Source organism: Triturus cristatus, chromosome 8, assembly GCF_964204655.1.
Source record: "Triturus cristatus chromosome 8, aTriCri1.1, whole genome shotgun sequence".
NCBI classification, from domain to species: Eukaryota; Metazoa; Chordata; class Amphibia; order Caudata; family Salamandridae; genus Triturus; species Triturus cristatus.
This window is the reverse complement of record NC_140591.1, coordinates 607367849-607439937: the sequence shown is the minus strand read 5'-3', so window position 1 is coordinate 607439937 and position 72089 is coordinate 607367849.

Here is a 72089-nt window from a genome sequence, read left to right as displayed (position 1 = left end):
ACCCAGTGGAGATCTGAGTGGGGGCGATGTGCTCCCTAGTTCAACGTGGAGGGTTAGTGGTGGACCCTGAGGTGTCAGGGTCGGGTGGCTGGTGACCAGTCAGGTAGGCCCTGTGGGTCTTGAACCCCAGGACCAGGAGCATGGGGGTGTTCCTTAGCTCGAGGCAGGAGGTGGACTTCTGCAAGGTAGTACCACCCTGGACACAGGTGGGACCCAGCTTAAGTGAAGGGACCCTGTGTTTCCCCAAAGGGGTGGTGCAGGCCTAGCCGGGATCTTTAGGGTCCCTGGCTGAAGGAGGTAGTACCGCCCTGAAGCTAGGTGGGGCCTATCTTAAGTGAAGGGACCCCGTGTTTCATGAAGGGGTGGTGCAGGCCTAGCCGGGATCTTTAGGGTCCCTGGCTGAGAGTGGTAGTACTACCCTGAAGGCAGGTGGGGCCTATCTTAAGTGAAGGGACCCTGCTCTTCATAAGGGGTGGTGCAGGCCATCCAGGGACCATGTAGGTCCCTGGGTGGTCTCCCAAGGCGCTGCAGGGAAACCAGGGAGAGCCATGAGAGGTGGGCCTGGGTCTAGCTAACTCGGGGCCCACAGGCTCTCTAAGGGTACTCCGGGAGGAGAGCGCACCTCTCGGAGGGAAGGGTACATAGGCCCTGTTCTCGCAGCGGAGAACAAGGAAGGGGTCTAGGTTCCCGGAGTAGTTTCTGTGTGGAGCTACTGATGTGGGGGAATGAGCTGTAGGATGTCTGATGAGGCACCCTCGGTGTTCCTCCCTGGCACTGCCAGTGTGGTGGTGAGGCCGGTCTGAGTTCCTATCAGGGAGCCAGGCCAGTGGCCAAAGGGTGCTTTTCTGTGTGGGGAAGCACAAGTGGCTGTGCTTTCTTTAGGGAAGACAGTCATCCCGAAAGGGTGGTGGCAGCAGAATGACCTCAGCGGCAGGCTGAGGGTGAGGGTCCAGAGAGGTTGCATCTTTGGGGTGCAAGGACCAAAACGGAGAGAGGGTACTGGTTGGAACAAACTCTGGAAGGGAGACCAGCTAGTGACCCCGGGGATGGGATTTAGACCTATCCCAGAAGACCGCATCAGTGCTGAGGCACTGGACCCTTGTCCAGAGAAGTGGTAGGCATAGTGTTGCATGCCCAAGGGCAAAGGTGAGCCGAGGTAGGCTGAGTCCATGTAGATCATGAGTGACCTAGAGGTATCTAACCTAGAGCCCGGGGGGTTCTTAGGGTAGTCTGGGATCCCTGTCATGGGTGGAGATTTCATGCATGGGAGGAGTAGGTGGTCTAAGTGGATAACTGGTCAGTAAGGGGGGTCTGGTCAGAAACCCTTATAACTAGTTATCGCTGACTACGGGAAGTGTACCCATGTAGAGTGGCTACTTCTTCCCTGTAGGAATCAGCTGGGCGCGGCGTGTGTTAGAAGGTGGTTCTGACACTATGGGCTGCCCGGATTTTTTGCTTTTTGAGCACCTAATTGTTTAGCTTTTACTGTGGGGGAGCCTCATAAGTTGGGACTCACCCACAGTGAACTCAGGATGTAAGAGACTGCATGGGGATTTTACTGGTGTTCCCCTGGCTTGACCAGGCCACTGCGCAGCAGCTGGAGTAAGGGACACCGGGCTGGTTACATGCAGACACATGTGAACATGCGTGTGCACACGTGTACGGGCTGCGCAGGGGAGATTCCTAGCGTGCGCAGTCCAGGAGCAGCTACAAAGTGAATGGTGTGGCAGGACTTATGCAGTATTAGGTGGTGATATGGAATAGGCTTTATACGCTGGAAAGAAACATGCCAGAGAAAGTCAGTGTGTTTTACTGTGTTTTCACTTCATTATTTCCCTAAGGGAATGTGGGGCCCATGGCTAAATTAACTTCCACAAGGCCTACAGTTTCCAGACATGCCCTAAAGTCCATTGTATTGGAGGTGAAAAGAAGTATTCTGCAGAGTCCAAAGTCCTATTTGTACTGCTTTTGGGTCATCCAGAACTGTCATATTTCTGTAAGCCAGCCAGGACCAGACCCAGGCTGAGGGCTGACCTCAGCTGGATGGATTGATAACCTTTCTTCCACAAGCTAGGGCCTCCTCTCCACGAAGAGAAGAGGGGAGGGGATACAGGCTCATCAATTAGCAGCTGTCACTGGGTGCCAGGCACCAGGCTGCACCAAGGAGGGAAGGCAGCGTGGGGGATGAGGCTTCAGACATGTGGCCAGAAACCCTGGACGACACCATTTTGAACAAGCTCAGAATCTGGACAAGAAGGAGGGAGCAGGGGCAGGGACGTGATGTGTCGCTGTTTGATAGGACCAACAGAGACTTTCTGCCAGCCCCCTACTCAACTTTTAAAAAGTGCTTTCACAGGAAGAGAAGGGCTCTCTGGGGTGTGGTCTGCTGAGGGTGAAGGTGCTGGAGCCTGGTGCAATGGGCAGTTGGAAGGAGAGACCCCCTGACTGCCCCCAGGACCCTATCAGCACCAGAAGAAGAGCCCAGGACTGGTGCACAGAAGCAGGGGCCTCTGCGCAGGGAGAACAGAGTCCCAGAAGGAGAGCCTGGCGAGAGGCTGGCGCAGGGAGCCAGTGAAGACAGCACCCTGCTGAATCAGAGACCCTGAGGGAAGAGGAGAGTGTTCCCAGTGGCGGGGGCTGGTAAAGAGGAGCATGAAGTGCCCCATAATGCCTTGCCAGGAATTTGGAAATCTGCTGTTTTGGTGCTTTGTGGCCCCCAGAGGAGAGGGGCCACCCTCACTTGTGAAAAGGTGCTGGGGAGCGGCTGGGGGAGCACAGTCTTCCCCCCCCCCCAGCACGAAGAAATCTGCAATTTTTGTGCCTGGTGGCCTCCAGAGGAGGGGGTCAACCTCATCTGTGAAAAGGGGTGCTGGGGGGGCGGCAGGAGCACCGCATTCTCCCCCAGCATAAAGAAGAACAGTCCACCCCTAAGTTTCACGGGGCATCTGAAAGAATAACCCCTCAAGGGCTCAGCAGAAGAGCTGAGTTGGGGATGTCTGGAGAAGGGCATCCCCTGGAGGTGAAGTGGTGTGATTGCACCGAAATGCATTTACTATTGGTTATTTCTTTTTAGGTGGACTGAAAGTCACATGTGTAAAGTGAAGTACCTGTGTAAGGTGATGTTAAGCTAAATGGAGTTATGTTGCTGGACCCTCCTGCTAGGGGGTCTGGCTGTATTTACGTAATCCCATGCTTTTGTGATTCCTTTTAAAGTGAAGAGGCACACTGCAGGAGAAGTGTAGTTGACAGGAGTACTTCTTTTGAAGGGACTGTAAGTCACATGTGTAAGGAGATGTCATAGGCCAAGTGGGGCTATGTGGCCAGACAGTCCTGCTAGGGTGTCTGGCTGTATATGAGCAATCCTGTGATTTCATCTGTGATGCCCTAAGGGGCTGTAATTGCAATGCATTCAAATGATCAACCAAGGTGATGAATACTGTCATTCTAAAGTGTGCGTAAACATGGATTCTTGCTGCTGCGCTTAGGTGAAGACCCCAGACTGCTAGCCCTTAAGATATAGAGGTGCCAACTTTATGGTCAGTAGGAGATGCTTAGTCAGGGTCATGTGTCACCAAGGCAGGTTCACCCCTTTTTAATGCTTGTTGAGGTAATGGGGTGGGTCGCCACTGGGATGGTGCCAGTGCGCAGGGCCCTCGCTCCAGGTTATGTTCAACTAACTGCATTGGGGGCAAGTTGATGTGCATACATGGGAGTGGTGGTACTAGACCCCACCCCCCCTGCGGAAGGGGTGGAGATGTTATGCAATGTCACAAAGTAATTCCAACAGCTTATGTATATTTGTAAATTGGTGCATGGTATTGAGTAGTGTGTGTGTGTTTAATAAATGTACTCTTACTTTTATAAAGCAAAGTACAGACTGGACAATCAATGGTTGAGTGTTATTTTTGTGCACCTGCAAATGGCGATTACTAGCCCACACCACCTCCCTTGAGTAAGCCTCAGACTGCTCTGCAACGCTACCCTCTGAGAGTCAGGCGCTACAATTGGGTGTTTGGTTCCCAGTGAAGGACAAATGTAGTCATGTTATTTGTGCAGGCCTCACAGATGCTGCCTCGTTTTCCACCGTATATATGTATACTGGACCTTAGACACCACCACTTCAGTACACTTCTGAACCTGTGGATACTCTGCCAGGGAGAGGGACTACTGTGCTGCTGAAAGGACTGCCACTGCTGGACTGCTGCTCAAAAGGAACTGCTGCCCTGCTGCCTGCTGCCCTCTTGCCTGGGTGAAAAGGACTGGACATTTGAACCCAGCGTGACTCCAAGGAATAGTTGGCTGGCCTTCTGATCTGAAGCCTCAGAGACATAACAGACTTCCAACCACCTTGTACCTGGACTCTTGCATCTGTGACTCTAACCTTCCAAGTGGTGCCACCCCTGTCCTGGAAGGGGGCTTAAGGTGCTCTGCCAGCCTCTGTGGATTCAGCAAAAACAATACATCCCCTCTGCTGTGTGATGCAACTCCGAGCAGAACTGACACATCTCCGCTGCTGCATAGATTTGTCCCGTCGCAAAGACCTGCATCACCACCACAGCTTGCAACCCATTCAGAACAGCCACTGTGTGATGCACCCATGGTACATGCCCTTGCATCCCTCATCGGCGGCAGTCTTGACGACGATGCCAGACTGTGCAAGCAGCCTCGCTGTTCTTCAGAACAGATGCATCATCCTGACTGTGCGCAGCATCCTCGATCTGGACTTTGCATTGCAAGCCCTTCGACGGGATCCTCGATGACAATCCAGGCACTCAACTCAAATCGCAGCTTCGCAGCATCTTGGTACTGCTGCATCACTTAGGCTATGTGACGCATCTTTGACGCAAATCCTTGCAACCCTGCACAAACCCAGATTTAAGGTACTTTGTTCAGCGAACGCAACTGTGATCCTGTAGCCAGCACATGCTCCATTTTTGATTGGCCTGACCTTGTGACTTCGTCCTGGTCCCCAACCAGATAACAACTGTTAGCACTTTGTCCATTTTGGCACTATTTTTACTTAAATCTTTAAAACTGAATAGCTTTGATTCTACTGATTGGATTTTTGTCATTTTCATCTTCTTTAATAAAAAAAGTTTTTATCCTGGTGTGTGATCCTTTTTGGGTGGTGTTTTTACTTTATTACTAGTTGAAGTGTTGCACAAATACTAGAGGATTGAGCACAAGTTAAATTAGGGTTGGCTTGGGCGCCGTCTTGACAAGGATTGTGGTTGCTGCCTGACCAGGGCTCACATCGCAGTTAACCAACAACCCAATTTCTCATAATTATATTTATTGTACATTTTCACACGTATATTGTAAGCATAGTGAATTTGTTGGCACAACTGTTTAAGGTTGAAGCCTTCTAGGGTTGGTCAGGATTTACTTATTTATATTTAGTATAAGATCAATTGAACCGGAGAATTTTAACAAAACTTCATTTCAATTGAAGGAATGATTTTAAAGTGGATTGACCTTTAATTAAATCAACAACACCGTTTGAAAGAAAAGTGTTTTCTGCACCAGTGCTATACCTGTGAAACCAGTCCTGAAGTACTGTGCCTCAACCGAATGATGTAAAACCACTTTTATACTTTTATACTTTTTAAATTCAAATTGACAACATGTTCCCCATAGACCTGGATAAAAATGCTAGATGCTACCTTTAGAACCCTACATTGAGTTGTGGCCTAAGGAAAATTCATTCCTTCCTGCCTGAAGAGTGCCAGATTCCTTGTCACTTTCAGACCTACATTTTTACGGTGAGGGAAACCAAACGAGCTTCAACCCACATCCATGTTCGGCCTACTTCAGAAGGCATCAAACACGGTTGACTTGATGTACCGACAGCCCCTCTTTGTCAGTCACCATAATTCATTTGAGCCATAATCTCAATGTTTCAAGCCACATGTACTGATTGATCGTTGGTTTGAACCATATTGGATGACATCATGACTGCAACATGAACCTTTCCCCAGTTGGAGGCCCACTCTGCATTCGCTTCACTCCGAATATCAGCAATCTATACTTGTACTAGACATTACCTCAATAGACAACTTTTGGACAGCCCGATGGAATTGGGTTGAACTGAGACTTCTTCAAAGTTGGAACAGAAAACACTGACTGTGGCCCTGTACCGAGAAATTTCGGAATTTTGCTACAGAGTCTTACCTGCCTCCCTCGAGCTATTTAAGACTTTCATACGGGTACTTTACTGTAATGGACGATTTTGGACGTGCCACATTGATTATCAATCAATAATTTGTGTACCATTGTTTCCTGTACCGTATTTTTTTTAGCTATAATAAAATGTATATCCCATGACAAACAAAAATCATTTGTTTTTCATTTTTCGTATTGTTCTTTTTATTTGTTTTTATGTTAAACGAAATGAGCGCCTTTCAATTATGTATTCCTTTAATTATAATATGTGGCATTCTTGTCAACACAACACTGTATTCGTTTTCTTTTGAGACTGACCATCTGCTCTGACACAAACCAACAAAGAATGAAAATGAAGTTGATATCCTACACAAACTATCGTTATCGTTTGTCTAGGCCTTTGATCCTTTGGGAAACCCTGTTACTTCTGTACTTGACACCTGAGCACACCCAACCAGACAGCTTTCCTGTATTTAGTGCCTGTAGAGTGATTTTTCCGCATGCCACTGAGGAGAAAAGATTTCACCCCTTCCGTGCAGGAGCCGCTCCTCCATGTGGGCGGAGGAGCGTCGCCCCACTGCTTTCTCGCAGTGGGAGAAGCAGAAACTGGTATTATAACTACATAACATAACATATTATAAATACCATTGTATATTTCTGCTTCTCACATTGAGAGAAAGCAGAAGAGTTTGGTTGGGGGTAGGGAGGCGTTCCTGTTCCAGGGCAGGGGAGGAGCAGCTTGCCCACTATTGTGGGCGCTGACTGTTTGGTCGGCCCCAGGACTGACCAAACCAGTCATACGCACTCTGCCCTTTTCTCATGGAGAAAACGGCCCTTCCAATAGACTCCTGTTTGGTCGGCGTCCCAGCCAATCATAATGCTGCCATTGCAGCGTTGTGATTGGCTTAGGGGAGCATAGGGAGGCTGCCTGTTTCCTGTTTCCTGTGTGAAGGGATGACGTGGCACTGGACCATATTGGGCCATGAAGGTAAGTTACATTTTTTAAATCTATTTTCAATTAAACCCCCTGCTCAACTCCCTACCCGTGCGACCTCCCACTCCCCCACCCATGAGTCATACCGGCTGCAACTGTTCCCGTGACTCCCCTTCACCTTTTGAATGTGGGACCGTCCTCCATGCCATGATTTTTTGGATTAAATATAATCCTGCGCTCAGTGCCATGACAGAATTCACACACCCCTCAATGCATATTAATCAAATTGTTCTGCATAGTTCACTTTCATATACAAGTGCAGAAAACGTGCGCAAGTCACCTAGTTGCTCACTAAAATAACCAGCTGCACCAGGAAAAGTTAGATTGTAAAAATGCAATGCATGATACAGGCTGAAAATACTACAACGTAATTTCATAGAACAGTACAGCCATATAGGTAGCCATTACCTTTGTATGTTTTTCCCAAGCAACTATAGTATTCAGCATCCTGGAATCGTTCCGTGTAGAGAATCAAGTTCAGATGGTCTCAGGACAGTCAGAAGGCTCTGGTCCCCAATTGTAACAATTGAGTTTTTTTGTTTCTGTTGTCCCAAGCCCCCATATTGTAGATCGCAACAATGTGTACCACTTTTTAGCACTGGACTCTGAAGATACCAGGGCAGAGCAGTTGGAGTCCTTACTCAGGGAGGCAGTGTGGGCTAGAGACCTACAATTAGTCATGAGCAGAGTTCGCAGAGTTTTACTCCTCAGAACTCCACGGAGTGCCGGAAAAACTCTGCCGCACTCCCCAGCGTTCCGCCAGCGGCACTGTCTGTTAAGTCACGCTGCTCGCTCTGATTTTTAGTGCCAGGAGTTTGTCCCGTGCTGTAAAATCAGCGCAAATGGCACTATGTATCGTGCCACAGGGGGCCGCTACTTTCTGCCACTCTGGTAGACATGCTACTTGAGCAACAGCTTCCTGAACATGAGCGGCAGATTTCTCAACGAGAGCGGTCAAGACCTCCTGCGACAAACCCACACTGAGAAATCTCACCTGGAGGAGGTCTAGCACGTGATTTTTTTCTGGCGAGCGCTCGCCAACTTAATGTTGATGAGCCTTGAGAGAAAAAACTCAGCTCCGATTCATGTCAATGAGTTTTTCGGAACTGGCAAAACTCTGCAAACTTCTCCGGCAGAGCGGAATTTTTCACCCACCCCTACCTAGAATCCAGCAACACAACTAACCACATTTAATACATTTCTGTCAAGTCAGTGCTTTTATTTTTGGAAAGAAAGAATACTTTCTTATAAACAAAACTTAATAGTAAGCAAAAAGAGACCGATATATACAAACTGGAATAAGGACATACCATTGTTTGCACCCTCTTAAGAGCCATACAAGCTATAGAAAACCAACAAGGGAATGTCACAGTAAAAACATTTCAAACAGATACTGGAAATATACCCCTATTGGAACTTTTATTGTTGCTATATCATTTCAGTGAGCTTTGATATTTTCATAACAGTAAGTAGCACACGCTGACATCTCAAATACTGAAGTGAACACAGTCAAAACCTTTAGGGTCCAGATGCTTTTACAGTGATAGGGCTCGAGGGCATATCTCAGCGACATGGGCACTGATCACCACGGGAGCGGTAAGATTGAATAGGGGAAAATATCCCTTTTTCAGTCGTGCCTCTCCCTATTGGATTCCTGCTTTGAATTTGCCACAGGAGGGCGATCCGCATGCATAGATCCACCCATCCTGGTATTAGGATCTACCCCACTACTAACGACCGAACAGCCTTTCTGCCTGTCCATGGGGGGGGGGGGGGGAGGGGCAGAAAGCTCACAAGACATTGGGGAAGCTTTTATTTATACAAAAAATCAGGAGGTCGGAACTAATTCAGAGGAAATATTTGTACGTTACCACCTGAAGAACCCTCATTAGAAGACAGTGAATGGAACGATGTGCCAAGTACTGCATAACTCAGCAAAATAATAGCATACCAACTATGGGTGGATACTTGTGGATTCAAGGATAGTGCGAAAATTTTAACTTTGTATACATGTATTTCATTGCTGTATGTACCAATGTCGCAAGTCGTACACATAATTAAAAGAGTTTAAAGAAAAAAAATCAGCTGTGTGCAAGGCCATTTAGGCACTAGGCCGTAGTCCCTACACACAAAGCCCTGCCTTTATTTTCCCTCAGGGAGCAGATCGAGGTATTTACCCCTATATACCCTCTCTGGGAGGGGCAAAAAGCCCACCAGACACCAGGGATTAGTTTGTTTAAAAAATGATAATGTGGTGGGGGCTGTACCCCACCCTGAATCCCTAAGAATCTTTCTGCACCCATCCCATAGCAAGTGAGATGAATTTAGGATTCTTTTGTGTGAAATTATGACACATAGGCCATCAAAGAGGGGGCAAACGTCTATTCTGCCCCTCCTGGCGTGGCATAAAGACTGTCTGGCGCATGAGGGTGCCTCCCATGTGCTTGTTAGCCTAATAAACATAATAGGAATGGGCCAAAACTGTAACCATGCAAAGACCTAGTTAACACGACAATAACCAAATAGGCCCAGCCATACAAGTGTGGGATTGCTGAGTTGCAGGACCTGCAATATGAAGGAACTCAGTGATTTTAGCCAAAGTTTGATGTTTGAAGGGCATTTTGGATAAGAAAACAAAATGAAATTAACACAAGACACACCATGCACAGCCCTGACTGCCTAGATTCCAGAAATGCCTTAAGTTGGTTGGTTTTCCTGAGTGCCAGTTTAGCTTAGGCCCAAATACTGCAGCTACCTACATCACCTGAAGAAGTGAATTTCAAATAAAAATTCTCGATGTTTCCACTTTACATTCTGGTCCATTTCCTGACATGAGCGATAGACCCACCTACATAAGTCTGGTACCATTTCTGACAGGAAACATATGTAAACTCTGGTTGGTAGGAGTTTTGTGGATCCCTGCAGACTCCGGAACCTTTACTCACAGATATTTGAAGACAATTAATTATTTTAGCCAATCATTGACATTTGCAAGCCAATCTGGGTAGTAAAATGTAGTGGGATCCACACAAGTCAGTCCATCCTGGACTCCCCTGTGTTTTTAGTTTTCCAAAATCTCTGGAATTGCTCTGTTTCCTTGACCGCCGGCTGAGCCGGAGCCCAAATACTCCAGCTACCCAAATTGCCAGAACAAGTGAATTCCAAAGAAAAATCTTAACGTTTCCTTGTGGTTTGAGGCCTATCCTGTTTTGGAAGAAAATCCCAAGTTACGAATTGATGAAGTCTATAGATTATATAATGTTAGAAGATAGGACCATCTACAGAAGTAGGGTACCAATTTTATAGGGAGTGTGAATGCTGAACAGTAGAACATTTCTTAATATCAATTATATTTCTCTACATTTTTGCTTTCAAATGTAAGCCAATGTGCAAGACATTTTTAAAAATGCACTTGGAATCATCTGATATTATAGGCCATCCAAAATTCAGAGTTGTTCAAATAACTACTATTCTAAAACTCATTATTTTAGGCACTTCAAAAATGCATATATTTCCTTCATGCCCATTTTTCAATATACCATATGAATTAATGCATGATTGGTACACAATGAAAAAACCATGGATCGGGGTATCGTGTTTTTGGCCAACCTCCTAACGCTTTGGGGCCTATTCACAAATTACATTTAGTAGTATGTTTAGTAGTTCTGCAATAGTACCACTAAAGTACTGTGAAATGTTATTAACACTAATCTAAAATTGTAAATCGGCACCTACACCTCTGTTTCTATGGGAGATTCTCACACATATTAGTTTCCAACTTTCTAGGAGGGACCGGGGAGTGTCTGAAAAGGGGGCATACTTATTACTAAATGGGAGAAGTTTAGGGAGGGGTTTAGAGAGGGACATGCACCAACCCACAAAAGAGTAGGCCCATATCCATTCACAAACTGCACTTCTAAAGATACTACACCCAAAACAGTTGTAAATTACTTAAGCTTCAGAAAAGTTATTTTAATTAATTGTATTACATTTGAATTAATTAAAGATTTAATTTAAAATTAGGTTAATAGTGCAGTAGCATTTTTTTCTATTGTGTTCTACATTTAAAATAAATATATAAAATGTATTTACATTGATATTTAATATAAAAATATTAGCACTAATTTATCATGAAGTTAATAAACTTTTTTACATTTTTCCTTTATGTTACCATAAGGAGACCTCTATCCCAACAATGGCGTCTCCTTATGGTAAAGTATAGGGAAAAGTAAACACGTTTATTTAATCCAAAAACAAGTAGTAAAAATCAGACGTAAGTTTGTCTTAAACCCCATTTTCAGGGGTTCAAACGTATAAGTCTACACTTTTGAGTAACTTTACACTTGGACTTCTGTGAATAGCTAAAAGAAGTTAAGTTACTCAAAAGGGTAAGAGTAATTCATGTGTAAAATTATTGACAAATGTAACTGACCTTTGTGACTAGCCCCGTATATATCCCTGTGAGTTGAAGAGTCTGATGGGCATAACAGTCTTTATTGGCCATTGGGGCAAAACATTACAGATGTGACATTGTGATCTTTTTGTATTTTTTGTTTTCAATTATTAGTTTGCTTAGCAAAACAATGAGTGATCTACACATATGACACCTTGATGAATTAAGAATTTTGTCTACTTTTCAGAAATGCATAGTATTCCAGTTTCATCTCTGCGTAGCACATCCGTTTCAAAGGTAGTTAGAAGTGATAACAATAGTGTAAATTGACTAACACGTATAGAATTGCGAAATCCAAAATGTTGCTCCATTTTGGATTCCTTTAGCGGAATCCAAATGAGTACCTTTGGAATCCAACACATGAGCGAAAAAACGCTGCAAATTCGGCCTGCATAAATAACTTTTATGAACAAATGTAATGAAGGTTTAAGCATAAATCATCCCAAACAGCAAAAAAGGATGCAGCACAGACCGATTTTTGAGAAATGCTGATCAGACTTATGAGGGGCCACCATTCTCCCAGAAGGTTCTCCACTCAATTATGTTTCTTACTTAGTATCCTTGCTTTTCTCGGACACTGCACAATAAACATGTAAAATGTTTCCTAGCCTTGCATGGGTTCTGGTCTCACTCTTTGTAGCAGCCACCATCAAATGTGCCGCGTAACCTTTTCCTTTTTGCTACTTGTCTGATTCTTTAGATCACTTGCTTTAGTGGACTCTCTCAGGGTGCCACGCAACACCAATAATGACCGCACAGGATCTCCCAAACCAGGTGGGGTCAGTCCAGCTCCCCATCCAACATACTTCTTCTCTTTCTGGTGGGGGACTAGCTGCCATCTTTCTCTCTCTAACTCACTTCTTCCTACACACACAGCAGTTTCTCTGAGCCCAGGCAGAGATAAGATTGGTGGTGTCTTTTCTGTGGGGCACAGATTAGCCCCCCAGTCCAGTATCGTGAAGTGTGGGGCTTTAACTGGGTTTGGAGCTGGATACTCCTTGGACCCTACAGCAGCAGGAATCCTCCTGCTGGTTCTACTTCTTAAGTGAGGGGAAATAGCACAAGAGCACTTCCAGTCTGTTTGCTCCTCAGAAGGACCTAACTAGCCATGGATACATCACTGGGAAACCTCTGACTGTGATTATCTTGGACCTCGCCACAGTCACATGTCCAAGGCAAACTGCTTGGTAAACAGATGATGCCAAACATGAAATCCCTCTGCTGCTCCAGTTACCTCTGGCTGAAATGCACAGTTCACATGGATTTTTTCACGTTCTGCTCCTAGTGGCGTCGTGCAGCGATTAAGATTGCTTTTTGGGGCCTCCTGGCCTCTAAATGTTTGGTAATATCTCCCTTAGCTGCAGACAGCTATGGGGACCTACCCTCCTGCCCAAGCTTCTGCTAGACTCATGTCCTGGGGTCTTTCTGCTGCACTATCCTGCATGACTGCATAGATTACACAACCTGCCTGCACTCCCCTGGCCCCTTGCCTCCAAGCCATTTCCAGGGCCCCTCTGTTTCTCACAGACATCTGTGACACCCCTTTGCAGTCCACCTGCAGCCATAACTATTCCACAGAAGTCCAAGGGGATGCCTTCTTTCAGGTTCTTCAGAAATTCCACCCACTACTGGAGAGAGTAAGGAAGCCAATGCTATTGGGGTTGGACAAATTACACAAAAGTCCACTGATACACATTCAGAGTGGGCCCTCCAGACAGAGGTCTGTCACCTTCCTCCTCCCAAAGTATAAATCCCTTTGCAAGGATTTAAAAGTGGAGATTTAGAATGATAAAAGGGAGAAGTTCCTGCCCACTCCTGAGATGCAACATTACCTTAATACCTATAACTCGCAATTCCTTGGCAAAGCCCATAGGCTGGTCTACCCCTAGTCACAGCATTCTCAGAATTTTCAATGTAGCAGAATCAACTGAGGTTCTGGAAGACCTCTTCCCTGAGACTGGCTTGTTTATTCTGTCCAAAACGCTAAGGAAACCCCATGTACGAGTGGTGCCTGAGTTCTACCTGCTCTCTCTTTGTCTCTGTGAGAAAGACAGGCCCAGGCTTGTCAAAAAGAGGCAGGTAAAAACACACAGATTCCTCTCTCATGAGAAAATCTGATCCTCCCAAATTAGTTTATTATTCAGGGAAAGGCTTTCAATCTCTAGCTGGCCATCAGAGTAATTAATAAAGTTAGATGACATTTTCATTACATCGGTGTAATTTACGTAACTTGGTGAATTTCGAGTTACTCTTGTTATGGGAAATTCATGAAATTACACCGCTTCGCATAATTACACACCATTTGTGTTAAACAAGTTAAGGCAAATTCGCCATTCACAGTAAATGAATGCACAGCAGCAACTGAACCTGAGTGACTGTTGTTCGCCGAGCTTTTGTTTCTGTGCACTTTTTTGTGAGAAATGCTTTCTTGTGTCACAAATTGACACGGGGCGCATTTTGCACTAAAATATAGCACTACATTTTGGATTGCATATTTCATAATTACGTGTAATTTCATGTATCTTTGCCGAAATTTCATGTAATCATTTAACAGTACTCCAGTAATTAACTTGGCTCAGCTGTGTTGTTCAAAACTTAAGTTTCATGACAGTTTGCTTAGATTAATACTGCATAACTTAAAATATATAATGGAAAGCAGATAGGTCAAAACTAATATTTTATACGTGTTCCAGATCCAGGGAAGTATATATGAAAAGCCATATAAATAACTGTTCTGCATTAAGTCAATCTAAAGTTATAGTATAAGCAGTTTCATTTTTAATACATTTAATCAATATAGATTTACAGTGCAGCAAAAAAGAAAGGGGAATCGCTTTCTCGAATCCGGATTAAATTACAAGGCTACTCAGGACATTGTCATTTTATCCTGGGTCCTATCTGTCACAGGGCTACCTGTACAAATAGCAGACTGAGTCAATAAACAGTCTTCCTCTTTCCGTCTGCACACACATGCACATGTGTGTGTACACTTGTTCATGTGTAACGATTGCAGATCCCAGCAGTGCAGCTCAAGCCGTATTTTAAAAGAAAGGCATTGGCGGTTACGCTGTTGCATTTAGTTACTTCCCCAAGGTAGCTATAGCCTCAGTACCTCTCTTATCACTGACACCACCCATAGTCTACACAATGAAATACTGGTTTCACTCAGAAAGCAGGAGTTTTCATTATACATCAGTGTCAGATCAAGAAGATCATGACAACTCAGATATGGCTGCCTGCCCAACACACCTGCATACATCCTGTGTTTCAGGCTTTTCTTGTCAACCAAACGTAGCTTTGTCTCAGACCAATGCTTGTTGGCATGCCGCACTTTAGCTCAGTATCCCCAAAGGAGAAGACCCGGGATATTTCCAGGACTCTGATATCATAACTCCACACAGATTCCTCTGCTTCTTCACAACCAAGAAACAATGGACAGTATAATCCAATTTAGTCATGTATGTAGGTGCTCCAGGGTACTAGAGAATCTGAGCAGCTTGCTAAGCAGCCCAACTTTTCAAGTCAAGTGGTGCAGTCAGGGTCCATTTGTTTATCTCCCAAACAAACTTTCAAGAATCTCCTACTATTTTCTATGACCTCCTGGATTAATCAGACATTTGATTCACTGCTCATACTTTGGCTTAAAATTATGACATATACCCACCATAATTCTTCTGACAAGGAGAAATGAATGCTAGAATGACTCTCAATGTGAGATAGAACTCATGATTCTAGTAGTAGCAACTATGTTCTGGTCGTTACAAAGCAGGTGTGGTGCACAGTCAGGGGGATGCGTTGGTTCCGAAGAGCTGCGAGGCTGTGAAGCAGAGTCCGTCATCTAGTCTGCTGTTGACATGGAATGCAAGGGACTGCGACGAGGATGCATCACGCAGGCAGGGCGATACGACGGTTCCGAAGAGCTGGGATGTAATGCAGGTATTTGCGATGGGTCCAGTCCTCGCAGCAGCAGCAATGGGTCAGTTCTGCTTAGATTTGCACTGCGCAGAAAAGGAGAGGAGTTGATTACACTTGACCCAAAGAGGCTGGCAGAGCACCTTAAACCCACATCCAATGGACTAAGGTGGCACCACTTAGCAGGGTAGACTCGCTGATGGCAGAGTCCAGGTGCAAATGCAAGGTTGTTGGGAGCCTGTTGTTTCCCTGAGGCTTCAGATCAGGAAGCCAGCCTACTAGCCCTTGGAGTCACTCTGGGTTCTGGGTTAAAGGACCAGCAGGTCTAGTCCTTCTCACCCTGGCAAGATGGTAGCAGGGAGCAGGCCAGCACAGCAGGGCAGCACCCAGAGTTCAGCAGAGTGGCAGTCTTTTCAGCAGCACAGCAGTCCTTCCTCCTGGCAGAGTATTCACAGGTCCAGAAGTGTACTAAAGTGATGGTGTCTGAGGTCCAGTATTTATACCCAATTTTGCCTTTGAAGTGGAGAGAAGCTTCCAAGGGAATTCCTTTGAGGTGCACAGACGCCCTACCTTCCTGTACCCAGACTAACCACAGGGGGTGTACAGCCCTTTGTATGGAGGCAGGACACAGCCTATTTAAGTATAAGCAGTGCCCAGCTCCTCTCACTCATCCTGTCAGTGAACACCCATCCAGTCACTCCTAAGCTCTCCATTGTGTGTGGCTGTCTAGGAGGAATACGTAAAACCCAACTGCCACCTACACCTAGTCATGTGACCCAGAGACAGGCTGCAGGCACCAAATGACTAAGGCAAGAAAATGTCAACTGTCTTAAAGTGGTATTTTCAGAATAACAATTTAAAGTCTGACTTCACCGTAAGTTGGTTTTTTAAATTGCGATTCCAGAGACACCAAACATAAACTGGCTACCTATTCCTATTTGAAAATTACACTTATAGAATGTAATAAGGTAACTTCAATGTTATCCTAAGGGTAAGGTATGCCTTGCAGTAGTGAAAAACAAATTTAAGAGTTTTTGACATGCAAAACTTAAAACACACATCCTACCTTTTAAGTGCACTGCACCCTGCCCTCTGGACTGTCCAGGGCCTACAATAGGGTGACTTATATGTATTAAAAAAAGGAAGGTTTAGGCCTGGCAAAAGTTTTAATTTGACACTTGGACATGGCAGTTTAAAACTGCACACACAGTCTGTTATGTTAGGCCTGAGACATGTTTAAAGTGTGACGTAAGTGGGTGGCACAACCTGTGCTGCAGTCTCGCTAGTAGCATTTAATTTAAAGGCCCTGGGCACATGTAGTGCCACTTTTCTAGGAGATTGTAAAAAAATTAAAAATGCCAATTGAGTATAAACCATTGTTACAAAGTTTAGACTAGAGAGCACAAGCACGTTAGTACTGGTATGCAGTGGTAAAGTGTGCAGAGTCTTATGACCAACAAAAACGAATTCAGCAAAAATGGAGGAGCGAAGGCAAAAGGTCTGGGGATGACCCTGCAGAAAGGGCCAGGTCCAACAGTGAACAGTGATGCTTTTCCATAATTTTTGATGATGATCTTGTTAGGAATTTGGCGCTTATTGCATTGATTCAGGGCCCTATGTAGGAAGCCAAATTGCGATCGCAAATGCTGAAATTCGCTGAATTTCAGCGTTTGCGATCGCAATTCGGGCAGTGTGCTATGTAGCACACAAAAACCCACACGCAAAATAAGGAATCGCAAAATTTGCGATTCCTTATTTTGCTAATGCATTTAAGGAATCCCAAATTGCGATTCCTTAAATGCAATGTAGGAAGCAACCAAGTTGTGCGATTTTGGCTTAAGGATTTGCATATTACCACCAACTTCAGGTTGGTGGTAATTTGCGATTTTATTGAAAAATGCACTTTTTTGCATTTTCAAAGTGCCATGTGGCGCAAATACATGACCTTAGCGCATGTATGTGCGCCACATGTGCACACATGTTTATTTCAGGGGTGCAACAGGGTGTCCTATTGACACCCTTGCAACCTTGAAATTGCATTCTCAATTTGCGATTCTCTAATTGAGAATCGCAAATTGAGAATGTCTTCCTATTCATTCCTATGGGCCTTCTAGCCCATAGGAATGAATGGCAAGGTATTCCTTATTTGCGAATCTCAATTTGGGATTCGCAAATAAGGAATAGGTGGGTATCACAAAATATTTTGCTAATCCTACCTACATTGCGTTTTGCAATTCTCTAATTGCGATTCCCTAAAAATTGCAATTTGAGAATCGCAAAACACGTTTTACCTACATATGGCCCTCACTGCTTTGTTCACCACCATAATATTTGTGTACATCATTGTCACTTCTCTGGACATTCCACAGCTGTAATGGTCCCTAAAACACACATCATTTATGGCTATGGTCACTCTCGCTACTGTGAATGTCTGGTCTACCTTATCTACTGCATCTATGTCCAACTCCTCAATTGCTGTACCGCTACTTTGTTTGCAGCTTACTTGAGGCTTCCAGTCATGTTCTTTACTAGGGATTAACATTATGTTTCACCATAGTCAATCAGACTGTTAACCACAGCCTCACTCTATTGCACTTCTGGAGACATGCACCACCGGTCTTCTCTCTTTCCTGCCTTCAACACCACTCTGAGAGTCAAGAATATTTTTTCGTGATACATCCAGTCCAAGTTTTTATCCTCCTTTGCCAAAACAGTTACTGCACAGACAAAGCAAACGTTGTGAGTATACCATATACAGGCTTGCCAATGCAGCTGTTCTTGGCAAGCATAAGAGAGCTGTGGAACAGCCATTCTTGGTATCAACCATCTACTAAGTATTTAATGGGCTGATTTTCTCTCATCCTTCAAGCCTCTCCTGGAATCTTGCAGGTACACCTGAAAGGGATGTATGATATTACAACGCGGGTTTTTACCACGCGTGCAGTTACATCGCTATGCCATTAGAACGCAAGTCTTTACATCGACTTGTGCTAGATGGCGTGCTGACATTAAAAAAGTGTAATTTACTATTCCAACTCCAGTCCACTTAACAGTAGGGAAGGTGTTGGGATAGTAAACTACACTATTTGTAATGTTAGCACGCCATCTAGCGCAAGTCGATGTACAGACTTGCGTTCTAATGGCATAGTGTTGTAACATCGCATGCGTTGTAACGCATGCGATGTAACTGCACAGCGTGGTAATAACCGCGTTGTAATGGCTGTTCCCCCCTGAAAGATGGCTACTCATGTGTTACCTGCACAATAGAGTGATGTTATTTCAATCATATGACAGATGGACTTAACTGTGAATTTTAGAACAATATATTGCTGTTTCAAAAAGTCAAGGAAAATGGGGCAGGATGTACAAAACATGTTTACAGTTGTAAACTTTTGATATGCCAAACTGAAGGGTTCGTACAGCAAACAATTGTTAGTGTTTTACAATGCACAAAACTGATTTTGAGAGTTGCCGAACCCATTTTAGCTTAGTAAGGGTTCTGCGAATCAGTCCAAATTAAAATTAGGAGGAAGTGTAAAACGGGAGTCTCAACCTTTTTGCAATTCGTAATGAAATGTATGAATGATTTGCCACCTCAATTGTAGTCATAAATCATTGAAACTTGACTGACTACTATTTGGAATAGAAACAAATTGTGCCGTTTGACCTATGAGTGAGTGGGTGATAGCTCAGAAGAGTGGTTGTTCTCCTTAATTCTTAATGACTTCCTAAATATAAAATATTCATTCATTTTGAAGCAGCCCCTGTCCCTTTAAAACACAAAGCCAGTCCTACTCTTTAATAGACAGAGAGTGCCTTAAAAATGCTTCCCATTTGAAATGCAAATACATGAATTGAGATACGTTGTCCCTTCCGGGCCACCATCCATTCATTCACAGCCTACCACATCGGATCACAAATATTGACTTACCTAGTTATTATTCAACAGGCAAGTTGGTTTACGTCCTTCTAGTCCTTAAATGGTACAGATCCATCCTTCAGGATCGATCATTCTAAGTAACTCTTAAATCATGTGTTACGGACGTGTTGTGCTTCACTAAAGGAGTCCCTCAGGGCTCCATTTTGAGCCCCACTTTATTCAATGTGTATATGAAACCTATAGCAGATATTATTAAAAGATACAATGTTCAAGTGGTGTTGTATGCTGATGACACCCACCTAATGGTGAATCTGTCCGAATCCTGCTACATCTCAGCTGAACAGTTTAAAGCTTGTCTAATGGACGTCACCTTTTGGATGACAGATAACTGTCTAAAATTAAATACCAACAAAACGGAGATTCTGCAGGTAGGAAGAACTCCATCAATTTGGACATCAGCTTGGTGGCCAGCGTTTCTGGGGGAACGCCCAGCCCCTAAACAAAATGTCAAGAATTTGGAAGTCGTTTTTGACTCAAAACTCTCTTTTGAAGAGCAAATCAGGAAAACAGCGGGAAAATGTCTTGGCACCGTTAAGACATTGAGGAGCATTCTTGACCTAATTCCAACTCAGTCTCGAAAAACCATAGTTCATGAACTCATCACTTCCCAACTGCACTATGGAAATGTACTTTATATGGGTGCTTCTAAAAGTAATCTCAACAGGCTGCAATGTGTCCAGAATATGTTATGTTATGTTATGTTATTTACTTTTATTACGCGCACAGATACTCGAAGAGTGTCCCGGCGCGATTCAGGGATGACAAAAATAAAAACTCGACCCTACGAGAAGAGGTAAGTTTTTAGTAGTTTTTTAAAAGCCCCAGAGTCTTCAACCAATCGGAGAGAAAGGGGGAGCTCATTCCAGGCGCGTGCCGCAAACAAAACCAGGGAGGCGCCACCTAGTCTATGTCGCTGGAAACGCGGCACCTTCATAAGCCTGAGGGAGGAAGACCTCAAGTTACGCTCCGGCACATAGAACGAGAACCTTTTCTGAAGGTATCCTGGCCCCCGACTGTTCAGGGCGCGATGTGCAAGGGTAAGAGATTTAAAAACAATCCGGGCTCTGACCGGAAGCCAGTGGAGGGAGCGACGGTAACCCTGAACACTCTGTCTGGGACCCAGCCCCCCCAGCAGGCGGACAGCCGCATTCTGGGTAACTTGAAGCTTATTGAGAGCATAGGCTGCGAGCCCAGCATAGAGGGCATTGGCATAGTCCAAGCGGGACAAAATAAGAGCCCGAACCACAGATTCCCTAGCCGCTTGAGGCAGCAACGGAAGGAATCTTCTCAAAATTTTGAGAAGACCGAAACAACAACCTGTCAGACGAGTAACCTGGCTAGAAAAATATGGCAGCAAGACTGATTCTGAATCTCCCCAAACGATCATCAGTATCAGGTGCTCTTGACCAGCTACAGTGGCTTCCAGTGTCCAAAAGAATCAGTTTCAAAGCCTTATGCGTATGTCGTTGCATACTAAATAAACAAGGCCCCAGCTATCTTCACTCCCTGATCCAAGCCTTCATACCTAATTGGAACCTTAGCTTCTCTGATGTGAAACTGGCAACAATCCCCAAGATTATGAAATCAAGAATGGCAGCAAGATCGTTTGCCTATGTAGCTGCTAAATTATGGAATTTTCTTCCGTTTGACCTCAGAGATTCCCCCTCTAAAACTGACTTTAGGAAGAAACTGAAAACCTGGTTGTTCAGTTACAATATTCAATTAAAAGCAGGTCTTGACGTCCTTTTCCCTCGGTTTCTTCTCTGTGTGATCTTTGTTCCAGCGCAGGGACACACCGATTAGGTGTAACCAAGCGCTATACAAATGATTTTATTATTATTATTATTATCTAGGAAACTTCATTATTTTGATGCACGTTGCTAGTAAATAGGTAGCATTTTAAAATGAGATGCAGGTTGCCAAATGCTGGTGCTCTGTTTCACCCACTATTTGTGACCTCACTGTGCATATCTTTAAGGCAGTTAGGCAAACAAAACTGCAGCAGCCATGCATTGCATCATCAATTACATCCAAAATGGCATCACAAATGACACCTTTAAATGAACTCCTATTGCATAGATAATGCCATTTATATTATAAAGGAGCTTGCAATCCCTGCATACAAGCTAATCTTTAATTTCTTTATTTCAGTCAAATTATAACATTTCTAGTCACATGTAATAAGAGAATGATATAACTTCTTAACTGTAGTGAGTATTTACAGTTCAGTTGTAATGTCAAATTCCTACTCTCAGAACCAGCAGAAAAGGTGAAATAAAGAACACAGAACATAATTACACCTTCAGTTTAAACAATCTGAATGAAAACTGGATTTTCTTCATCTGTTTTTTTTTTTAAATGTGCTGGGATCAGCATAAAAGGAGACATTAATGGCAACATGTTCATTTTTGACAAAATGTTTAGTCTTTCTGCACTATAGGTAATTACAGGAAAGATAGTGCATCTCTGCATAGTTCTGCACATACTGAGCAACAGCATTTCTTAATCTAACTTATATTAAACTGATTCTAATATATTCTTGCAGCAAATTACTAGTCACTTTTTGGTGTGTTTAATTTTGTACTACCCCTTTATTCTTCGGGCCCGATTTACAAAGGTAAACTTCGACGAAAGTCTACCGTTACTGCTTTCTGTATTCATAAAGGGCATGTATGAGTAGTACAGTTAGAGTTTTTGTCTTACATTTCATTGAGACCAAAACTGAGAGAAAAGTCTAACTTTACTCTTCGTAAATGCCCTTTGTGAATACCGAAAGTCATAAAGTCAGACTTTCATCTCAGTTTACCTTTGTGAATCAGTCTACAAAAACACTCTCTCTTTATGTGAAAGAGCAAGACACCAGTGATTTAAGGGGTGACAGCATGAGTAAAATAGCCTTATGTTATAAAGGATATTGCAAGTCATCCCAGGGTTCTATGATCTTAAAAATGAACTACATTTTTGATTTTGCTCCTCTATAAAGTCACAGAGCTCCTCAGTGAATTTTAATATCTGTATAATTCATGGCACTGGGTACCTTTTAAAAAATAAATGCATTGAAAACATCACTGATTTTAACAATAATGCCATCACAAGTCATACGATTAATAATGTAAATGATTGTGTAGTGGCAATGATTATTTATATAGCATTCACAACAAATTAAATTTTCTCTAAAGTACTTAACTAATATGTGATATTCCTGCCCAACTCAAAGGTACTCAATTTTTTCAATGTTAGAAGCATAAAATGTAGAGGTTACATGCCAATCTTAGAAGGATGAAACTTAGAGATTGCAGTGTAATGCTAGACACAGAAAAACATAGGGGTTGCAATATTTAGATTTATACCTAGCGATTAGGGGGCCTATGCTTCCCTCTGAGAAATTATAGTAGCCCAGAAACATGGCCTTTCCTGTTCCTGCCCAGCTTTGTTGCATCGAACTCCAACCATAAAAACAAGCATAGGTCATCTCTCTATTGAATTAGCATTAAAGAAATTGGAGATTTGATCAAAGAATGCATTATTTGATTAATCATTGCAATATTTAATACATTAGAATGTCTGACCTCCATACCACTAGACACTCAGATTAGTTGCTTAGTGTTTGAGATGAGTTGGAACGCACTGTCAAGGCACATGACATTTATCATTTGAGAAATTATTTTAAACAGTTGAGAACCTCATATTTTATAGGGACCACCTAATTACAGCACCTTATATCCAGCCCTGAACATTTTACCTACAAATCATTGGTTTTAGGTATATTAGTCTAATAAGTTCAATGGGTGTGAAACAAGACTCTAACATCCAGAGTGCAATAGACTTTCACACATAAGTCCAGTACTGGAAACCAGGTCCATAACATCCTGGAGGGAGGCGGTCACACTACTGTTTTTGGGATGAATTTAACTTTCTTTGCTGTAAAGCAGGGCTGTCTACTGTACATCCAGGATGTCAGGACCAATGCCAGTTTGTTACGATATCCAGTTATAAATTTTTTTTACATTCAATTAAGCTAAATAGAATTGTTAGTGTCTAATAGAATTGGCCAAATAACTTTTAAGACAAAAAAAAAAATCTTACAGATTTACCTGTTTGGAAATCCAGATGGCGCTTGACAGGTCGTATGGACCTTTGCCACTGTGGTGCAAATGGAGCTGGAACAAAACACAAGACATGCATAAAATATCAGCTGCCAGATCCTTAATGTTTAGTCAATGATGAGAGGTTGAAGAAGTTTTCAAAACCTTTATTTATCTTAAATGATTAGTATAGTTTTGTCATCTTTATTCAGGTTAATCAGGTTTACAAAAATATTGAATAAAAGGTTGATTAGTGACAGCATAAATCAATGCTGATTGTTCCATAAAGGAGATCGTCACTAGACAAGCTGAAGGACCCAACCTACCCTACATAGAGAGACCCATAAAAAGTTCCTATCAGAAAAGAGCAAGATTTTGGAGCATAGTTAGAGACTAGAGTTTCCCATAAAGTGTTGTTCTGGAAAACTCAGAGGAGTTCCCCACAGTTGCTGTAACAAACGTCAGATTATCAGTGATAGAAGAATGACCGTTGCAGTAGCATTGATCAGAGAATCAGAATAAAGGCACCTTCAGCAATAGCTGTTGGTAACAAGGAGCAAGGATAGGGAGTGACTCTCCTACAGCAGAGTTATAAGGTGTCTCCTTCTAACTCACCAAGAATTCTCATCAATATAAAATCACACAATAATGTAATGAAACTTAGTAGGTGTTTAAATCCCTCTTACAATGAAATCGCTCATTCGATGGTGTTGTCAACATCCGTTGCTTCTCCTCTCGATTCCCACGGTAAACATTCATGCTGGTGTGTAGTTAAACACTGTAGCCATTGCTGAAAATATGGAATGGAGGAAAGATCTCATGAGAACCTTCTTAACTAAGCTAAAGCTGCGAATAACCGATCTCCCTCCAACAGATTTACTGGGCTCTTATCATAGACCACAAATTGGTGCTTCTCTTTAAAGTTTCCTATTTTCACTGCGACCTCTTCTGAAATCTGATTTTGCATTTGTTTATTTGTTACCCCAACTACTTGGATCGTTTTCTCTGAGGGAGGAATGTCTGGTACTTCCACTGTTCTGACAGTGGAACTGGTAGCTCCTGTGTCGTGTCTACCTCTAAGACAGCACCACGTACGCAGTCTCCTTCCTCTCTAGGTACCGTCATTGGGAATTATCAGAAACAGATTCATCAGTTTAGAACAAAGGGTATTGACCTAGGCCATTCTGATTCTGATTCTGAAATTGTGGCATAGTATTTTGAAACTGGTTTGCATTAAACTTCAGCATCTCATTTAAATTAAACCTTGGATTCCCCATTTGTGCATTAGCAGGGAATGTCATATGGGCTTAATTTAGCATGAGATTTTGCATCTGCTGCATCGGCATTCTAGGAACTGGTCTACCTTGTGAATCCTTCATTAATTCTTCTGCATTTTTAGGATTAAATCGACATTCTTGTTTCAATTCCCCATCTTATGACAGACGTGAAAGGCAGTAACCTTTTTTATTGCAGCAATATCCATCCCAGATCCCTTACCCATGAGAACACCTCTACACCTCTACCTCTGCTGTGGGGCACATTCATTCCACCTTGGTTACACGTAAGTACAGACTGTGGAGCAACCACTCCCTGCATCGTTCCTTGATTTCCTGCAAAAGACGGGTTCAGAATACCTTTCTGAGCCAACATAAATTTCTCCTTTATGTTTCTCTGCTTCATGTCCAATTTATCACTGCAGTATTTTGCATAACGCAAGATTTAGTTAAACAACTTGGTCTGCCATCAGATCACACTTTGCGTAGTGTGAGCACTAATTTCAGGTTTCAATCCTAATTCGAACTGAGACACAAAAAAACCCATATCCTTTTCTTCAGGATACTTACATCCACTATGCTGTTTGAACACCCACCTTAACCTCTCATGGTACTCATGAAATGTCTTCTTCAGCTCTTGTGTAGTTTTTTTAATCTCTAACCAATCAGTATCTTTAGAGGTATTTTCCCTTTCAAAATAGGCATAACCGCTTCATAATGTTATATCACAGGTGGTGATGGTGCACCTGTCCTTTTCTCTCCAGGTGGTTCTCCTTTCAGCCATTGTATGGACACTTTACATTCTGCCTATAAGACAGCTGGTACCACAATATCAAGAAACGCATCCAAATCCCTTCACGGTATCTTCAACATCTTTACAAACCTTTCCACTTGTGCATATCACTGTGCCGGCTTGTCTCTCAATTTTTGAATTTTTTTGTAAATGCTGTAAGGTCACTTCTATTTCAATACACATGTACATATGTCCTTCCAGGTACTTCCCTCAATGGATATGCTGCTAGCGCATCCCAATTCAGTTCATCTTGCTTCACCTCTGCTTCTCTCTTTTTCTGTTTATGTTTCTTTGCCCATCTGAGTTCCAACTTCTCCACATCATTCCGTCTGCGAATGCATTTGGTAAGTTCAATAAGGTGCAAATGCCTTCCTGTAATCCTCATGTTTTCTATTGCTTGATCACTCAACTCAACCCTATAGCTATGATGCAAATTCACAATGTTAGAAAGATCCATATCGTACTTCTTTGCTATCATTGCCAATTTATCGTGTTCCATAGAAGCCCTTCGAGTCATCTCCTTACACAGGTAAATTAATTCATTTATCTGATATTGATCCAGATGATCAAACTTCAGACAGCCCTTGATTAGCTCTTCTGATTTAATTTGTAATTTTGAGATATTCAAAGTTCTGTCTTTTCTTGTCTCTAATTTGTTGATGGCTCTATGACATATGCTCTTTTCTCTCTAGTAATCTCTTCAAGGTGGCAAGTATCCCTCTTTATTGACATATAAGTAATTAGAGGTAAGGGAGTAATAAAGACTAGAGTCCCACCTCCATCTATTAGAGCATGCAAATGTTGTGGGGGTCTGCACAGTACTAACTGTGTGTTTTGAGTTCTTGGTACATTTCGTATAACACACTTCATCGTTACGACTTCTGGCCTTTCCTCAATTTTGTATGGTGCATGTGCAACCACTCGAGATAAAGCAGGAATATTCCCAGAGGGGACCACAGCTGGTAGTCATCTCACAACTGGTGGAGCAATTTGAAAAACCTATAAAGGTCGTTAAATTTGAAGTGGATCTGGATCCACTAGAGCTGTAGCTATTGTCTTACTGGCACTAGCACTTAACTCTCCTGGGTTAGAGAAACTAATAGGTGATGGTGGTCAGGAAGACAACATCTGTTCTAATATCTCGTCTCCCGAATCTGTATCTGACTCATCTCCCTCTTGCCTAGCATCATACTTATTCTTCTTTTCACACTCTGATGTAAGAACCTGATATAATCTGGTTCCTACAATAATACCCTTGCTCCATATATTCTGTTCCACATCCCATTGAGCATTTGCATAGTTTTTCATTGCGCTTTCTGTCCTTCTCTGATATTTCTCCTTCTCTTTGTCTCGAGCTACATTCTCCCAAGCATGAAAAGCATCATACTGCATGCGTCAGGGTGGTAGCTTCATTTTGTACAATTTTCCCTTCAAATGATCTAGAAGTCTGGTATTAAATGTCCCATACCTAGAAAAACTCAAAGCACCCTCATATTCCATAATCGTTCTCTATGGTCGATGCCACTAACAAGAATTTAAACCATGTTCTGTAGTCATAATGTATGCTGGAGTACCTTCAGGAGGTGACTCCTCGCCTTTACCTACAGGAATAATGACATCTACCCTTATCAATTTTTTAAAATCCTTAAACATTCATGATGACAATTTATTTTACAAAATTATTCACGTAAACCCAAATGTTTTGATTCTGTTTCGTATACGTCAATTTCTGTTCCCCAATCAAATGTTAGCTATTAATTTCACGTGATTACCAGATCCAAAGACAATCCTCAAATAGACAGTATCCAATTACAGCACGACGCTGAAAACGCACTTGCCAATGGCAGCAAGAAAGCACACCAACTATCCAATCCCAGAACTAAACATTATGACGTACAACCTCACTCCTCGCAGCAGTCACCCTTCTTTACAATTTATCGTCGCATTTACACAACTTTCTAAACAAGTTCTTCAAACAACTTCTTATTTGCTCTACTAAAGAAATTTAAGTATCATAACCACTCAAGAGTATTCTGCACTCGCAAGTGAATTCTCGAGCAGCAAAAAGTCATGCAGGTCAATGCAGTTTCACCCGATTGTGCAATAAGGTTCCACTAACATCAAACAAGATTAATCAAACACAACAGCTTGTCCCTACTGTTACCGATGGAAGTGATGGCACCTTGTACCCCACATCTAACTCTCTGCAAACAAGTTTAAAACATTTATTATTATTGTGGGATCTTTTGACTGCAATGAGCCTGAAACTCAACTCCTCTTCTTCAACAACTTGATGCTTCTATTACTCACTCATACACCTTATATGAAATACACATTCACAACCGAAACACTTACAACCCAAACATTTTCACCCTATCAATACTCCAACCTTCAAAGCCACATCCTCCAATACCACAATCGCCTTCAAATTTTGCTTCACCACACCGTCAGGATCTGGACACTGGAAACTGGAATTGGTGATTATTTTAATATAGTTTGGGTACTACATTAAATGCTCCATTTGGAGTGTAAACCATATCCTCTGCTACTAGAAACTGTTAGCAGCTGATAGGATTGGCCAAATGGTATTTAAGACTAAACACCTCGGCCTCATTTATGTGGCCCTACTGGCAAAATTGCGCTGCCATAACGTCACTTTTTTCACATTCCGGTGGTCCAAAGTGCCACTGGCATATTTATAAGGCTACGTAAAGCCTCATTGCATGGCTTTTCATGACCTTCTAAATATGTGCCCCTTTTATGCAGAACACTGCATGAAAGGTGCATTCTATGGGTGTTTCTGGGGGCGATCCCAGCAACAGCCATGTTTTTTTTACACTGCCCCAGAATTACGAGAAATTCTATGTCTGAGGCAGTGCCAAAAACATATGCCTCCCCAGAGCAGGCGTAAGCGAGGCACAACAAGGAGAAATATCTTCATTTCACCTCGTTTTTCCTCTTGATATGTGTTCTGCATTCTGCAGCACACATAGAAAGAGAAAAAAGCCTCTTGTGATTGTTTTTGTGCAGGAAGATTTTCTTTCGGCACCATGGTGCAAAGGGGTCTGCGTTGGCATACGGCAGCCCATTGTGTGCCGGCGCAGGGGAAAAGGACAGGAATGTTCCATATCTACTAGATGCGGCACACTCCTGCCCTATTCTTTTGCCATAGGGCAGCGCAGCAGCAAGGCCTGCTGCGCTGCCCTAACGGCAATAAAACCCTTAAATTAGGCCCTTCGGGGCTTATTTACAAGCCTGTTGCACCGCCGGTGCATCACTTTTTGTGACACACCGGTGGCCCCTTCTGCTGCCCCATATTTATATGGACAGGAAAAGCCACTCTGCTTGGCTTTTCCTGTCCTTGTAAATACGGCCCCTTTACACATAGCGCTTTGCGTGAAAGGGGCGGTCCATGGGTGTTGCTATGGGTGCTCCCACGCAACACCCATGGAACCTGACACATTTCCAGATATACGAGAATCATAAATCTGGAAATGTGTCTGAATGCTACGCCTCCCCAGGGGAGGCGTAGGGAGGAGCGAATAGGAGAAATGTATTTATTGCTCCTCATTTTTTCCCTCTTTCTATGCGTGCTGCATTCTGCTGTACACATAGAACGAGGAAATCACCTCTTATGATTGTTAATGTGCAGGAAGGTGTCCCTTCCTGCACATAAACAACCATTTAAAAAAATTACTTTGCACAAGTTATTTGTGTGCTAATGCAGCACACATAGAACGCCATTTCAGAATGTTTACGTGCAGTGAGGGACACCTTTCTACACATAAACAATCATCCCCTTGACGCAGGAATCCTTGCACCATGGTGCAAGGGTGCCTGCATTAGCGCATGGCAGCTACTTGTGCGCAACAGCAGGGGAGACCAAAGGGATTTGTCATATCCTTGTCGCTATGATGCATCCCTGTGCTTTGAAAGTGCCTCGGTGTGGCGCAGCCAAAGGGCTTGCAGTGCCGCACTGTGCCACTTTCTTGTAAATGAGGCCCCCTCATCTTATAGATTTACATGTTTGGAAATCCAGACCGTGCTTGACAGGTCGTATGGACCTTTGCCACAGTGGGGCGAATGGAGCTGGAACCAAAAACAAGTCATGCATAAATCATCAACTGCCAGATCCTTAATTTTCAGTCAATAATGAGAGGTTGTAGAAGTTTTCAAAACCTTTATTTATCTCAAAGGTTTAATATAGTTTTGTCATCTTTATTCAGGTTAATCAAGTTTACAGAAATATCGAATAAAAAAGTTGCTTAGTGACAGCATAAATCAACACTTTGGGGCCTATTAGGATGGCAGTCAGAAAATCTCCCCTACCGCCATGGTAGTGGGAAAAGACCGCCCGTAAGGACCGCGGCACTACCGCCAATCCAATTCCGACGCTTCGCAGTTGAAATCCAACTGCGGCGGTCAGATTCTGGCGATTACTATTGCGGCGGTTGCTGCTGCCAGCAGCACTACCGTGGTGTGAAAAGGAGCATGTCATGCATGTCACTGCACTTCCACCTGGTACAGGGACACGTAGGGGGTACCATGGGTACACCCCAATGTACCCACACACCCCCAACACATTGGATGCCCACAATGGCCCCCGGAGATATTCTCCGCATGCCTTTCCATGGCGTTTCCACCGCCGCGGAAAGACTGGCTGCAGCCGGCATCATAATCATGCCAGCAGAGCCTAGCCCTGCATCATTGTAGCGGTCCAGTTCTGCCCGCTAGGTATGCGTGCGGACTGGTACCGGCAGAAAAGTGGCGGGCGTAGATTCTCACCGCCACGGTTGTTACCGCCATGCTAATGGGACCGGCGGTTTTCAGGGTTGCGATCGCGGGTGGATGTCTGCCGCCGGTCCTGCGGTTGCCACTGCCGGCCCCACGGTGGCCATCCGCCCGCCATCCTAATAGACCCCAAAGTGTTCCATAAAGGAGATCGTCACTAAACTATCTAAAGGACCTAACCTACTCTACGTGCTGAAACCCATGAAGAGTTCTTTTCAGAAAAGAGCAAGATTTTGGAGCATAGTTAGAGACTGGATTTACCATAAAGAGTTGTTCTAAAAAACTCAGCCGTGTTCCATACAGTTGCAGAAATAAAAGTTAGATTATCAGTGAAAGAAGAATGATCGTTTCAGGACCACTGATCAGAGAAATCAGAATAAAGTCACCTTTACAAGTTCATTTACAAGTTCATTTTTATTGTTTGACTACTTAAAATCATTACAAAAACCCCCCCAGAGAACAAATAAATAAATATTACATAAACTGAAACCTTGTTGTTCTGAATAAAATCCACATCACTTGTCAATAAAATTTAAGTTTAAAAACACTTGCATTAGCAACTTTAAACTTGAAACAACAGAATTATTAAAGTAAAAAACCCATTGGGGATACTGTTGATCTCGTTATACTCGTTTTATTTGGAATCTCCGTCGGCTTGCCGTAAGAGTCTACTGACTAAATTCATGTATTTAATTCCACAGCATGCCAGTATGATCGACGTACCCTCTAGCCAGCAAATCACCGCTTGCCTGCTGTAGCGAATATTCAGCTCATTGAAGATAGATTTCAAGTACTGTCTCCTTTGGTCTAGAACAGCTGTACAGGCACATATTAGGTGGATTAAAGTTTCCTTTTTAAAACCACATAGTCTGCAGGACTCTGATTTAAATGGTTTTTTCCACTGTGGGTATAAGTCCTTTGCCTCGTGCACGCCCATTCGAAACTTTAAAAAGCTCATTTTTAACTGTGAGCTAAAATGGGCGGATAAATATGGTTGTGGCCTCAAAAGTCTGTAAGAATTTATGACTGTCCACCCGTGCCGCCGCTTGGTGAGCGCTTTTTTGTCAGCCCACAAAGATTTCTTTTTAGCTGCGCTGTTTACTATTTTACCAAACTTCCTCTGTCCAACCCATTGGCCCATGCTGCTTGTAAATCCATCTCGGCCAGGGACTCGCTCAGAAAGCTTCCCCAGAAGTTCGGTGTTACTAGATCCCCCTGGAGCTTAATTTCTTCCCAGCATAAGCTATTCAAGGTATCCGGGTCAGAAGAGCGGAGTGTATAGCAAAGTTTAATAAAACAGCTCATTCCTCGGAACTTCTGATGCTGGAGGCCGAATTCCAGTCTGACCTGGGAGAGCGAAGCAGATTTTGGCAAGTCAAAGACTGCTTTATAGATCTTTGTCTGCAGTTTATTCAATAAGTGCGCTTCTTTGCCACACCAAGAGGCCAAGCCGTAGGACAAACTGGGTTGTATTTGGGCGGCCATTAGTTTAAGCAAGTAAGAGAAGTTTGGGCAGTCCATCTTTTTACGTAGTAATTTATATGCATAAATTAATGAATGTGGCTTTGCTTTTAGTGCCAGTTTGTGTTCTTTATAAGTTGCACCCTGCCCAATTATTACACCCAGATACTTATATGAACTAACTTCTTCAACGGTTGCCCCCTTAGCCAACCATTTAAACTTGAGTTTCTTGCGATCCACTAGGCGCACTATTTTTGTTTTCTCTTTGGTTAGCTCCAGTTGTTCCTTGTCCAAATAGGCTACAAGGTTATTTATTGATCTCTGTAGGCCGATGGGAGTTTGGCTCAACAGACCTATGTCATCCGCATATTGTAGTATGGCAATTGGCACGTTGACCATTTTTGGAGGATGTGACTCTGTTTTTTCAATGTAAGGTGCAATGTCAGATAAAAACAGATTGAATAGACTGGGGGCTAAAACACAACCTTGTTTTAAGCCGCTTTGCGTCTGAATACTTGCAGTTGTACTCGAACCATCGCCCAACTTGACTCTTGCCCAGGTATCCGTGTGCAAGGCGATTATAGCGTTGAGCGTTGTGATTGGCAGGCCCCATTCTTTAAGTTTCTTCCAGAGCTGGCTCCTGCTCACTCTGTAAAATGCAGATTTGATGTCAATAAAGCAAGCGAACAACCGGAGATTCCTTTTTTGCGCTTTTTCTGTTAAAAGAGCAAGGGTTACGAGATTGGTTGTGGTACCCAAAGACTGCTTTATAGATCTTTGTCTGCAGTTTATTCAATAAGTGCGCTTCTTTGCCACACCAAGAGGCCAAGCCGTAGGACAAACTGGGTTGTATTTGGGCGGCCATTAGTTTAAGCAAGTAAGAGAAGTTTGGGCAGTCCATCTTTTTACGTAGTAATTTATATGCATAAATTAATGAATGTGGCTTTGCTTTTAGTGCCAGTTTGTGTTCTTTATAAGTTTCACCCTGCCCAATTATTACACCCAGATACTTATATGAACTAACTTCTTCAACGGTTGCCCCCTTAGCCAACCAATTAAACTTGAGTTTCTTGCGATCCACTAGGCGCACTATTTTTGTTTTCTCTTTGGTTAGCTCCAGTTGTTCCTTGTCCAAATAGGCTACAAGGTTATTTATTGATCTCTGTAGGCCGATGGGAGTTTGGCTCAACAGACCTATGTCATCCGCATATTGTAGTATGGCAATTGGCACGTTGACCATTTTTGGAGGATGTGACTCTGTTTTTTCAATGTAAGGTGCAATGTCAGATAAAAACAGATTGAATAGACTGGGGGCTAAAACACAACCTTGTTTTAAGCCGCTTTGCGTCTGAATACTTGCAGTTGTACTCGAACCATCGCCCAACTTGACTCTTGCCCAGGTATCCGTGTGCAAGGCGATTATAGCGTTGAGCGTTGTGATTGGCAGGCCCCATTCTTTAAGTTTCTTCCAGAGCTGGCTCCTGCTCACTCTGTAAAATGCAGATTTGATGTCAATAAAGCAAGCGAACAACCGGAGATTCCTTTTTTGCGCTTTTTCTGTTAAAAGAGCAAAGGTTACGAGATTGGTTGTGGTACCCATACCTTGCCTGAATCCTGTCTGAAACTTTGGGATTATGTTTTTTTCCTCCATCCAACATTTCAACTGAATTAACATGCACGAGGCGTACAGTTTTGCTTCCACGTCTATCAGTGAAATTAATCTATAATTCCCAGGCTTACGATGGTCTCCCTTTTTAAATATGGGGTGAATGATATTCCCCCTCCAAGAAGCCGGGATATTGGACTGGTTGTAAATCCCATTGAAGAGTGGAGTAAGATAGGAAGACCAAAACTCTGGGTCATTCTTGAAAAAAGCGTTAGGGATACCGTTGGGGCCAGCCGCTCCCTCGGGTTTGAGTTTCCGTATAAGCCCTCTTAGCTCATTCCCATTGGTCAGGGTATTTGTCCCGCACATGCTTGACGCTGATTGTAGTGAGCTATCTTCCACATAAGCTGGGGTGGTGGAGTCTTGTATTTCTTTTTGATCATGATCTTCCCCAAGGGACCTTCCTACAAGTCCCGTCCCTGCCTTATTATACAATGATTGCACATGTTTAGTCCGGTTTGTCTGCTCCGATTCCTGCTTCTTGCAGCAGTTTTGGACCAGTTGACAGCTTGTTAATTATACCCCAAAACTCACTGCTGTTGGGCTTTTTACTGGCGGATAATAATTTCAGCCAAATGGCTCCTCTATGCGCTGTTTTAGCTTTCCACAGGTTCCTCCTGTAGGTGCGCCTCAATACATACAGCTTCATTTTTCCTGTTTTATATCCCATTTTTTCTGCTTGTAATAACAGTTGCACTTCTCTTGCGATCGCTCTTTCTTGATTTCTGAGGTCTTGGTTAAACCAGGGATCGCTTCTGGTCACCATTCTTGGGGTACGTCCCAAGGAGGCCGGAAATTTATGAACTAGAAACTGAGCCAAATGCTCCCAGGTATTAACACGATCATTCTCTGATTTGGAGCCCTGTTTAGCCACGAAAAACTTGACTATCTCCTGAATGGATTGGGGTACCACTCCCCGCCATTTTAGCTTTCGGAGATTACATTTTTCCGGGGTGTGCACGATGGATTTAATTTTTTGTGCATGATTAACTTTTTCAATCATGTTTAAAACGAGAGGCAAATGGTCGCTTTCGGCTCGTGGAGTAATACTGAGTTTATTAATTTGTGGGAGCATGTTATTACTAATAATTATGAAGTCTATTGTTGAGGAGGTTTTTCCACTCAAATATGTTACGGCTGCGGGGCTGTCTCCCCTGACATTTCCATTCAGAATTGTCAGGTCGAGAGTATCTAAATTGCTCACAAATGCTCTTGTTCCCTGAGTAGCTTTTCTTTTGCTTCCCCACTGATTAGCTAAAAGGTTGCTGTTAAAATCTCCTGAGATCAATAATTGACAGTTCTCATGGCTTCTCTGCATTGATATTATTAATTTGGTTAAAATTGTGTATTTTCCCTTCTGCTTTTTTCTTTCTGGGGGAATATAAACATTGATTAGTAGAAGTTGCCAGTTTGATTCGTTGGGCGTTTGGTTACTACTTACTTTGGTCATTTGGATCCAGTTGACCCCAGTGTCTAATTCTTCCATTGCCCAGATCAGTTTGTGTGAAATAAATGTTGATAGGCCCCCTCTCGGATGTCCGAAGTGTGAATAGCTTTCTGCCATACAGTGATGATCTGTGAATCCTGGAATTGAACTTGCAACCAGGTTCCAGGTTTCCTGGAGCAGGATAATGTTGTGTTGAGTAAAAAATAGTTCGGTTTCTTGATCTTGCCCCGTATCATTAAATCCGTGAATGTTCCACGAACAGAGCGAGATATTGACTGTGCACGCGTCTTCCGCTTTGAGGGCCGTCCTCCTCTGTGTTTTTTTGCTTATCTTTGCTTGGTTAGGGATGCTTATTGTTTTATATTCTAGGCACCCAGGACCAGTCCCTAGATTCCTGTGAGCTGCCCTCGGTAATATCGGGGCTTTCTCTTGTATCATTTCTGTTATTGCTGGGGGGAGCTGTTGGAGAGTTGGCACGTGCTCCACGTACACATGTTGGATGGATTTTCCCCGATCTGTTCACTTCATTTGAGTTTTTGAGAAGGGGGTGCGGATACCTTGGGCGTTCGTAAGCCTTTAACGTAATTCCCCATACTCCAAACCTTCCGCTCATTGATACTATTTTTTTCACCAGGTCCTTTGAGGACCAAGTTGTCAAAGTCTCTTCTGTTCCCAGCCCGGTTGTTTCTATGAATTCAACCGAAGTTAGGTCGCTGGAGCGGGTTCCTTTTAATTCTGGGATTTCGTTAAACAACCTCAAGAGATTTCCTCTGTTTAGTGTGTCTTGTGTTCCCTTTGACGAATATTCTGGTATGAACGATAATTTCAGTTCGAACTCGTCCGGTTGGATGTACTCGGTATGCAAGAGGGGTTCTTTTTCCTTTCTTCCACCTTCAGTTATTAAGGTTAATGGGGTGTTTTTTTCACGTTGCGGAACATACACAGAGGGATCCGAAGTTGTTGCCTCTGTACTCAATTTCGGAGTTCCGGGGCTTTTTTAAATGTTTTCCTTTTTTGCGGCTCCCGTTGGTCCTGGTTGAGAAGTTTGCATAGGCGAGACTTTCCCCTTATCGTTACTGCAATTGATTTTAGCAAGTTTTCAGGCTTGGGAGGTGTTAACTGATCCAACATCTTCACTGGAAGAGGATTATAATTTTCCAGTGCTAACTCTTTATTTCTTTCGTCTTGTTGTAAATCACATTGTTGTATGCTCCGACCTTTACCTCTCCCCGGGGTACTACTTCCCGAGGTATACAAGAATTTTTCTTGACCCACTCCTTTATTACCTCCTGTTTTTCCTCCTTGGTGCTGGGCTATCGAGATGACTTTTTGAACTCTTTTGTCCTTTGGGTGGGAGTTTCCGGCCCCTTGTGTAGTTTGAGAGGTTTGAAATGAGGAGGATTGACTAGTGCCCTGTTGCTTTTGGTAGGGCAGCTGATAATCTTGAGGGTGATCACTTGCGGGGCAAACCACCCGATATGGGGAGGAAGTATTCTTTTTCTTTTCCCTAGATGATTTTACTGTGAATAACGGGAAAAGATTTTCCGTTACAAGGCTGGGTTGTTTGTTGTATTTAGGCCGAGCCTTTCTTGCGCGTTTTCTTTCCCTTTTAGTTGGTTTGGCAACCTCAAATGCTTGTTTGGCAGGGCTCTCTGGGGCATCTATTAAGTTAGATTGAGTGTCGATCTCTGTTTTTACTAATTCGTCGTTAATATCGCTTAATTCTTGTATTATTTTTTTAGTTTGATTTTCACTTTTCTCTTGAACAACGCTTTTTTTGGGGGGGTTTGTAAGGTGCTTGCTAGTGCACGATAGTTTTACTGCCCCTAGGACGTCTTTTAAAATTTCGGGGAGGGTTGCCAGTTTCTCAATTATTGGACTGCAAAAGCAGGTTGACTTATTTTTATTTGTATGTCTTTGTTGCTCCAGATTTTCCCTTCTTGAAAGGAGGGTGGTTATTAAATCTATTTTGCTGTTTACGCCTGAAATGTGACTGGCAATAAGATTTACAATATCAATTTGGACGTCCATTTTATCTGACTGATAGTTTAAAACCCTTATAGCTTGTTCGAGGGTCTGAATCTGAGTTTGCGCCCACTGCATATGGGGGTGATCTTCAAAATGCTGCACCGGGGCCTCTAGCCCGAGGTCTGATCCACTTTCAGATGAAATTGTTATTGGTAATGAGAGGTTTGGACCTTTTGATTGTTGCTTAATCGTTGTGGAGCAATGGCTGGTCTCCACTAATTCTGGATACTGGGGATTTTTTTCGCCCTGAGGGCTTAACGGTGTAGATGAAACAAGCTTGGATCTCCTTTGCGGGTTTTTTTTATTTGAACCTGGGCTAAAACAGACGTTGTCCTGGCAGTTAGATTCTAGTAATTCCAAAATTTCTGTCAGGTTTGAATCATTTATGTTGGTGAATAATTTACTGCACACTGAATCATTAGGCACTGCGTTAGCTGCGAGTTTAATTAGATTTATTTTTTCGTATTTGGTCCATTTAATATCAGGTTGGCCTGCATCCTTAAGACTAGGTAGTTGTTTGCCGACCTTTGGGGCTGTAGTAGTGGAGTCTCCTTTCGGTGCTACTTTAGGAAGAGTGCAACTGTAGTTAAGTTTTTCGCGCTCAATGTTTCCCCCAAAGTACATCACAGACGTTTCCACAAGGTCTGCAATTGTATTTATCTTTGTACCGCTCTCAGTGGGGGTTTTGGCAGGTGCTTTGGATTTTGTTGTAAAAGTTGTGACAGGAGTTATGGGGGCTGCCTGATGCACCTGAGCTGTTATTGTCACAGATTTCCTAAAACCTGGATGGACCGTGTTTTTTCCCACAAGTAATTCCTTTTGTGATACATTGGTGGAGTTTACAGGGGTCCACAGAGCAATGGCTTCCGGTTTATCTGGCCGAATTGGGCTTGGTAGCTGGGACGATTCTTTTGAAGGGGCGTATATTGCCGCCATTGGGTCTTTTAAGAAGAAGAATTTTCGAATCCCTATTTGGTTATTCGAGTTTGACAATTGTACTGTTGTTGATGTGGACACTGAAATCAGCCTCTCCCTTTGTCCTGCCCCGTTTACTGATTTATTATGTAGAGAGTCCTCCTCTTTTGCTGAATTAGATTTTGAATTTTTAGCTTTTTTGTTTGTTTTTTTACCTTGTTTCTTGCCAATCGCCGCTTGTCGGACTGTCCCTGATCTCATTTGGGCAACCCTGCCCTTAGCCCGGAGAAAGGGCTCTATAGACAAGTTTACTGTTATTTTTTGTTTGTTTTTTGGGGGCTGGAAGATTTACGGTTTTTCTTCGGCCCCTATAGCCCTGGGGGACGTTAACCATGAAACCACTTCGGCAATGGGCAATGGGCAATAGCAAATGGCAGGGCCGCCCACGATGCTACTTCTCTGGACACTCGCCCCTCACCGCTGGTCACTGGCCCCAAGCACGAGATGGAAATCTGGCGGGTGGATGCTGCTAAGTGCGGGAGTTGCAGGCAGGCTGTTGAGCTCCCGGCCCCTGGCTTCTGGCTCCCTGCCGTGAAGACCGTGAACTCAACACAATGTCACAACAGCAACCTCCCACGCTCCAGGCTCCGCTAGACTCAGAGGGCTCAACACCAGGTGAGCTCTCAGCAAACTGTGGCCTGGATCAGGTACACAAAGCAGTGAGAGCTACAGGCAAATTTGTGGACGGAGGGGGGCAAACCGGGAGCAAAATAATCAGGGCGCAAGGAACAGGAAAATGGGCCGAGATGGTAGACCGGGAGGAAGGAGCTCTACACGCTCCTAAACCTGCTCACACTCACTGCTCCACAGCCGCTGGCTCCTGTTTTCCGTCGCGGTCCGTGGTCCGTGGTCCGTGGCACAGTTCTCCCACAGAGCACACAGGGCATGCAACACCAGCCCGCTCTGCCGGCACAAAAACCGCTGCGTGTGTCTCTCGCAGGCCTCTCCCTGCTTCCCCGCTCACCACCACACACCACCGCTCACCCACTGCGGCTCCGCTGCTCCGATGCTTCGATGCTCCTCGGCTCGGCAGCTCCGCGATTCCGCAGGGGCTCAGGCAGCAATTTGGTGAGTTTTTTGGGCGGGTTCGATACGGCTCGTCTCAGCACAGCTCGGCTCTGGCAGCAGTAACTTCACCAGCAGCTGCTCCAGCTCAACCCTCAGCTTTCGCGGGCTTACGCAGCTCCTCCTCCAAAAATCCATCAGTCAGTCACAGCGCACCAAAAAAAACGGGATAACAATGACCTAAAGTCACCTTTAGCAATTGCTGTTGGTAACAAAGAGCATGAAAAGGAAGTGACTCTCCCGAAGGAGAGTCAGAAGGGGTCTCCTTCTAACTCACTAAGAACACTCATTAATATAAAATCACACAATAATGTAAAGAAAATTAGTAGGAGTTTGTTTCCGTCATCCAATGAAAATCACTCATCCGATGGTGTTGTCAACATCCGTTGCTTCTTCTCCTGATTAATACAGTAAACATTCACACTGGTACATAGTTAAACACTGTAGCCATTGCTGGAAACATAGAGGAAAGTATTCATGAGAACCTTCTTACCTAAGCTAAAGCTGCACTCTGTGTCTAATGTGAATACAATGGCTAGTCAGAGGCTGAAAAAAATATTTCACTGATGTTTTAGCTAAGCACACATAAGTATATCTATATTATTGTTCATTCTATCAGTCCATTCAATAGGAATTCACAGCAGGGTCTGTTGTTTTGTAAAAATTATCTAATATGGCATTATGAAGCTAAGGAAACTTAATTTTGAAGTCAGCACATTCGCTAGCAAGATGCTGGCACTGGGCAAAATGTTCTAAATAAAGGGCTTTTTAGCTTATGAGAAAGAGTAGCGAGAAATAGGCTTGGGCCTAAGCAAATGGGCACATGTAAGTGTGCTAGCAGGGTACAAAAAAATGTCTTCATGATATTCTCATATACAGTTAAGCAAGCACATTTCCCTAGGTGTGTTTACTAAGTTATTCTTTTAGCAAATTAAATGGAAATTCCTACACGTTATAAAGCAAGCACATTTTTAACACGTGTCACTTTCTATGTGAAAACATTACATGTATCAAAGATCAAATGCATTCTAAAGTGATTCTTTTATGTTTAAAGCAAGCACATTTTCAATATGTGGTTTTTTCTATGTGAAAACATTTTCTACAGCAGTTTAAATGCATTCTAAAAGTGGAAACTTGTTTTTAAAACTCATTCTCTACAGAATCAAATTACTCAGTTTGTATGGAACCTAAATCTGGCGTGCATCTGGCCCTCTTGGACAACCAAGCATTCCATTGTGACTGTTTTGTTGCACTTCTATTTTACTAAGGTTGAAGATTCTCAGAAATATCTCTAAAATGTGTGTGCACCTGAAGAACATATGCACGATAAATATATTAAACCACATATACCAGGAAGTTTGCAATAGTGAGCTGATTAACAAAAGGTAAGCACATTGTTGCCTCCTGGTTATCTTGTATGAAAGCAATGGCCTGAAAATCAAATTCCTAAAAGATTTTAATGCTTCATTTAAAAATATATGTCGAAAATATTGTTAAATGTGTCAATCACAGTTGGGCACAATGCAACATTATTTTTACAATTATAAAGGTCAGTCTTGTTCTATAAGCTAATGTGTTGTATGCTTTAGATGTATTTGTTGTACATACTTCCTGATTATATTGATAGCAGAATTGTACATAAACTGACACAAAAAGTGTTTTTGCTGTGAAATGCTTCATCATTCTTAAGTACCGTCTTACAAAGACTTATTATTTAAGTGGGCTCGATTTGAGCGTGAAGAAATAGGGGCTGATTATGAGTTGCATAGTGCAGAGGTGGTGAAGTCATAGGGGATGCAATCACTGATTGAGACAGGTAGTTGCAACCCTGCATGGTGCAATTACATGTATCAGCCCCCACTGCCCAAGAGTGAGGAATAACCATGCAGAATAACCGTGCAGACTCAGAATTACCCTGTTCCATTCCACATGGTTACATCAGATTCTGGGGACTGTACAACTCCCATTTACCACCTGCTCGCAGCATTTCGTGTTGAAGGGCTGTAGGGGTTTTGACTGGGAAGCTCACCCATGCTATGGAAGGGGGCTGGGCAGTGGTGAGGACGTGCTTGTGCCTGCAGCTCATACACACATGCTATTTTTCTGGGTGCACAGACAAGTGGCAAATTCAGATCCTGTGTTCCTACACAATTAACATCAGGGCAGGAAAACACGGGCAGTTGTGATCACTGCTCGGCCCGACTTTAAATTAGACCCTTGTTCCCGCAATATTATAACCAATTACAATGCACCAGGTATTAGCCTTGCCTTGTGTTTGGCTGGGCAAATGTAATTGCCATTTCCTCACTGTCTCTACCCGCAGCACAGGACCTCAAGCTAAAAGAGTTGGGGTGGGGGCACAGAATATAGACACCTCCTAAATGTTTTAAATATTAGTTGAGAGTGATGAAAGCCCTACTGAAATAAAAAACTTGGGGCCATATGTAGGTAAAACGTGTTTTGCGATTCTCAAATTGCGATTTTTAGGGAATCGCAATTAGAGAATCGCAAAACGCAATGTACGTAGGATTAGCAAAATATTTTGCGAATGCCACATATTCCTTATTTGAGAATCGCAAATTGAGATTCGCAAATAAGGAATACCTTGCCATTCATTCCTATGGGCTAGAATGCCCATAGGAATGAATGGGAAGACATTCTCAATTTGAGATTCTCAATTAGAGAATCGCAAATTGAGAATGCAATTTCAAGGTTGCAAGGGTGTCAATAGGACACTCTTTTGCACCCCTGAAATAAACATGTGTGCACATGTGGCGCACATACATGCGCTAACGGCATGTATGTGCGCCACATGGCACTTTGAAAAATGCTAAAAAGTGCATTTTTTTTTAAAATTGCAAATTGCCACCAACCTGAAGTTGGTGGTAATTTGCGACTCCTTAAGCCAAAATCGCACAACTTGGGTGCTTCCTACATTGCATTTAAGGAATCGCAATTTGGGATTCCTTAAATGCATTTGCAAAATAAGGAATCGCAAATTTTGTGATTCCTTATTTTGTGTGTGGGTTGTTGTTTGCTACATAGCACACTGCCCAAATTGCCATCGCAAGTGCTGAAATTCTACAACTTTCAGCATTTGCGATCGCAATTTGGCTTCCTACATATGGCCCTTAATCCTTGTCAGGGTGAACAACAAAAGTGACTAAATTAACCTGTGTTTCACCCCATGGTAGCTTGGCACAAAAGAAGTCAGGCTCAACTTAGAGGCAATGTGTATAGTATTTATGCAGTATTCAAAGAGTAATAAAGTGAAAACACCACACAATAGAAATCCCAAGCCAATTTAGAAACATAGAGCTAATGTTACTAAATAAAACGACACTAAAATGACAAAACTCCAATCTGTAGAACTGGAGACATTTTTTTTTAATTTCAGGTGAAAATGGAACTAAAAAGCACAAAACATCACTCGATGTTATCTGGTCATGCTGGGCCAGAGTAAACTTCAGGTCAGCTATGATGGAAAGTGGGTCAGATACAGGGTCCAGGATACTGAAGAGTGTACCTTTTCGAGCCCAAGGCCATGCAAGGAGCTGCAGGTGGAGGTTCACATTCGCAGGCCCATGAGGAAGTCGCTGTTGCTGTGAGGAGCAGGTCAGGCATCGCAGATGGTCGCTTTTGTGGTGCAAAGAGCCTGTTGTCATTGGGGCTTTGCATTAGCAGTCAACATGGGCTGTCGCTGACTGTTGTGACCGATGCAAAGATCAGTCATTGCTGTAGATTTGTGTTGGCAGGCGTCGTGGATGATCATCATTCGGCACAAAGAGTCTACTTCTTGGTCGGAGGAGCCCCAATTTTCATCTTTAACTCAGGAGGGGTACAATTTGATCAATTTGATGCCAGCCCATCCAGTACCAGTGGTGCACCTCTTGGGGATCATGTCTCATTCCAATAATAGCCAGCCGCAGCAGGTCTCGGCAAGTCCAGTTGGTTTGGATCAGCTGAGAAGGTGCAGGGAGGCCTCTGGAATCTTGTTGTGTCCCTGTATCTCAGACAAGTCTGCACACTGACCCTTGGAGTCACTTCTGAGGTTCCTTGGTTCCAGGCAAGCAAGTCCAGTCTTCCTTCTTCAGACAGCGGGCCGTCCTTCTTCTGAATCCTCCACAGGTCCAGAATGTTCTGATGAGAGCTTCTGAAGATCCTATTCTTATACCGAGAGCCAACCTATAGGTGGGGGATGTCCCCTTTGTCTAACCTTCCCCTTTTCCTGGGATTAGCTCCAAACTGTCTAGGGTAACAAAGGGGAGGCAGGCCGGGGTGTGAGCTACATTTGTCAGTGGCAGTGCAAGCAGGCTTTAAAAGCCAGGAAGGTGGTGGGCATAGCCCTAGGGCTCCCCTTTGAAGCTCAGGACAGGCTGATCACATCTCCCCAGGTGATCCTGCTTAAGAGAGGCACACCCTGCCCCACATCAAAGTCTCCTTTGTCCCCAAGTCTGTCAGGAATAAACAAACACCAAAAGCGAGCCATTCACAGTCTTGTAACCCTGGAAACTGGCAGAAAGGCACATTTGGTTTAGGCAGAGAAATGCCAACTGTTAAAAGTGGCATTTTCAGAATGGTAACTTGAAATACAATTTCACCATTAAAGAGGATTTTAAATTACTCTACAATTGAGTGGAAGAAGCATTTCTCTATCTGTTTCCAAACTAAAATTATCACTTATTAAGTGTAATAATGTAACCCCATGTTACTTAATGGGCTTACAGTACTGAAAGGGGAGTTAAGGTGTTTTTCACTGTCAGGACATGTAAGACTTCAATTACCATGTTCTACTTTTTAAGTACCATGCACCCTGCCCTAGGAGTCATTAGGGTCTACCTTCAGGGTGACTCATAATTAATAATAAGGAAGGTTTAGGCTTGGCAAAAGGTTTTAGTGTCAGGCATGAGATGTTTTGCAGTGCTCTTTTAGTGAGTGGTACAAAGAGTGCTGCAGGCCGTTGTAGTGTTTAATTTACAGGCCCTGTGTACTTGTAGTACCATTTACTAGGAGCTTGCAAGAAAATTAAATGTTGTTATCAGGTGATGGCCAATTTGGTTTGTGTTTTTTATGGAGAGAGCATAAGCACTCTACCCATACAGAGCACTGGTAAAGTGCACACAGTCCTAATGCTAACAAAACCGAATACAGCAAAAAGAGGGGAGGTGGAGACACACCAAGGATGATAGGTCTAACACCCACTTGACCCTTATAGAAGTCTTATTGAATATAGCAGCAAGACATTTTAGGCAAATTTACCATTCATGGTCAACAACACAGAATTATTTATTCTGTTACATACTTATTTAGATGAAAAAACAACAAGCTATGGATAATAGTTGCCTTTATTTCAGAGGTAGACATTAGCTTGTTTTCTGTTTATTAGTGGGGCAATTAAAGAATGTCTGATGTACATTGTGTACATAACATTTGTGCTTATGTTTTGTTTAAACATCCCTAGGAAAAATATTGTTGTGTTTTTTGTATAGGCAGCATAGGCTGTTTTCAACGCTTCTTGGTGCGTTTTAGCATCACAGAAAGCCTGGTGATAGGTTATCCTAATGCATACTCATGTGTGGTTGATTAGCAGCCTTGCAACAAAATCCATGGAACCGATTCACAAAGATGCTGCGGTTATTCTAGGATACTCCTGATTTACTGCTCGATTGTAGCAGTGCGCCACGATTACTACAAGCTTACTCCTGATATTGAGGCTTTAATCTGAAGTGCTGTCAGAGTAAGTCACCCTACTTATAGCAAAATCCTTTCCTCCTCTTGAATGGAAAAAATAATTAACAGGGAAAAGAAGTGCTAACCTAATTTCTATTTCAGACATTGCAGTGTCATGGTGAAAGATCTAGTTTAATGTGGAAGAATGGAAAAACTGCTGTCCAGTAATACCGCCATTTTGCTGGCAGTAATTTTTGCAAAAACATACAAAAGTACTACCACATGTTACGCCACGTGTTTACCGACATATTTCTAAGAGTGGAAACAATTTTGAGTAGTAAATGATAATACAATTACCTCACATCAATAAACCCTGGATATAAGGTTAAGCCTGAATGTAACTTGCACTCCGTAATGAGAGTTTATTGCTAGCAGACCGTGAGAGTCTTCGGTCCCTGTTATCCTAGTAAGAGTTTCCTTCTAACCCTTTTTCCTGTATTCTTAAAAAGCCCATGGCATGGCTTTAAGTGGGATGAAAAAACTGAGGGGGTCTCTCAAAGGGGCGTTGCTGATGTAATTGGGGCGTGGCTTAAAACATGCAAGCTAAAAATCTGTGCTTAGCATAGTGTGCCACCTGACTGTTAATTTGCTGATTCTATCACTGCATCCACATATACAATACAACAAGTAACACTACACCTACAACAAGCTAGGAGTGCTGGCTTTGCATAAGATAAATAAGCAACAACTATGGCTTCCTTGTATAGAATATTGAAAATGCTTCAGTTCGGAATAATGAGACTGTGAAAGAACTTAAGCAAGTTTCTGAAGTTACATCAAATGCAGTAAAGGGTGGTACTGCTGCAGAGTTAAGATTTTTTTTTTCATCCTGAGGGTGAGGGCAAAAATGGAGAGCCGGATAGGGACCCGTCTCAGCACCTGCTTTTGGACCCGGCCCACTTAAAGCCCTGGCCCATGTGTTCTTTGCTCTTATTATCTGTGTGATCCCTGGTCCCTTTGCTTGTATCTGTTGTGAGCTATCACCAATGATTTCATCATTTCAGGGGCATGGCTATCAGTGGTGGAGCTGGTAGTGGCACTGCGGCCCAAGGCCCAAGTGACCCACTGAACCCTGATAATTTCTGTATTTTACTACCCTAACAGCAAGCAGGGGGCCTATTTTCCATGCACGCGCTGTGGCCCATGACACCCTTGCTATGCCACTGTGCCACAGGCAGGGCCGGCCTTAGGGCAGTGCTACTGGTGTGGTCAAACTGGGCACTGACCTGTGGAGGGGGAGCTGCCCTCAGGGGGGACACTGTGTTTAGCAATAACTTATGATTGGAGAGATGAGGGGCACTTTTGCCCAGTGGTAGTGGGAGAATCCGAGGAGGCGATCATGGGGATTGGGGGCGTCAAAAATGATTGTCGCACCGGGCGCCACCAGCTCTAAAGCTGGCCCTGCCCACAGGCGCCGAAGTACATAGTTTTTCTGAAAATAATACCTCAAAATACTACATGTGTTAGATCAATAAGTATGACAACCAACGTGTGTAGTGGAAATGTAGTGTTAGTGAAAGACTAAGAGCCCCATTACAAACGGGCCGGTAATATGGCAACCAGGATTACCACTACCAAGCAGTATTCCCATGCCTTTTAGAGGGCCATTACGAGTTACTACACAGAAATGTGGAAATAACATGCCGATAGCATTGTTAGCACACCGTTCCCGGATATTTGCCCCAGTTTTCTGGGCACGTTTCCAACTGCTTCTAACAGGTGTATATAAGCCAGGACTTAAGGGGCAACGTATGATCACATTGCTGCCGAAACTGTGAGTTTTCGAGCCAATCCGAATGAGGGGCTAACACTAGAGGGTATTGAACAGACAGGGCCATCATTTTTTTTTTCCGTCTTGAACGCACTGGTGTCTGCCCCACACAGAAAGAACGCGGAGCGCATTGCGTGGCGCGCGCTGTAATTGAAATACGCGTATTGCATCTGCTGATAAAAGCCTCGATCTTACAATGCACAGAACAGCTCGGGGATCCCATTTACATGCCTCAACACGTGTTTTCGGTGATTTTATGAGATAAATGACATTAAAGCAGTTCATCCATTAGGTTCGAGGTTAACAATATAAATGCTTCGTTAGAGGCCTAATGAGTCGGTTGCAAAGCATTTAGGGATTCAATGAGCCATGGCGATTCAATGACTTCCTTAATGAAATATCTATAGGACGGCATCTCTGCTGTCACAATAGAGATAGCCCGGCCGTTACCTAACGGGCCGTGACGGTAAATCAATGGATGTGTAACTCTGTTTTCATACACTGAAAAAGATATGGAGGGGGCGTTTTACTGCCTTCCCGTCTCGCGCCCGGCGCCGTAAATAAGAAGAGACAGTTTTCTATTTGAAAATGTTCTCTGGCCTCCTCGTGATTTAAAAGCTCGAGACTGCGGATTGATTGATGTGCGCTTTTACAGCAAAGTCTGTTACTGTTCTCATTTTCATGAAATTTAAAGTCCTTGCAAATTAAATTTAAGAGGCAGGGTCTCGGGGACATCGACTCTCTCGTCTCATGTGTAAAGTTAAAGTTTATAATAAAGATGTGGCAACATTTGCATACAAGAGCGCACCTCTGTGAGTCGAGTCTGCAGAACGCCCCTGGGACGAAATACCAACATTATGTGGCTGTTTAGGGCTCAAAATATGAGATACCCGCTATTTGGAGGGACTGGAATTACCGATTTCAGACAGTACCTGTACCAGAGTAGGATCTGCTTCTTACAGTTACCCCCACTTTTTGCTGATGTTTCACTGTTTTCGACTTAGTCTGGCTGGGATCCTGCTATCCAGGACCTCGCCCTAGCTGCCTTCTCCTCTAAATTGATTGCATGTACTTTAGGTACACTCCAGATTGGATTCTGGGGTACCTTTATAAGTCCCTAGTATATGGTATACTATGTACCTCGGGCATAGATACCTCAGAGGCCTCTCAGGGGCTGCAGCATGTATTATGCCACCCCTGGGAGACCATTCAAAATAACAAAACAGGTCTGGTATAGCAGCCTGTGTAAGGTGGTGCATGCACCCCTTACTTAGATATAGGTTCACTATGTCTACTCCATATCACTGCACATATAAACCTATCAGTCACCCCTATGGCAGGCCTTATCAATCCTGAAGACAGGGTGCTGGGTTTTATGTGAGAGGGTGCACCTGCATGAGCAGAGTCCCTCTGTAGCCTTCGGAATCTCTATTCCGGGGTTGTCTGTGATGCAGCCAACCATATATTCTTAAGTGCATTATAACGTCGCGATAAATGCTAACTTTAAAACGGCTGCATGGAAACATGTTGGGTTTGGTGTCAAACACCTTTGAATCATACCTCCACACCAGTGACTGGTGTGGGAGGTATGATTCCACCCTCCTAGAGGGAGAACTATGACAACACCTGTACACCAGGTACCAGCTTTCTCGACCCTGGCATCACAAGATGGATGCTGCCAACCACAGACACGGGTCTGCCCTCCCGCTGCTGGATGAAACTCTGGCAGGGGAAGGTTGGACAATAGGTTTCCTGTCACAGGGAGGTGTGACCACCTCCCAGACAGGCTTTAGTGTATTGGGGCTGGGTGGGTGCACTCCAAGAGTGCGTTGATGTCTGCACTGGGGGCACATTTGGTATCCCTGTGCATAGTCCAGCTCAAACCGGTTGCAGGAGCCATTTGCTCCTGCTCTGGCGCAAAACTGGACAAAGGACGTGGGTGTAGCCACCCCTCTGTCCTGACCCTCCCATAGGTGGGTCCCCAGAGTTTGTCCCACCCCTTCCTTGGGTATAAAGTAGGAATCCCTGACTACAGGACTTTAGATTTACCAGGACGAAACTCTGCTACAGAAACCAAGTACTTCAACTATCTACACTACGCTGGATAACTGAAGAATCTCCCTTGGAGTAAAGGAGTTTCTGAGGACTCTGAAGATTTCTGCAACACAGGAGGTGGGTTCCCAAGTGTCCCTGAGGTTGGCTAGTGCTCTCAGCAATCCTGAGACCCACAGCCCTTGTGGGGACAGTCCAACCCGTACCCCTGTGCACTTTGTTCATTTGAAGCAGCATATGCATTTTTGGCGCTGCCTGAGGCTGTGCTTTGGGCTACTTGTAGAACAGACCCCAAGCAGTATTTCCACTGAAGATTTCCGGCCTACACTCCACAAGTGTTCCGTGGGCTGGTATTTTGTGATTCGACTCGAGGTCCCTTTGCGATCTCTGGTCCGTCGACCTGTGGGTCCCTGAGAAGGGAAATTTAACTTTCAGTGGGCTTTCCTGGTTGCTCCAGACATGCCCTGACTCTCCATCACTTGGGGAGTCCCCAGGACCTTGCTGGTCCTCACCGAAGCCTCTTTTCTCTGACCACGTGGGTTGCAGTTGCCAAGGCTTGTTGGTGTTCAATCCAGACACTGACCCCCCAGCACTCGACATCCTTTGTGGGACAGCTCACCTGTGGACTTTGGTCATCATCGACATCTCCTGGTCCCCGTGGCTGCAGAGTCAAGCTTCACCTCTTCTCACCTGAAACACCTGATATCGGTGGGCATTCGTCTATCGTGCCCCTGGTCACTGTGAAGTGACCCAGACTCTGTCCCCTCTGCTTTCATGTTCTTCTCAGCTCTGATCCAGGCTTGGATCACACCGGACACTTCCCCTCTTCCCGGCAGCAGCACTTCTTCGCATCACGCCATTGGAATCAATGAGCGTTTCTGACACCACTTGATCCCTATGCACCCGGCTCTCCTGGGATAGGTAACATGGGTACCTCGGTACTCTCAAGGGTGCTGGCCTTAGAACCTTCTAAGTTCCAAATGGTTTGCTTGAAGTCCTCTCCTAAGTGTCCTTAATCTTTAAAATTCCAAACGCAACTTTCCCATAGAGTTGTACAGGGCTCGCGGCTATGTTCTCACACTGCACACTTCCTCCTTGGGTCCCCTGTTTCACTACCTTGGGGTCCCTGCGATTCTACATGCCCTGGGCACTGTGTCTAGTCAAGTCGTGGTTGTTATACCACTTTCTTAGTATATGGTTCGGTCTCCCCCTGGAGCCCGCTGTGTATTGTGCTATTTACTGTCGTTCTAGAGCTTTAATATTGTGTACCTTGTTTTCTAATCTCATAAAAAGGTTAGTAGAGAGTGTTTATTAATAAATACATATATTTTATATATTCCTTGTGTGGTTCTCATTTCATTTGGTCATTCAGGAGGTTATAATCTGGTAAACCAAGCTGCATTACATTCCTTCGACACTTAGCCCGAAGGCTGCTCTCCATAGCTATCACTAGGATAGCTTTCAATAAAGGTTGTCTTTAACCTAATCATCAATAAGGGTTGTTTGGACTGGTGCAAGGTGCCCACTTTAACTAATGGACAGCATATACCAGGCCAACTTCTCACAGTACCCCTCTCTTGCACTCCGGTAATCACCAGCTGTTGAGGTGAAATGTGAAACCTCGTGTTAACCGGGTATTAAGGGGTCAATTGTCAGCGAGTGACCAATAATTGGCCTGCTGCTCCTGCCCTATATTTAGAAGTGGTTTTATTAGGTGCAAAAACACTACTGATGAAATCGACCCCAGCTTTCCCGAGCATCAGGATTATGGGTGTAGAAACACCATGCACATTATAGAGGCTCTGAACAGCATTGCCTCTGCCTCATCAACTCGAGACTAGCTAACCACTTTAATGACAATCACCTACTGGACCCCATCTATCTCGATTCACATCCAATCGCACCACCGAAACTGCCCTCATCACTGCTATTGATGACATCACCTCATCATGGACAAGGGGACACAGAAGCACACATCCTATTTGACCTTCCATCTGCTTTTAAGACCATCTACCACCCCATTATCATCCAACACCTCCATGAGACCAGGATCTGCAGACCATCCCTCCGATTGGTCCATTCCTTCCTCTCAGTATGCCCTCAAACAGTCAACTTAGCCCCATACCCGTCCACTGCCTCCAGCTTGATCTGCAGCATTTCTCAAGGCTCCTTGCTTAGCCCTAGGATTTTCAACATCTACATGACCCCTTTCACCAACATCATTGACGTTCACCGACTCAGCATCATCTCTTACGACAATGACACCCTGTTCATCCTCATCCTCTCAGGAGACTCCTCTCACATCCAAGCAAACTTCATTGACTGCATGTCTGAGGTTGCGAACTGGATATAAAAACAACTGCTTAAAACTTAACACTGAAAAAGTTCCTATTTGGAAAAGACACCACTCTCTGGTCCTTGGCCCGGTGACTCGCAGAGCTGGGGACAACACTCAGCTAGGAACATAGAGATTGTGGTAGACAATCAAATTTCGATGTTAAGCCAAGTCAGCACTTGCCGCTGAACACCTAAATATCTGTCACTCAAGCCCTGCTCATCAGAAGATTGGGCTTCTGCAACACACTCTCATCATGTAATATGTAAGGTCATAAGCAGTGCACTGTGGGGACGCGACTTATAGTTAGCTCAGCTAACCATAACTGCGTAAGTTCTCTGGATTTGTACGGGTGAAATCTGACCCTAACTATGACGACCCTGTAGCCTTTGTTTCTGTCAGTGAATTTCTAAGGTTTTTTTTAATTGAGAAAAAGGGGGTCCCAAAATGCGTTTCCCCATGCAATTTCCCATAGGGATTTGGACAAAACTATTGTCAGAACCGCTGGACGGAATTACCCCAAATTTGACAGAAATGTAGCTTTCGGTCCAGAAATCGTGCTTTTTGATATTTGGTGTAAATCCATTTAGTAGTTTTTGAGATATTATGAGAAAACCAAATTTGTATATCTAGGAACACAGAACCTCCGCAGATCCACCTGCGTGCTAAAGCAAGGCCCTGGTTGGCTGGCCACAACTTGACAGAAAAGTTGCAGCCATCATTTTATATATCATGAAATGTTCACCAGGAATGAAAAGGAACTAAATGAAAGGGTCCTGACCCCATGTATGTTATAGATATGAGAAAAGAATGTGCAATTGCCTGCAGAATGCCAGAATTTTTTTTTTTTTACCATGCACAAGATCCGCGGAGTTGTCGTGGCTCTCAATGTAGTCTCCTGTGTAAATCTATGTGGGATCCATGAATTTCACAGTGAATCAACTAAATCAGTGTCTGTATGGGTATAAGAGTGGATGTGGGAGTTTCTGTCTGGGTGTCACAGTGGGTGTAAGAGTGTCTGTCTGGGTGTGTGACTGGGTGTGTAAGTGTCTGTTTGGGTGTCACAGTGAGTGTGATTGTGTCTGTATGGGTGTCAGAGGGGGTGTGTGACACACACCCACTCTGACACCCATACAGACACTTTCACACCCAGTCACACACCCAGACAGACACTCAAACACCCACTGTGACACCCAGACAGAAACTCCCACATCCACTCTGACACCCATACAGACACTCACACCCAGTCACACACCCAGACAGACACTCTCACACCCACTCACACACCGAGGCAGGGACCCTTATACTCACTCTGACACCCATACAAACACTCTTACACCCAGTGACACACAGATAGACACTCTCACACCCACTCTGAAATCCAGGCAGACCCTCCCAGATCCACTCTGATCTGATCTGGCTGAACCTGTGACTAACCACCGGGAATTGCTCTGTGGCTCCGTGGCTCCTGTTGGTTCCTGTTTTCCCGTTGTGACTGGGCTCTGCTCCGCTTCCTTGTGCTGCCCACGTGATCCTACCTGAACTGCGACCGACCGGGCTTGGCTCCGCCGGTCGCCTGCTGCAGACTACAAGCCCCAGGATTCCATTGGGCAGGTCGCCTCACCACAGCGCGCCAGGGGGCGCATAAAGCTTCGCCTGGTCCCTCGACCCACAACGACGCGCGCGGGACGCACCGGGAGAAGCCCGCGACAAGGGCGGGACCATCTGTGGCCGTCAGGGGCCGAAGGAGGCTGGGCCACCTCCTTGAAATCTTGTTTATTCCGTCTCGTGGAACTGCCCACCCGCAAAGGTACTTTCAATTCTCTATACCCAGGACACAATGATGTAACGATGAAAATTGCCCGTAGCTGGTCCAACAACCTCTAATCACTGTTCTCTGTCTTCAGGTCTCGCTTTGTTTATTTGGGGCGGAAGCATCAAGCTTGGTGTATGTGGGTCTTGTTAACTTAAATTCAGCATCGAGTAATAAGGGCAAAATGTCAAAGCCTGCCTCTTCTTGTCGTATTACCAGGCTCCAAGCTGCTACGGCACAACCTCTCCCAAGCCTTACTGCAATTGATAAGATGCTACAGAAGACAATTGGGGTTGTAGCATCTGCAATAGAGAATACGGAAAGGTGATTGTCTATTACACCGGCTGCCCCTCCCCTTCAGTCGATTGGGGATTTTTCTGCTGGCACTGTTAACCTCCCTGATTTTAGCTCTTCTCTCATGTGCTCCTTTGCAGAGTTGCCCTGCGCACAAATTGCAAAAGATGTTACTGACCTCCCTGAGGTCTCTAATTTTCTCTCACTTCCCGTAGTTAGAAAAGTTTCTAAACCATGCTTGAGAAGAAAGAAAGGTAAAAATAAAAATAAAAGCTGGTTAAAGTTCCTTCATCTTCAGCGGATGCTGTGCAGGTTGCTGCTAGTCCCTGTTCGAACAATTTGGGAACTCCTGTCTGGGTCACACACCTTCTATCTGATTTTGAAACACATATTGAAAAGATCATTGGCTCATATCTCAAGCCATTAACATCTAGGCTTGACAGATTGATCTCCACGATTAACAACCCAGGCCCAGGGAAACCCCAATTGCACGGTCTTCCAGGAATTTCTGGCATTGATAAATTTATTCTTATCCCCGATCCCATAATTTCATCAGCCGGCAAAAATACAACAACCGTACCGGCTCTGGTACCCGCAAATCCTTCACCTGATCCCGCCTTACTTCCGACTAGGGCAGGCATAGTAGATGTGGGAAAATCCTCAGCCCTTAGGGGATTTATTGAAAATAGACCAGACCCATTGCACCACCAACCTCGATCTAGTGGAAGAAGTGGAAATAGCTTGGAGGTGGGGACCTTACCAGCTTTGCCCACTCTTGACCTGCCGACGGAATCTTTACCATATGTTGTGGTCCTTGTGGGGGTTCCCTCTTTAAGTCAGGGGAAGAGTGAGGATCACTTTGAATTAAAAAACAAATGTGTTCAATGGCTTAATAAGAATAGGCCGCTTCCTCCCAACATTCCTGGTGAAATATTGGGTGTAAGAAGGGTTGATTGAATTGGGATTGGGCCTAAAACCATAATGGGAAACTGTGTAGTAATCAACTTTAGGAATACCAGGGCAGTAGAATACATTTGTAGTAGGTCGCTACCTTGGTCAAATACCCAAATCTTCCCCTTGCACCTATCATATTTCTATCATACTCCCCACCGGAGTTCTGGGCAGGATTTAGCTAGCCGACAGGAGGGGAGCCAGAATATATTGCCATTTAAAACCCATCAGGGTATTACACACCGGGAGATTTACCATCCATATTCCCCTTTACTTTCTTACTTCCCACTAAGAAACAGGTATAGCGGGTTGGAGAAGATCGAATGACGCCCGGTGTGGCAGAGCACTTCACCACAAATAGGTAGTGCACGGAGTATGTTAACAGGGCAATCGGCGGGTATTGGAGGCAGTAACACCCTTCAGAAGCAAACAACGAATAGCTTAGAAAGTATAGAGCTAAACCCTTGTAGGAGGGATGGGATTATGGGAGTTACAACAGATGTTCCGGTAGTGACCCAGAAGGTGGTACAACTGCTCTCTTGGAACATTGCTGGGTTACAAAAAAAGGTGAGCTTACGAGATTGGAACATCTTCATTGAGAAATTTGACATCTGTATGTTCCAAGAGACATGGAGTTTGCTTCCTGTATATAAATCAGGGTATTTAACCTTTTACACCCCCGCAATAAGTTCAGGGAAGGGTAGACCAGCAGGGGGACTCCATGTCTGGATCATGATCGAACGAAATTGGGATATCACTGTCCATAAATCAGGGACCGAGGATATTTTAGATCTTTCAATCCAAGGGCAAGATATGAATTGTAAGATAGACCTATGTAATGTTTATGCAAGAGGGTCTCCAGGGGATCAAATATCAAGTACAATAGCAGCCTTAGAGCTAGAAATAGCTGGCAGCTCCCCGTTCTCTAAAACTATCGTTGGAGGTGACTTTAATTGCACCTTAGAACCTTTAACCAGAGACGATTCCCTGGGAATAGAGGAGGAAGATTCCAGATGGTCTATTCCGGTCTTGACATTAGCACCAATCAGAAAATGGTCTCCGAGGGCAATCCAGATCAATGCCCTGACCCTGCAACATAACCTGAGAGCGTTAAATGGTAGAACAAGTTCAGATCCAGACGGGGCAATTACCTTTAATAGGCTTAATGGCCCGTCAAGAATAGATTATATTTTACTTGACGTCAACCTCTGGAGAGAACTAATCAATATGGAGGTAATACCATCCCAGGACAGTGATCATAACCCCCTCTGCACAAAGTTAAGGTGGGGATTAAAAAAGGAAAATAGAAATAAAGCCCCACTAATCCAAACTAAGGAGGTTGTCCCGTACAATTCTAATCGCCGGTTGAAATGGGAGAGGGTCTCATCCCAGGAAGGGATCCTAGATAAGATTAGTGAGCACTTAGTAGAGATGACTGCACACTTAGAGCAACTTGCAGCTGTAAAAGAAAATGTACACGGCCTTTCATTCCCCCTAGTTTATAAAAACGTGATAGAGAAAGTGGGCCAATATTTTATTAAACAGGGAGATAGTGTTAGACAGAACCATACTCAGGTAAAAACAAGTAATCCCTGGTATACGGCTCAATGTAGGGGCAAAAGGAAGGCGTTAACCGCAGCCCTGCTCAAAAAGAATCCTTCACTAGTTAGAACGGCTAGGAGGGATTATGCGAGGTCACTAGTGATAGCAAAACGGGATTGGGAAAAACAACACTGGCAGAACCTTAAAATCGCTTCCCTGAGTAAGAACTCCTGCACATTCTGGGACTTAATTAACAAAGCCAGGAGAGGGAGATCGGAACCCATCGCTAACCATATAACAGAACAACAATGGTTCACACATTTCTATGACCTGTACTGTGGCGTAGATGAGCCAAGTTCTCCATCTCTGATAATGGAAAGTGATGATAGAGTTTTTATGGTTCCCGAGGACCCCTTCTCCATTAATGAGGTTAAAACGGCTATTAAACATCTGATCCCGGGAAAGGCGGCAGGTCCTGATGGGATACCTGGGGATCTCCTTCTAAATGACCCAGTAACCTGGGCTAAATTGATCTCCCTAATAATGAACCTGATTTTAAGAGGCCACCCAGTCCCGGTCTCATGGAAGGGAGCTGAGGTGGTAACAGTGTTCAAAAAGGGGGCGAGGGACGACCCTGCCAACTACAGACCGATCAGCCTGATAGACGTGGTCCAGAAGGTGGTTGGCAGGGTCATCATATCCAGGGTAGGGTCGTGGATAGAAGGAAAAACATCCTCTCCCACTTTCAAGTGGGTTTTAGGCAGAAGGTGGGAATGGTGGATCAGATCTTCCGATTTTTTGCTATTTACTGGAATGTCGTTACCATTGGGAAGGGCAGCCTGTACTTGGCGTTTATAGATCTTAAAACAGCTTTCGATCTGGTTCCACGTTATAGATTATAGGATGTTCTACAAAAGCTGGGCTTTCCTATTACCCTCCTTGAATTAATTAAGAAACTGCACGAGGGGAATTATGCAAGGATTAGATGGGGTACTCAGGGCCAGTTGACAGAGAGAGTGGCCGTGGGGAGAGGAGTCCGCCAGGGATGTGTAATGGCGCCGACTCTTTTCTCCCTTTTCGTGAATGGAGTGGTGGACCACTTGAGGGAGGACCCAGCCGACGCCCCGACCCTGGCGGAGGAAAAAACACCTACCCTGCTCTTTGCGGATGACACCCTCCTGATCTCCAAAACCCCGACTGGCCACCAAAAACTGCTGGATCGCTTTAGCTCGTTCTGTGAGGATAGAGGTCTTACTATCAACACTTCCAAAACAAAGCTTATGGCCATCTCGCCAGCAAAGCGATTTAAGAATAATGTCTCCCTTAATGGTACCCCATTGGAGTTGGTAGATTCATTAGATTATTTGGGTGTAAGGGTCAATAGTCGGATGAATTGGAAGGACACTTGGCCAAAATGCTTTCAAATCATAAACGAGTATCTGGAGCAATTCTGCGAGAACAGCGAGAGTCCACGAGCAAACCCCTAGCCCCGGCTCTTTCTATGTATGAAGGACAAGTATTGCCTTCGGCACTTTATGGATCTGAGCTGTGGGGTTTTGAGGACACAACCAATTTGGTGAGCTCAGAAAACAAGTTTTTGAGAGAATTGGTGTCACTCCCCATCTCCACCCAGGTAAAACCACTATGTCAAGATATGGGTAGGCGTCTATTAAAAGATATAGTCTGCCTGCGCCCGGTACTCTTCTGTGTTCGTCTTAGGAGGTCGCCAGAACTCTCAAACTACGCGGCTGTCTTGGATGAACTAATTTTACTCAACTCGGGCAATAAGATTAAGTGGCTAAGTAAACTTAGACAGCTGGTTTTGAAATTAGGGTTGAATGAAATATGGGTTAGCCAATCACCTCCCTCCAAGCAAGTCATGAAGAAACTATATTGGGACTGGGTACAGGAGGAGGCTATATGTAGAGGCAAAGGGGGCACCCTTACAGAGCGGTTCTTAGAGTTTAAACCCGAAAGGAAACTCAAACCGTTCCTTGACTTCATACAAAAACCCCTGGATAGATCACTCTATCTAAAACTAAGGTTCAGGACCCTCCCGGTGAATTAATTTACTGCTGGGTGGAACAATTCAAGCTCTATAGCTAAATCTTGCCCTGGGTGTGTAGCCCCTAAGGAGTCGGTGGCTCACTTTCTCTTTGCTTGTCCAGTTTACAGGGGTGTAAGAATGTTATGGCTTAAACCAATATGTAGGGAGTGGGGTCTAAGGTGTCACAAGATGGCCTTGTGGGCTTTTACTACTGATACGTCTTCACTAGTCATGGTTTGTGGGGTAGCTACATTTTTGGGCAGTGCCTGGCAGACCCGCATGCGTAGGATAAAACAAACTCCTCAATGATGTTTACATGAAATTTGACGACGCTGCTTTTACGAGGTTATGCACTCTGTTTTTAATGCATTTCTTATTTTAATGAATTTCGTAAATTTAATTTACTTTTTTTACGTATGACTGGATTGGTGTTTTGTTTTTAGTTGTATAGGATGTGGATACTTTTATGTTAAAAATTTTAACGAATAAAGTACTATTACTACTACCATACCAACACTCTCACACCCAGTGACACACACAGACAGATACTCTGACTACCACTCTGACCCCCATTCAGACACTCTCACACCCACACACACACACACAGACATTCTCACACACTGTGATACCTAGAGAGACACTCTCATACCCACTCATACACAAAGACACTCTCTTGCCCACTCAAGCACACAGACAGACATTCTCACACCCACTCACACACACTGTCTCACACACACAGGCAGGCACTCTCACTCCCACTCTGATGCCCATACAAACACTCTCACACCCAGTCACAGCTATGAACCACAATTAACACTCTAAGCATTTTGAAGACAAGGAGTAGTAGCACACAGAAGGCTGCAGAGAAATGAGAAAGTATTCAAAATGAGAGACAGTTAAAATGGAGGACAGCAACTAATTAATTTTAAAACAAATGTGATTGGATGGTGTAAATATGCTGGTAGATAAATGTAGGTATTGATTTTGAGAAAAGAGTAACAAGATTTCTGATTGACTTTGGAAAAATTAAAAATGTTAGGCTATTTGGAATATGCTTATATTTCCAAACAGTCAACAATTCCTGCTATAATTGAATTTGAAGCTAGTATGCTGCACAGAGAAAGTTTTCTGAACTTTTGACCTACTGGTAAAAGAGAGTGTTTCAATGGTAGTTCCTATGGAAAGTGAGCTAAAGCAGTGTGGGGGAAGGGTGCTGAAGAAACTGTACTTCAAAAGTAAAAGTAGAGTGGTTTAGACACGTTCCTTATTATGGAGGAGCTATTTTCTAAATCAGTGCTATCTTCAAAGCTTAAATGTAGATGCAATCTTATAGTAGTTTAATGTAAAATGGTTTAATGGGCTCCTGCATACATTTACAAATCCACCATAAAGTTACACGAGGGGGCCATGCTGAGCGTCGTGGAGGATTTGCGGATTCCTGTAGAAAACAACCAAATTGGGCTTCTTTGCAGGAAACATGGAAAGGGTTAAAGAAATACTGACAATTTAGTTTTGTGTGATATAACAAAAAACAATGATGAAAGGAAGCCTTTTATTTGTCAACTAGAGCAGGATAAGTAAGAGCACATGGTGAAGGGCAGACATTTTATCTGTTTTTCTACTCAGAGAGGAGGTGATTTTCAGGAGATCTGACTGGTGATTTCAAATGATTTTTTTTTTACCAGAGGTAGAAATAAAACTGGGAGAACAGCAAAGAGCTTTTACAGGTATTTTAATTAGGTTGTAAAATATAAAAGTATATTCAGAAAAAAATAGTGAGTGTATGTGAGTGTTCTGTTGAGCTGCCACTCCCCTCCCACCTGCCTAGCATTGTCAGATGACTGTAACCTGTCCCTGCTACCTCCACCCTGCCTGTCCACATGCCATACCCCTAACCCCTTCCTCCTGTCCTCCATGGTCCATTTTACTGCCACACCCTTCTGCCCTCCCTGGTCTGTTGTGCTGCAACTGCTCCTACTGCCTGCCTCGCGCAGTCTGTTGTGAGGCCCCTTCCCCCGAACTCTCTTGTCTGTGCCCAGGTCCTGACCCTCCCTTCTATCCTCCATGGTCCTTTGTGCATGCCCCTGCACCCTCCTTCTTGCCCATCATAGCCATTGTGCTGCCACTAACCCTCCCGCTTGCCATGCATGGCCTTCTGTACTGCCATAGCCCCTCCCACCTTCCCTGTGTGGTCAGCTAGATGCCCCTTACCCCCTCCCACCTTCCCTCCATGGTCAGTGTGTATGCCACCATAGTCTCACTGTTGCTCTCCATCGTGTGTCTTGTTTCTAGTGCCCATCCTGCCTGACCTCCATGTCATCTTTCTGCTTCTGCCCTGCCCCCTTGCCCCAGCCCTCTGTTTCCATGTGCAGACCCCTATTCCCTCCCTCCTGGCTTGTCTGTTCCATTGTAATGCCCCTGATCCGTCCCTCCTGCCCTTTATGGTCTGTTATGCTGCAGCTTTCTCTCCTGTCTGTCCATTATGGTCAGCTAGCTACCATTGCCTCTTTCCCATCTGTTCTCTGTTGTCCATGTACATGGTCCTGTCCCCTCCCTATTGCTTTCTATGGATTGTTGTGCTGCACTCCCCTCCCACATTCCCTGTGTGGTGTATTGTGCTGCTGCAAACCCTGATGCCTGCCCTGTATGGTCAGTTTGGTGCACCTCTCCATGTCCCACCTGTCCTCTGTTATCCGAGTCCATGTCCCTACCCCAATTCCTCCTGCCTACCATGATCCAATGTACCATACTTGCGAACATTTTGAACTTGGTAAGAGGGAGATTTTGAAAAAATACTGAGGTATTGATTTTTTGAGTTACATTGAAATAGAGGAGATAGTAGGCCGGAGACAGATCAAATAAAGCCCATTTGAGCTTTAAAACATTGGACGTTTCCTGGCTGAAACTGGTCTGTTGGCATGTATGGTTGTACTACCACTGCCTCTTCCTTCTGCCCACAATGGTCTAATGTATTGCCACAGCCTCTCTTTCCAGTCCTGTATTGTTGGTTTGTTGCCCCTGCCCCCCTTTCCACTGTCCTCCATAGTCTGTTGTGCTGCCACTGCCCTTCCTGCCTGCCCAGTGTGGTCAAATTGTTGCCTCTGTACTCTCCTACCTGCCTTCAATTTTCAGAGTCCGTGCCCCTTGCCTCTGCCTCTCAACAGTATCCCAATGAACAACTAGATTGCTAACATTCTATATTTATTACAAAAGTGTGGAACGCCTGACGTCATCTTGATGTAATCAAAACTGTAATACCTAGAGCATTTCCTTTAGAAATTACATATATGAGAAGGTCTTATTTGCATCAAAATTATGGTTGGTGCTCTAAAAAACTAAAATGAGGACACTTTTTCTGAGTTTTCAAATAGCAACAAAGAACTTTTAAATTATTTGTAATCTTTGTTTTTTTATCCAGTTGACCACTTGATTAAATGTTGCACTTAGAGGAGAGGATGTGGTGTTACTTCCAGAGCTGCAGACTTTGCAACTGTTTGGAGTTTCTGCATCAACTCAACATTCTGTGATTCTGGTCAAATCACTTAATCTCCCCATCTCTACAACCAAAATGAATTTGATCTTGTGTGATGTAACCAATGCTCATGTAAAGCACTCTAATACCTTACAAGTCTGCACTATATAAAACTGCAAATACACATAAAATAAGTATTTTGCACACTTCTGTCATTGACTACATGTGGGCTACATCTGGGTGATATTTGTGCTGCATTTGGGCTCTTTTGTCTCTAGTGGCCATTTTGGGAGATTTATTTGTTATGAAGTTTCCTAATTTCCTCATTTACTGCAGTCTCCTCAGTAGGAAATGATTTCAGTTTTTTACTTTGATTCCATCAAGAAGGTATTCAGATATTTCACACATTTGCCATGAATTCTGAATGTAAGCACTCTAGTTGCTCATTAGATCACTGTAGTAAAGCTACTGCTCACCACGGAAGTCTGCTGCTGGTATTAACCCCTTCGAAGCGTGTGACGGAGCGGTTCCATCATGCGCGTCAGATGACGGAACCACTCCGTCACAGCCCCGCCCGCGCACGAACCCTTCAGCACAGCGCGGTAATGCGCGCCGCGCTGAAGGGGTTAAAAGTGCATGTTTCAGTCTGCATATCAGAATTTTTTAATGAAATAGAAGAGGATTTGAGAAGTCACTCAAAATGTGCCCTAATTTTTCTTTCTTCAGCACTAATAATAATTTCTATGGCAAAATGAACACCCGCATTGTGTTCCTTTTTAAATTAAATGTTTTAAGTGTTACCAGTTTATTCCAATCAAGATGGCGTCAGGTGTGCCATACTTTTGTCATAAGTAAGACAGTAAGTGCTCTAGTTGTTCTTAAGAACACTCTGGGACATTCTGTCATTGGGCTATACATCTGGGTGATATTTGTGCTGCATTTGGGCTCTTTTGTCTCTAGTGGCCATTTTGGGAGATTTATTTGTTATGAAGTTTCCTAATTTCCTCATTTACTGCAGTCTCCTCAGTAGGAAATACTTTCAGTTTTTTACTTTGGTTCCATCAAGAAGGCATTCAGATGTGTCACACATTTGCCATAAATTCTGAATGTTAGCACTCTAGTTGCTCATTAGATCACTGTAGTAAAGCTACTGCTCACCAGCGAAGTCTTGCTGCTGGTATTGAAAGTGCATGTTTCAGTCTGCATGTCAGAATCTTTTAATGAAATAGAAGAAGATTTGAGAAGTCACTCAAAATGTGCCCTAATTTTTCTTTCTGCAGCACTAATCATACTTTCTATGGCAAAATGAACCCCTTCATTTTGTTCCTTTTTAAATTAAATGTTTTAAGACAAATGGGGGATGGGAGCACACTGCCTCACCTCCCAGCACAGTTTGCCCCTTAGCATTGTGGTAAATGCAGTTCACAGTGATTTCTTACTTGAATTTTAGCTGGAGTGGTTCACCAAAGTTGGAGCAGGTTAGTGCTGTGAATCTCTAGACACATGTGTTTCTGGATATTATCCGTCTTCAGTAGAGATAAAAAACGAAAATTCCTTCTGGGGTTGCTGGAAAGCCTGCCATAGTCTCTCAGGTCTCAGTACCTCTCTCTGGCGCACAGGTGCATCGCCAAGAGCTCGTCAGCTCAGTGGCTCAAGGGAGCCTTTTCAAACAAATGGGGGATGGGAGCACACTGCCTCACCTCCCAGCACAGTTCGCCCCTTAGCATTGCGGTAAATGCAGTTCACAGTGATTTCTTACTTGAATTTTAGCTGTAGTGGTTCACCAAAGTTGGTGCAGGTTAGTGCTGTAAATCTCTAGACACATGTGTTTCTGGATATTATCCGTCTTCAGTAGAGATAAAAAACGAAAATTCCTTCTGGGGTTGCTGGAAAGGCTGCCATAGTCTCTCAGGTCTCAGTGCCTCTCTCTGGCACACAGGTGCATCGCCAAGAGCTCGTCAGCTCAGTGGCTCAAGGGAGCCTTTTCAAACAAATGGGGGATGAGAGCACACTGTCTCACCTCCCAGCACAGTTCGCCCCTTAGCATTGTGGTAAATGCAGTTCACAGTGATTTCTTACTTGAATTTTAGCTGTAGTGGTTCACCAAAGTTGGTGCAGGTTAGTGCTGTGAATCTCTAGACACATGTGTTTCTGCATATTATCCGTCTTCAGTAGAGATAAAAAACGAAAATTCCTTCTGGGGTTGCTGGAAAGGCTGCCATAGTCTCTCAGGTCTCAGTACCTCTCTCTGGCGCACAGGTGCATCGCCAAGAGCTCGTCAGCTCAGTGGCTCAAGGAAGCCTTTTCAAACAAATGGGGGATGGGAGCACACTGCCTCACCTCCCAGCACAGTTCGCCTCTTAGCATTGTGGTAAATGCAGTTCACAGTGATTTCTTACTTGAATTTTAGCTGTAGTGGTTCATCAAAGTTGGTGCAGTGTCGTACTTTAGAATTTGGGACCGCGTAGGAGGCAGGGCCCTACCCCTGTCTATCCCAGTATTAGTGAACCGCGAATGGTTAATGCGGTATGTACAAGTGCTTTGTGTAACGTTTTAGCTATGAATGCACTGTGTATACGTTATTATACATCACTACGTGGGTTCCATTTTGTATCGGTGGCCATCTTATGGTTGCCCTCACATAGGCTATATAGCATGAAGCGAATACGGGCCTTTTAGAGCACATGTGCCTTTCATTGACTTTTCTGTGACCTGGGCAGCTTGGCTCCGCTGCCCCAGGTCAAACTGGTCTCACGAGTTCCCCGTCCTCTGGCCACCTGTGATTAGCATCAGGGCTTGACACACCATAAAGTCTTTTCATCCTACACGAGCCTCCAGCTAATCTCTTTCGCACCTGACTGTTCCTGCTTTATGGCTTGTTTCCCAAACAGGAGATGCTCATGTTTATTGGGGCCTATCGATATCTGATGTGGGATCTGAGCCTTGCTGTGTAAATAATTGCGGGCTGGCTTAACTGGAATGTGGGATGGTCATCATGACTCTGCCTTTTCGTTTGAAATGTATACATGTAATGGCCATATCGTAAACTAAGGAATGTATGCCTGAGGCAGGATATACTGTATTTAAGAAGAAGCCCGTTTCTGTGATTTTCAGCAGTCTCCTGAGAACATACACGCTGTTCTACTTCTAGGACGCCTGTAATTGGTCTGCAGTCAATAAACTGATCTTTGACTTCACCCAGAAGACTCTGTGTTTCTGTAGGTCTGAAGCAGGAAGAACCCCGAAGTCATAGGGTGTGTTCCCCTGCACCGCTGGGCTTAAAATACCCAGTACTTCAGTTGGCGCCCAACTCGGGGCGATTTCAGCGGTACCGGTCCAAGCCAGAGATTCGTGAGGAGCTTCGTGTGGAAATTCTGGAGGAAGGCCGCCACTTCATCGACCCCTGCATGTCGACGTGGTCCGAAAGTCCTTTCTACGAGGTTCTCCACGTCCCGACGGCTACGAAGGACTGCTGCCTTGATTAATCGCCCTGTTTTGGACCCTTGACGATTTTTTGGTAGAGCGAAACATTCGAGAGAGTCTTCTGGTGACGCCATCGATCATCAATATTCAGTTAAGTATAAGTGGAGCGTCTCCTAGTTTGAATTTGGTAACCTTCGGGATCATTTTGATTTGGTGCTTGCAAGTCCCAAAGCCAGAGGACTCGTGTATTCACGAGACTATCGTATTCGATAATCCTTTGACGTTTGAAACTAGACTAGTGATCGAAGATGCCTGGTTCTAGTGTATTTTGTAGATTGTTTTGTTTGGGTTGTGGAAGGGATTTCCAGTTAGAGGATTCATGTCCGGTTCCTCCAATTGGAACTCCAACTTATGAGCTTTATGTAAAACATGGCGTGGGCCTCATTGCATATAATGAAATATGGATCCGATACACCAGAAAGGACGGTGTTTTAAAATGGCCCCAAAATGGTAGTTTCGATACAGATATCTTAGATAATTTGGAAGTGAAATTGTTTCAAAAGAAAGCCCGGCCGGCGATGTTTGATTCTTTCCGCCTATGGCGAAAGGAAGCCAAACAGAAGGAAATTAAGCTAGCGAAAAGGAATAAGAGAGAAAGAGGTATGTCAGTGATGCAAGCAGCTGTGCAATTTAAAGATAATGAGGAGGAACAAATGAAGGAACAGTTACATAGACAGCGCAAAATAGGAATTGATAAATGTTACCCTGTTTTGTCACCCCTTGTGCAAGATGAGACAAAAGAGAAAGAGAAAGATTCCCTAATGTCCCATTTGTTAAGTTCGCCACCCCCATATGCGCGAAATGCCACCGCACCTCCACAGCTTGTAAATGCGCAACCTCCAGTAAATATGCCGCAAGTCTTCCCGCAGCCGCCAGCTCCTCCTCAGCTGGCTCCTATCCCTGCAGTGCAGCCCTCTCAAGGGCCGCCAGGTTTGCTACCTGTTGCCCCTGCGCTTCCTGCGACTTTGCCTGGCACGCCAGCGGCCTCCTCTGGCGCTCCTTCTTGCACTACCCCGGTACCTGTATCTGAATCCGTTTTTCTTCCCTCTGTCTATCCCCCTGTTTTCGCCTCAACTTCTCCTTCAGCGCGACAACGACTAGCTAATGTAGTTACTAGTCTAATGTCGCCTCTCTTCGGGTCATCTAGTGCGACTCCTGCCATACAGCGTAAGCAATTGCGCAGTCAGCTGCCTGATCCTGAAGAGAAAAAGACATTAGATCATATGGCGCGTAGGTGGATTATTTTTTCATCAATCTATGATGTGGAATCAGTTGTTGACGTTTTTCATCAATGGGATGCCCCGAAACAGAGGTATGTGTTCGAAAAAATGTGTGAAATCCTTTGTGAGGAATTGGATGATCATGGTAGAGATCCAAGCCCACAGGAGTTGTGTCGAGTGAGATTCGATTTTGGAAAAGGTACGATTGTGGGTCAATAGAGCAGTTGCGATCTTATTATCCTTGAGGAATGATGATTGTCAACAGTCGTTGTTTGAACCAGATTTCCCTGTGGGGAGAAAGGGAAAAGCGCGACAATACCCCATGAGAGAAGTCCCTCCGGTATGGAAGGAAGCCGTTGCGGCTGATGCGTGTTTGGGTACACGTCCCATGGAAGCGATCTGAGGTGTTAGCACTTAAACAGACATTACCTGATCCCCGTAAAAACCCTGCAGGATATTATAAGGAGTTGTCACAAACTGCAGAATCTTGTGTAATGAATCTGTCTGACATAGATATGTTGTTTGGGAATGTTGTTCCACAGCCTTTATGGGGATCCATTCGTAATGTAGATCACGCTGCAGAATTGGGTGATACATGGGCTAATATTGTTGCTGCAGACGCTAGACAAGTTGGTGGCGCAAAGCCTGACCCTTTAGTGGCAGAACTCCCTGGTCGAATTATTACATACATGAAGACCATAATGCCCGCGATGCGCGTAAATTGGGACAAACTATCTGCATGCAAGCAGAAGAAAGATGAGAGAGTGTCCGATTTCTTCACCAGGTTTGAAGAAACGTTTATCGACCACAGTGGTCAAGACATGAGCACTGAAGGTGGCCAACGGTTATTTGTTGATAAATTTGTGCAGAATCTACTTCCCGAGTTGTGTAAGAAATTAAAAGACTCAGAAAGTTCTTGGGCTGTTTCCTCTTCAGCGCAAATACTGGCTACTGCACAGTATTATGAGAATAGAGACAAAGATGAGAAGGATAGAACAGATAAGAAAACGAAAGAACTGAAGACAAAGGTCCTCTTGCAGCAGGGTTATCCACCACGTGGAGGACAGAGTAATTATAGGCAAACACAAGGTATCTATCAGCAACCCCAACAGTTTCAGAATAGTCAGCAAATGAATGGGTATTATCAACCACGAATCCCTGTAGGTCCCAACCAATGTTCATATTGCAAAGAGGAAGGTCATTTTAAATATAGTTGCCCTAAATTAATGCAGTGTAACAGTAATGCATACGGCACAAGAGGTAGAGGTGGTCAGCAAGCTCCTAGAGGCAGAGGGCGTGGAAATCTTCTCCAGAACGCGCGTCCTCTTCCGCCTCAAAATACCATAAATAGTTTTGATCAGCAAGCCAACGCGACTGGTAATACAGCTCAGTACTACAATAACGATTATTATGCGGAAGATGACAATGTAGAAAATGATGATTACTAGGACAGCCGTAGACAGAGAGAGGGAGTTGTTTCAGTGCCAGTGGATCAGAGCGGATCTTATGTTAAAGTAACTACAGCAAATGTAACGGAGCCCTTTCTGCTGGATACTGGTGCTGCAAAGAGTTCAATCATGCATTCAAAACTCCCTGGCGCGCCTTTGTCTGGCGAAATGAATGTCTCAGTAGGTTTTTCTGGCGCCCCAGTTAGGAACCCGATTTCTAGTCCTATGTCACTTTCTGTTGGACCTTGTGAGCTAAAAGCACCCCTCATCCTAACAACAGGTTGTGGTGAAAATTTGCTAGGCTTAGATTTGCTAAAAAGATTGCATGCGACGCTATATTGTTCTCCCTCAGGAGTACAACTTACATTAGGCAAGAAAGTGATTTCCCCAATGTATTTGTCTAAAAATGCAATGCCACCTGAATTGTCATCCCTTCCGGATGTCCTTTGGGCTACTGGTCCCAATGATGTGGGTCTTTTGGAAATACCGCCATATGTGGTCACTTTAAAAGCCAATGTCAGATTGCCACGCATTCCCCAGTACAAGATCTCCAATGAAGGTCAGAAAGCATTGTTAGCAATTGTCAGTGATTTGATTAAAAAGGGTGTAATTGAAGAGACAAGAGGCAACGTTTGCAATAGTCCTGTTTTACCTGTCTTGAAACGAACGGACCCTTCACAGCCACCTGTTTACAGATTTGTGATTGATCTTAGAGAGGTTAATAAGATTGTTGTGCCACAGTTTCCAGTTGTCCCTGATATAACTGCCTTGTTAACCATGATTCCAGCCTCCGCTGCATGGTTCTCAGTGATCGATCTAAAGAATGCTTTCTTTAGCATCCCAATTGCAGAGGAGAGCAGAGACATTTTTGGCTTTAGTTTAGGAGGTCGCAGCTTCCGCTTTAAACGCGCTCCCCAGGGCTACTGTAAGAGTCCATCAATATACAGTCAGGCTTTAAAAGCGCAGCTTGATGCACTGGTTTTACCTAGTGGCGCTATCCTCATTCAGTACGTCGACGATTTACTAATCGCCGCGGATACTGAAAAGATTTGCAAAGAAGCTACCTTGTCATTGTTGCGTCATTTGTCTGCCTTTCATCACAAAGTGTCTCTCTCAGAGCTGCAATATTGTCGACAAGAAGTGACCTACTTAGGTCATCTCTTATCGAAGGAGGGAAGGAAACTGACCCCAGAAAGAATTCAAGCCATTGCACAGTTGAGTGTGCCAAGAACACAGAGAGAAGGGCGTGCTTTCTTGGGCAATACTTCATACTGTAGGCATTGGATTCCCAATTTTTCCTTATTGGCAAAACCTTTGTTAGCATTAACATGCAAAGACACACCGAATCCTATCCCATGGTCTGAAGAGTGTCAGAAAAGTTTTTTGGAATTGCGCAACGCATTGTGTTCAGCTCCTGTGTTGGGTACCCCTGACTACAGCAAGCCTTTTACATTGTATGTTCATGAGAAAGATGGTTGCGCATTATCAGTGTTAACACAGCCTTTTGGCGATAGACCGCGTCCATGCGCATATTTTTCGTCAACCTTGGACCCGGTAGCGAGGGCATTGCCAAGTTGTCTGAGAGCCACAGCCGCTACAGCTATGTCTATTCGACAGTCTGCTGGACTAGTAATGGATAATACATTGATTGTTATGGTTCCACATGCTGTGGACACATTGTTAAACAGGACCAAGACACAGCACTTAACTAGTGCGCGATTATCTGGTTATGAGCTGACACTGTTAGCAAACCATATACACATAAAGAGATGCAACACGTTGAGTCCAGCTACACTATTACCAATCCCAGCAGACCTAGATGAGATTGAGCAACATGATTGTCTGTTCAGAACAGAAGAAGAGACGAAAGGGAGAGTAGATCTTAAAGATACTCCCCTGACTGAGTGTGATGGTACTTTATGGGTGGATGGTTCGTGCTTCAAGCTTCCGAATGGTGATACGACTGCTGCATATGCTATCACGACTTTGCACACGATTGTGGAAACTGCACGTGTGCCACAAAATTCGGCTCAAGCAGCAGAACTGATTGCCCTTACGAGAGCATGCGTGTTGTCTGAAGGAATGAAAGTGAACATATATACGGATAGCCAATACGCCTTTGGCGTGGCTCATAGTTTTGGACGATTGTGGAAAGAACGTGGGTTCCTGACTTCGCATGGAGCTAAGATTCAGAATGGCAAGTTGGTGAATGATCTCCTTGAGTCGCTGACCCTACCGTTACAAGTTGCGATTATGAAATGCAGTGCGCACAAGAAAATCACTGATGATGTTGGTCGTGGTAATGCGTTTGCTGATGAAGTCGCGAAAGAAACAGCAAAAGATGTAAAGACTCGAATGTATGCTGCAGGCCCTGCCAGATGGGTTGGTAATGTTGGAATGTGTGAAAACACAATAGAGAGTGTAAAGTCCCTTCAAGCTGAAGCCACAGAGAAAGAGTTGAGCAAGTGGAGAGAAAGTATGGGTAAGTTGGATGAGAATGGTTGTTGGATTGATTTGTCAGAACATAGGCGATGGTTGTTACCTGATGCATATGTGCTCCCAGTGGTTACTATGGCACATGGAATGGCACACATCAGTACGAAAGGAATCTGTAAGTTGTTGGCTCCAGTATGGCAGAATGCTGGAATTCCTAAGTGTGCAGAGAATGTGGTCAAGAATTGTATGGTATGCTTGAAGTACAACCCTGGTAGGGGAACCCCAACTCCAGCTGGTCATTTTGCGCCTCCATCATATCCATTTGAAGTTTTGCAGCTAGATTTTATCCACATGGAAAGATGCAACAACCTGAAATATGTATTGGTGGTTGTTTGCGCTTTCTCAAAATGGATAGAGATCTATCCTCTAAAAGATAACACTGCTCTGTCCACAGCCAAAGCCCTTGTGAAGGAATTTTTCCCTAGGTTTGGAATGCCAAGAATGGTGTGGAGTGATAATGGGAGTGAGTTTGTGGGCCAAGTGATGAAGAATGTGTGTGAGGGACTAGGTATAAAGCAAAAGTTTCATGCTGCAAATCACCCCCAATCAGCTGGATTAGTAGAGCGCTATAATGGCGCTCTAAAACTCAAACTGGCCAAAATCCAGGCGAGCACCGGTCTTAAATGGCCTGACGCTCTGCCTCTAGCACTCCTGTCCACCAGAATGACCGTGCACTCACGAGTGGGACTTAGTCCTTATGAGGTTGTTTTTGGCCGCCCGGCCAATGTATGGGGTGTGCCAAGACCGGCGAAATTCAGTGAAATCGAGCATCCAGTACTGCTTGATTACTTGTATGATTTGACGGTTAAACTGCGTGTTTTACACCAACAGGTGCATGATACTCTCCCCCCGGCCTCTGAAGCTCCTAGACACCCTATCGAACCTGGCACGTGGGTCCTCGTGAAGAACTTCCAGGCGGGAAACCAACGATGAGCCCCGTTGGATTGGCCCTCATCTCGTGCTACTGTCTACAAGATCAGCTGTTCGAGTAAAGGGGAAAAGGAACTGGATCCACGGCGCCCACGTGAAGAGGATCCCTTTGCCTCTGCCGTATGACCAGTGGGTCCAGGAGGGTATCGCTGACTCTGAAACAGACACTGTACCTCGTTTTGTGCCGTTCAGTGATGCACGCATAAAAGGCACAACTTCAGCACAGGAAAGTGACGATATTTTGCAAGAAGCTGTGCCACCGTCAATTCGATTGGACACTACAGAGCCTGAACTCTTGTTCCAAGATCAAACAGTACCTGGCCGTTTCCATTACAATCTAAGACCAAGGCCCATGGACAAATAAATATTCTTTTTCTTTTACCTTTCTATTTTTTGATGACCAGAGCTCTCCCATCTGAAGGACTTTCTTGATTTTTGTTTTTCGAACCACCATCCGGGTTCAGCCGCAGGGTCACGGTGCCAAGACTTTGGGGTACAGGCCGAAGACGTTAGGTCGACGGTTCTGGTTGGTCTAGGGCGTTCCCTGGACTGACAGACGTACTCCTTAGCAGAAGATACTCACCCACCGCGAGCGGCACGATTAGAGGATGGAGTTTCAAGATGGAGAGACCCGCTGAGGAAATGAACTTTAAAGCAAGAATGTGTAAAATAATGAAGAGCAAACGTTTTGTATTTTTATGCCTGTTTGTATTATGTAGTATGATAGTGTTTACTGTAGGATTTGTATTCTTATCCTCTCAAGAGCCCATTTCACCCACTGTACAGCCTATACCTCCTCCTACTATCTCCTCACACTCTTTTCACCCTCTGCCTGAACATGAACAAGCTAGACGATCAGAGTTTGTGAATAACTCGTTTATTCAGCTCCTGCACCAGCACCAACTAGTCATGAATACAACAAATTGTTGGGTGTGCGGTTTAATGCCACATACCATTAATAAGGGTATTCCCTATCTAGTGCTACCGTATAGTTACAATGGATCGTCATGGGCATTCCAGACCATGTTTCTCTATGCACTAGATGCGTACTCCCTGCGACAACCGCGTTCCATCAGACCTAGCACCAATAATAAAGCTTTAATGAAAGGAGTTGCCGATATGAGCAGAGATATCGATGCATACTCATCTATTCCCAAAGAAGAGTTGAGAGCTTATGTAGGGTGGAACGCGACGGGGTATAGTATTAGTCTAGGTGAAAGACAGCGGAAAATCTCATCCCCAATCTGGGTCGTACCCCACATAGGTCGGTTCTGTTTGCAAGGTAATGGTCAGAATCCTAGAGCTCAACTGGGAAGAAGTGACTGTACTGAAACGTACACTTTTCCGTCACAGTTTTCCCCTGCGTTTTTGGCTGCCAAGGGTACATATTTTATCTGCAATGACCGAGCATATACATGGTTGCCCCCTGACTTCTCGGGCACATGTTATATTGCAAATC